This window comes from Ambystoma mexicanum, chromosome 6q (genome assembly GCF_040938575.1).
Source record: "Ambystoma mexicanum isolate Mex_15411 chromosome 6q, UKY_AmexF1_1, whole genome shotgun sequence".
Lineage (NCBI taxonomy): Eukaryota > Metazoa > Chordata > Amphibia > Caudata > Ambystomatidae > Ambystoma > Ambystoma mexicanum.
This window is the reverse complement of record NC_090937.1, coordinates 661,860,352-661,932,440: the sequence shown is the minus strand read 5'-3', so window position 1 is coordinate 661,932,440 and position 72,089 is coordinate 661,860,352.

The window sequence follows — 72,089 nt, the reverse complement described above, 5'->3', positions numbered from 1 at the left end:
AGCGGTAGCCTTTGTTTACTACAGCTGGCTGGCTTTTCCTTCATTAGTGCCGCAAAAGCCAGCACAGGAGGGCCTCCATTTCACAAAATGGCTGCGCCCATGTGCTTGCTTTTGCGAATTTTGAGCTTGAATAGCTCAAAATTTTACATAGGAAGTTTTAAAAAAGAGAATGCTAGTATTTTTTTTTATGTTGCCTATCTATTTTTTAAATAAAAATTTTTACTAGACCATGCCTTTAAGGTCAAACATAGCAGTCTCTGTGCCATGATGAGCCCTATAGCCCGATTAACGAGTGCCTAAAATGTTTTGCTTTTCAACATGAGCTTGGAGTTGGATATATGCAGGATTATCAAGGACCTTCAGAATAACAGGTACATGTTTTATTTTTTTTATTTGTTTATGGTTAAAATAAACCTATACAAAATCATGATGAACTACATATAAATACCAAAGCATTAATCACTTATAAAATCATTCACAATCAGATAAAATATACCACACATATATTTTCAACCTAATAATAATAAAAAATTAAATTCACATGGTCTTCTTCATAAAGTACACAAACATTAAACTTAGCATAACTTCCAATTTCGAACTCCAATAACAAAGGTACATTAGTGGTGGGTCGATAGTTGTCTTTATTTGTTGGATCTAAGTTGTCTTTTCTCAGTAGCAGGGTTATCAATGCTGATTTCAAGGCCGATGGAACCGTGCCCTCATCAAATGATAAATTGATCAGCTTGGTGAGCCAGGGGATGAGAAGAACTAGTGATTATTTAAAGATACTCGTTGGACAATCATCACCTGGGCAGGATGTGGCTTTAAGATCCTGTATCACTTTAAGCACTTGTTTCTCTGAGTAGTGAGAGAAGGAAAACAGAGGAATATTGTCTGGATTGTTGGTGGGCGAGTTGGTGGTGTGGCCCAAAAATACAGGTTCCCTGCGGTTAAGGAAGTTTAAAATAGTTTCCTTATGGGCGGTGATTTTAGATAAAAACCCATTGTGGATATCTTGACACCACTCTGAGTCCTTAATAGGGTTGTTCGAAGGAGCTGGACTATGTTGGAAGTCTGCCAGAATTTGAAACAGTTCTCCAACATTGAACTGGGCATTAATAATTCCTTTATTGTAGTGAGTAGCTTTGGCGGAGGTGATGAGTGCTTTAAATACCAGTACGGATTTTCTGTAAGCAGAAAGAGTATCAGAATTAGGGTTCTTCCGCCAGGATCTTTCTAAGGCCTTTTTGGATTGTCTAGTAATACCTTCTTCTGAGAACCAGGTATTTTTATGGCTTCAGATTTGGTCTCTTTCATTTTTATGGGGGCTAGTTCATTAATGACTTGCTTGATGGCGAAAGTAAGGTGCTCAACTAAAGCCGAAAGAGTCGGCGAAATTAGCAAGTGGCTGTAAGTTAGATGACAGCAAAGTAGAGAACTTTGTGGCCTGTAATGTTCTTTAAGTTACTAGTCAGCTGACAAATACGTGGGTAAGTATTGCGTTTAGGAGGGGGATTAGGCAGAGTGAGTGTCGCCTGAATGAGAGTATGGTCCGACCAGATTTATGGGACCACTGTCAATTAAGATGTATCGATATTTTGTGAAATAAGCCAGACAAGTATGTGAACACTTTTTTATGTTGGTGTGTTTACCCATTGTTTTAAGCCTGTGGAGTATAGTAGGCCGGTGCCAGCTTTATCGAACGAGTCGTTTGCCCAAAAGTTGAGATCACCCATTATGATGAGAGGACTTTGATTTGGAGATTTGTGCAATCAGATTGAGGAGAAGTTGTTCCTCGAAGGAGGGCATGTCCTTGGGATTGGGGGGCGACAAATTGTTAGCACATTGAGGGATGTGTGGGGAGTAGTTCTAATCTTTACCCATAAGGATTCACATCAGTCAGGTGTAATGTGAGGCATAAAATGACAGTTGAGGCTTGATTTGCACATTAGCGCAACTCCTCCTCTGCCTTGTGTGCGATCTGCTCTGTAAAGAGTGTAGTCATCAGGTGTAGAGAGCGTGGCTTGAGTGGGTAGATTTAAGTTAAGCCAAGTTTCCGTTATTCCCAAAATATCAGGATTATGTTCGGTAACATGGTCTACGATTTCAAAGCCATGTTTAAAAAGTGTGTGTTCAGCAGTGAGAGTGACAGAACCAGCAAAGGTGTTATACTTTGGAATCTGGCACCCTGAGAGTGCAATGCTTGTTTGAGGCACATGGTGCGTAGAGCGCGTACTAAGATGTACAGTAGGGTTTAAGGTAGTAGAATTGACCTACCAGCGCAGTGAAAAGATGCAGATGAACACTTGAGTCTGCTGTGAGAATCTTTGTGAAAGGCGAGTGAGAGGTGTGGCAAGCCGGCGAGCTGCGGCGATGACCGGTGAAGACCGGCACGTCGCAGAAGCACCAGCGCTGAAGCGACTGAACTCCCAATAAGTAGCTATTCATTCTGGGTAATGTAGTCTATTAAGACTACAGCAGGTACACGTGAGAGTACTTGCTCTCTGTCAGGCACACAAAAAGGATTCACACTTGCACAAAAGGAGGTAACTTCATGCGCAGAAAGTAGCACGTAGTGAACAGAGATTACGAGCACTGAGAGACCAATGAATGAACTGAGAAAATACGGCGGTGAAACTGAAACTAAGCTGTGAACGGCTTGCGTAACAGACAGCAAGCTACATGCCCTAAGCGAGTGAGCACTTCACTTAATAGCCCCAATACCTGAAAAGGAAAGCTGAGATGTAGAAGAGTAACAGCTCTTAAATAATAGCCGCGTCAAGACCGGCACGTTGCAGAAGCGCCAGCACTGAAGTGCCTGAACTCCCAATAAGTAGCTAGTAATTCTGGGTAGTGTAGACTGCTAAGACTACAGCAGGCACACGTGAGAGTACTTGCTCTCTGTCAGACACACAAAAAGGATATACACTTGCACAAAAGGAGGTAACTTCATGTGCAGAAAGTGGCACGTAGTGAACAGAGATTACGAGCACTGAGAGACCAATGAATGAACTGAGAAAATACAGCAGTGAAAGTGCAACTAAGCCGTGAACGGCTCACATAACAGACAGCAAGCGGCCTGCCCTAAGCGAGTGAGCACTTCACTTGATAGCCCCAATACCTGAAAAGGTATCTTGGACTATGGAGGGAGTTCTGGTGACCATCGCCACAGTGTACTGCTCGAATATGGTTTAGTCCCATTTCTTACCTGGAGTCATGGGAGAGATACAGTGGGACTTGTTGGGAGGGAACTTTAACATATGGGCAGGTCGGCTCATGGATCACAGTGGGGCTCAGTGTACACCCGGACAGATCAGGGTTTAATTGATGTTTGGAGGGCATGCCACCTGGCCCCAAGAGACTTTACTTTCTTTTCCCCGGTCCATGGGTCCCGAAAGTGGATAGACTGCCTGGTTTGCTCACCATCAACATGCCCAGAGAGTAACAACCAGTGAAATCAGTCCCATTAGCTGGTCGGACAACGACATGGTCGACATGGGTGTAGTGTTGATGGGCCTCAGAACTAGAAAATCATTATGGCACTGTAATGATATCCTACTAAAGGATCTGGCCTTAGCCAAGGAAATGAGAGAAGCTATAGAGGAGTACTTCAGAATAAATGACACTAGAGAGGTAGACCTATGTACGGTCTGGGATGCAGCTAAAGGCATTTGGAGAGACCTTTTGATAAGGGAGGGTGCCTCGAAGAAGAGGGTTAGGCTCCACCAAACGGACAAATTGAGGGGAGATCCGCAGGCTGGAAGATGAGGTACCCGAGCGAGGGAAGAAGGACGATAACAAACTGAGAATGGCAAGAGAGAAATTAAGTGAGTTGAGGGAACTTGAAGTGGGGAAGGTGGTATCAGGCCTTTCTTAAACAAAGATACTATGAGAAGGGGGACAAAGTGGATGCGCTGCTGGCATCGAGTCTTAATGGTCAGAGAGCAGACAGGAGGGTCTCCGAAGTTGTGGACAATTACACTCTACGACAGGTAAAGTTACCCAGCAATTTGCCACATTCGGAAAAGAGAGGGAGGTGGGGGGGGAGCTTGACAGATATTTGAGTGAGGTCTCCCTCCCAACCCTCCAGGAAAGTGAGGTCATGGATCACACAGGAGGAAGTACTGCAAGCTATTAGCGGACTTAAGGTAGGTAAGGCACCTTGTTACAATGGTTACACAGCAGGATTCTACAAGGCATTTGCGCGAGGCTTGGCCGAGCACATGGCTCAATTGTTCAATAACATCCTGACCTTGCGGAAGGCACCCCCCTCGTTCAAGAGAGCACTAATAACTGTTATACCTATGGTGGGAAGGGACCCAAAGAATTGTAAATCCTACTGTCTGATCTCCCTTTTAAATCTTGATGCTAAGATCTTCACCAGGATTCTGGCCATGAAAATGGAGGGGCTCATGCCAAAATGAGTCCATTCTGACCATGTGGGGTTTATCCAGGGACGACAGGGGGGGTCGACACAGTGCGTTAAACACTATATCTGATGGAGGCCACCGTGAAAAAAGAGGGCAGCCGAGTGCTGATCTCCCAGGTTGACTGGGACTTCCTTCATGGGGTTTTGCAGAAGTACTGGATGGGGGACCGGTTCCTCAAGGGGGTACGGCATTGCACGATTCCCCGGTGGCTCGTGTGACAGTCAATGGGAGACTATCGAGGCCCATCAATCTGATGAGGGGCACGAGGCAGGGCTGCCCTCTCTCGCCACTCCTGTTTGCACTTACGATGGAGGTGCTGGAAGAACAGCTTAGAAGGGCCCCACAGGTGGAAAAGATAAGGTTCAATGACAGGGAATTGAAGGTGGGGTTATTTGCAGACGACATCCTGTTGCACCTGGTGAACCTCCTGAGCTCAACCCTGGCAGCCCTAGAAATAATTGAGGAATATGGATATTTCTCGGGCTTTAAGGTGAACAAGGACAAATCAGTCATGTTTCCTTTTGCAGGGGACGACCAAAGAGATGTTGAAGTGCTCTGGCACTTGGGGTTGGAAATTCAGCGGGAAAGCATACAATATCTGGTAGTTACCAATGTTAGGCCGGGAGAATCCAGCCAATTAACCCCCTCTGTTTAACACCCTGTTTTTATTGAAAGGGTGGTATGGGCCAAGGGACAGATCTTGTGGATGGGGATGCTCAATGCCCTAAAAATGAACCTGCTACTGAGGGTTCTGTACATGTTTCAAATGTTGCCCGTCAGGGCCCCAGAGACACTCTTGAAAGAAGACCTGACGTTATACTATGTGGCTGCTCAGAGCAGCGGTCCCACACCTGAGGGAGGACCGCAAGAAACGATGGGTTTTCCAGGAAAACCAACCCCTGAGCCTGGCGATGGTAGGGGAATGGCTCTGGGTCTCTACAGGTCAGCTCCCGAGGAGTATTAGTGAACACCTGTTTCTGGGGGTTTACTGGGAGGTGTTAAATAAAGGAGCCTGGATGCGAAGAATAACCTCATGGCCCTCCCCAACGAGTCATATCTGCCCTCTCCCCGGTACGGGACGAGATACCTGAGCTGGATAAATGTCAAATATGGTTCGAGGCAGGACTCCCCAGAGTCGGTCAACTGTGGGAGTGGGGGGAAATGTATAGGCCTTCAAGAGCTGGAAATTAGTCTGGAGATAGGAAGGCTTTCTGTGCCTCTTTACCCCTGAATGAAAGGGGTTTTCACAGCAGAGAAATGGAAGGAAAAGATACAGAGAGACCTCACCCCAGTCGATAAAGGTTTTTGATGGACACACGGAGATGAGGGTAACATCTCACTACTTTATAGAGCCTTGCTGGAATCCACGGGGAATGCAGTGGAGGGCCTCCGAGAGAAGTGGGTGCGGCATATAGGCCGGAAATTGGATAGACATCTATGGTAACTCATGTGTAGGAGGGCTTATAAAACGTCTATATCCTCCCAATACAAATTCCATGGCCTGAAGCTACTACACCGGTGGCAATATGACCCGATGCGGTTATCTAAAATGTTTCCTACTGTGAATCCCATATGCTGGCATGGTTGCGGGCACAGAGCTGACTACTGTCACATGTGGTGGGGTTGTCCGAAGGTCCAGATGTATTGGGCAGAGGTTCTGGGGTGGATCGAAAGATGTGTGGGGGTAGGGAATTGATGTTGGAGCCTATGCTTGTGGTGTTTGGTCTGGATAAGCAGAAGGAGCAATGGCAAAGACACATGCAGTTATAGGATTTAAGTTGACTCTGCGGGGAAAGGTGCCCGAGCACCACAAGTTTGGATTGTGTGTTTTAGGCCCAAAGGTTTATATTCAAGTTGTTATGTGGTTCAAAGGACTGGTAGGTGGGAAGCGGTGGGGGGGGAATACGTACATACGAAGGTTTCAGAGTTGTAAGCCCTTAGAGAGGGCATGTGCCCTCATGTGGATTTCTATTTTCCAATGTTGTTTTGAAATTAATACAATCCAAATTAGAAAACAAATACATTAACAATTCATTAATTGACAGTGTCCTCTACAGCTGTATGGTCTTTACGTTTGTCTTGTGGGCTCTGTTTATCAAAGGTTCATGGATTGTCTTGTCCTGACATCAATTATCATCAGATAAAGTGTCATTGCTTTGATGTTATACTAATCACAAAATAGCATTTGACAGAAATAGTGTGTAAAAAAAAAATGTTTTTCCTTTCCAAAGCTTTTGAGAGGGGAATGGGAACTTGTACTTTTCTAGTTTTGGCCCACAGGTGGCTCCTTAGTGACACCTAGTGAGGGGAACACATCCGCTACTATAAGGCACACGCCTCTAAACAGAATAAGACCGACTATTTGTGCTGAGGGCTAGTCATTAAGTTTAGAATCTTGTATTGGTATAACAAATACACATGGAATTATTTGCGTGTAAAACGGGGATTTGCATGCCATTCTGCCTGCAAATCCCTGTTTGACGAATGAGGGTTTGCGGGCAGAATGGTACGCAAATCCCTGTTTTACACGCAAATAATTCCAGGATTCACGGATGGTATAATGAGGATTCAAATAACAAGTCAGAATAACATTCGTAATCTGAACAGTTTTTTTTTTAATGAAGAACCATACTTCTTTAGTGATAACGGGCTGATGACAGTTCAAATGGCCCTTGTGAAAATGTGCAATTCTAACCCAACTGAAAGGCAAATATTTTTGACATTTGCAGGGGGCCCCGTAGGCGGGAAGGACTGGTCCCGCTTGCGAGGACATTGTGTGTGGAAGGGCACGATAACGGGATGACGTGCCACGCTGGTCGTCACTGATTGGATGGTGGAACTGCGTCGCACATGATGTTTGATATGATATGATAGTTTATTTATATAGCGCCTATACACAATGTGTTTCAAAGCGCATCAAGGCAAGGGAGGGAACAAGGGAAAATACAATGATATTCTTACAGGCCATGAACAGGAAGGATGTGAAATTAACTATCGTACTCAGCCTGATGACATTTCAGATAGTGCAAGAGCTCAGACATAGATGAGTAAGTGAGGGGGAGAGTGGGAATGAAATTGAAACAGACAGGTGACTACTGTACTAGGCTGACAACATTTCTGGTAGAGCCGGAGAAAAACAAAAGGGGAGGGAGAGGGGTGCAGAAAGGGAGGGGAGGAACAAAACAAGCGACTATCGTACTAGGCCTGACGACATTTCCGATAGTCCTGGAGGGGGGCAACTACGGGGGGGCAGACAAGGTAGCTATCACACTAGGTCCAGGGACACTTCTGATAGTGTAAGTGCATAGAAGAAAGTAAGGGGAGGAGGGGAGGAGATAGGAAAAGGAAGAAAGGGAGAGGAGGAGAGAACAGAGAGTAAGCAGTCAAAAAGAGTGGAGAAGCAACAGGGGAGAGCAAATACAATTGCAGAAGTCACATATTGTTGCAAGCCAGGATACAAGATGAAGATGGGAACAGCATGATTCAGGGCCACCATGAGTACAAGATGCAAAGGAAGTCCAGCGTGAGAGTTAAGAAAGGGTGACGGACGTGAATCAATGAAGTCCATAAAAGTCAAATCCAGCATTGGCCACAAGACGGTGATGGTGAAACCAGAATGTATCAGGACAGATTCCTGCAGAAGTAGGCTGGTGGAGGGGCAGGGGTGGGGGGCGCAGGGTAGAAGAATCAAAGAAAACGGGCAACACCTAGATGAACGACTCCTTTCGGAGGAGATTCTTAAAAGGGAGACGCAATGGCGGCTCGGGGCAGCGGCTCCGTCGGAAGAGGAGATTGCGGCCACCATTGCAGTGTTGCAGGCAGCAGGACAGAGGGAGGTGTTGGTTATCCGGGTAAGGCAGAGGGGGCTGGGGTCAAAAATAAAACAAAGGGCAAGTGAGGGAAATGGTCCAGAAGGGCCATCTGAGGTGGGAAAGAGTGTAAGAGGGAGGCCTAAGAGGAGAGCTGCATCAGCAGGTGTAGCTGCAGCAGTGTGGGCTTGTAGCAGCCCAAAAAGAAAAAAAGAAGGGTGGGGATGAGAGTAAGAAGGTGGGACAGTGGATTGGGGAAGGCACAGGTGAGCACATACTAAAAACCTCAAAGAAAGAGGGTCACACAAAAAAGGGAGCAAAAAAGAGTGGTGATGTGAAAGAAGTTGGGGTGGAAAAAGAAAGGAGTTACATAATGAAGAAGGGGCACATGAGAAAAATAAGTCAAAGTATATTAACACAAGGAGCTGAAAGTGTTTTTGAGAACAAAGAAAATGGGAGTGATGAGGAGAAGAGGTTTGGATTTGGAGGACAGAGGGTAGATACCGAAGTGAAGGCAATATAGGGGGTACAAAGGAAGTGTGACGGTGCACGAGAGGCAGACAAGAAGGAGAGAGAAAAGAAAGGGGTGGCAAATGAGAAGGAGGTACGTGCCCGGGTGTCGACCGGCCGCAGGAGAGGGGGACAACAGAAGGTGAAGAGGGGTTGAGAGTACAGCAGTCGCCGCCATGGACAAAATATATGGCCGGGGTAGCCTGGGAAGAGAATATCGGAGAAGGGGACATGCAGGCAACTAGGCAACTAGAAGCAAGATAGGAAAATAAAGGTGAAAGAGGGTTTGGGAGAAAGGAGGTGTGCTACAGCTTTACAGATAGAAAGGATAAAGGGGAGAAAAGAAAATGACAGGTGGAAGGAATATGGGGTGGCCAAAGATACCAGAAGAAAGAATGGGGGGATGGATATGAAGAATGTGCAAGGTCAAAAGAGGGATGGGTTTGGTCGCCAATAGAAAGAATGGAGCAACAGGTGGAAAAGGGAGAGTGGTGGGTTTAGAGAATGGAGAAGCGTGCAAAAGGACACAAGAGAGAAGCATGACTGGCAGGAGGAGTGGCACAGAACTAAGAGAAAGTAGACAGATGGAAGGGACGTCTGCACACAGGCTGCAGTTTTGGTAGAAGTAATGGGCAATGAAAATGAAGCGAAAGAAGTGAATGACATATGGTCATGGTGTGGAAAGGGAGTGGGGGAGAGGAGAAGGCAGAAGGACAAGAGCGAATGGGAAAGCCAGGATAGGTGGTGGAGATTGTGGGATGCTCTTGTAAAGGAAAAGCCCAAGAACATTGGTTGTGATGAAGGAAAAATAAAGAAGAGAGGAATGAAAGAGGGCCTGACAGTGGAAGTGTAATAGGTAAAGAAGGGAGGTTAGTTGACAATAGAGGAAGTATAGAAAAAAAGAAAGGATAATGCAAGGATGAGGACTGTGAAGGGGCAGCAGGCAAAGGAAGAGTTAAAAAGAAAGAAGTGGAGGTTGTAATAAGAGAAGGAAGGGACAGATGCAGACAAGAAAAATGATAAGCAGATATTGCCATATATGTGGGGAGCAAAGCCTCTAGGGCTGCACCTCACATTGGCTACAAAAGAACCCATTTGGAGGGGAGAATTTGTGGAGATATTTAAGTTGTTACACAGAGAAGTAAGATGTAAAGAATGGTCAAAGGAAGAAGAAAGGGAATTAGCTAGGTGTCCTAGGGAACCAACGAACAGTGAGAATTGGACATCTGCTTTCCTCATATATGCCAGCAGATATATACTGTGAAACGTTCTCTGAGCAGAGTGTGGTGCTATTTAAATACATGGATGTGGTGAGGAAGGTGCAGATACATTTTGGAGGGTTTTCATGGTTAAAATATGATGAGGAGTTCAGGTCACAGATGGCAGAGGATGAAGGGGAAGATTGGGGAGAAATCGATGCAGAGCTATGGCTGCAGTGGAGGCCTCCCACGAGGCCAGTGGTGTGCACCTAGACGGCAAGTAGACTGCTGGGGCCGTTTGTGCCTTTCAAGGATGGCCCGTTTAAAGAAGGATGGGCAATCAGAGAGGGGGATATGGTGATCGGGGAGCATGCTGGGCTTACAACAGAGGGGCATGTTCCTGGGCGGCATGCAAGTACAAGCATGAATGCACAAAATGCACCAGACGGCATCCCCTCACCAAATGCTGGGGAAGAGAAAATGAGGGAGGAGGTAGGGGCTCTGGGAATTGGAGGGGGCTCTGGGAAAATGGGCATACTCCGGTTAATGCAAACAAATTGAAGGAGTGGCTATAATTTTACCCAGACAAGGAGGCAGCAAAGTTACTAACAGAGGGATTTGAGAATGGCTTCAGGATACCGTATAAGGGTCCAAGAGTGGGAAGATGGGCAGAGAACTTAAAATCTATAAAAGAACATTTAGTTTTAGTGGTGGGCAAGTTAAAGAAAGAAGTGAGGGAAGGAAGAATGGCTGGTCCATTTAAACACAGTCCATTGTCAAATTTGATAGTTTTGCCTATGGTATTGTGCCTAAAAGAGAAAAAAGGCGAGTTTTGGATGCTTCATCATCTGTCATGGCCAGGGGGGAGTCTATTAATGATTACATCAACCAGTTAGACTGCACAGTGACTTATGCTAGCATTGATGATGCAATTGCACTAATTAAGGCATGTGGGATTAAGGCTCAAATGGCAAAATGTGTTGTGAAGTCAGCATTCAAGGTGTTACCAGTACCCCCAGTTTATTTTCAGCTATTAGGTATTCAGTTTGAGGGTGGCATATGCGTCTACAAAGCATTGTTCATCGGATGCGCAGCAGCGTGTGCATTATATGAGTGTTTCAGCACTTTTATAGAATGAGCATTGATGACACAATGTGGATCAAAGAATGTGGTGCATTACCTGGATGTTTATTTGATAGTGGGAAAAAATGCAGAGGAATGTGACCGGCTACTAACAATTTCAAAGATTAACAGGAACTGAGCATTCCACTGGCATTAGAAAACACTGAAGGTCCAGCATCAGTGCTGGCATTTCTGGCCATTGAATTGGAAGCAAAAAGAATGGAATCTAGACTACCTTTGGAGAAGATTGGAAAATTGAGAGATAAATTGTACGAGTGGCGTCAAAAGAAAAGTGTGAGGTGTGGGCAATGCAACAGCTTTTGAGACAGTTGAATTTTGCTTGCAGTGTGGTAGCACCAGGAAGGGCATTTTGTAGACTGATGGCATTGGCAATTGCAGGTGCAAAAAGACTGCATCATAGAATTAGGGCGACCGCTTGGATGAGACAGGACCTAGAGGTGTGAAGGTGTTTTCAAGATCCAATGGAATATCAATGTGACTGGATGACTGGCTGAAATATTGGAATGGGCAGACTTTTTCTGGCACGGCTGGGGCAAAGGGTTTCAGAGTGTACTAGGAAGGGAAGTGGTGTGCGGTGGTATGGCCAGCAGAATGGGCAGAAGAGATGCATAGTATTGAGTTTTTGGAGCTTTTTCCAGTGATAGTGGCTTTGGAACTGTGGGGCAGATTCTTGAAAAACAAATGAGTAGTGTTCAGGGTTGATAGCGAGAGCATTGTGGCAGTGATCAATAGGCAGTCTACCAAAGATGTGGGGTTACTGAAGTTACTGCGAAGGATGGTGCTAATCTGTTTGAAACTGAATGTAATTTTCAGGGCAAAACATATTGCAGGGGCAGCTAATAATATTGCTGATGCACTATCTCGTTAACATTGGTTGAAATTCTGTGGGCTGGCACCAGAGGCGGACGAATGGCTGACAGATATGCCCCTCCAACTGCAGAACTTGGGGATCAAGAAGTGATGGAACTGGTGGAAGGGTCTTTGGCTGCATCAACTAGAGCATCATACAGGCTTGCTTTGAAAGAGTTTGAGGGAAGTGCTAAAGAGAGACGAGGTTCGGGACGCAGGGTCGACATAGAACGGAGGGATGATGTGGTGGATTTCATAATGATGCTTATTAAGAAGGGATACCCACCAGTGACTATGACTGCTAAGCTGGCAGGGGTGGCATTTTATGGGAAGTGTTTTTGGGGTTATGAACACTCAGCAGGTGAATTGGGGAAGAGGATATTAGAAGGGTGGGCTAGGAGGAGGGGAACGCAGAAAGATTGTCGCAGGGTTATGTCAGTGGGTTTGCTCAAGAGACTGTTGGTAGGGTTAGAGGTGTTGCCTTCCTCTGTTTGGGAAGTGCATTTGTTTAAAGCTATGTTTACAGTTTTGTTTTTTCGAGCATTTAGAGTGTCAGGATTGGTGGCCGGAATAGGTTGGGAGGGTTTGAGGGTGGACAAAGTGGCATGAACAGAAGGAGTGCGATTATGGATAAGACAGAGCAAGACGCATCAGAAAAAGAAAGGGGTGGTGGTTGAACTGGGGAGGTCTGAAAGCAGGGAAATATGCCCAGCGAGGGCATTGATGTTATTTGGAATTTGGACAAAAAAGAGCCCAGCGGAGTGAAGTGGGTTTTTTCGTACATGACAATGAGGAACGGGTAAAAGGAGGACAGGTGTTAGCCGTGCTGAGGAAAGGTTTAAAAAGGGTGGGAGTTGACTCAAAGGAGTTTGGTACACACTCATTACGTATTGGAGCTGCATCGGAAGTGGTTGGGTTGGGCTTGGGTGAAAAGGAGATGAAATTATTGGGGAGGTGGAAGTCGTGCAAGTTTAGATTGTATGTAAGGGATGTGAAGAATATGTAGTGGAATATGGTGGATGGTGACGGTGCTCCCCTTTTGTCATGTATCTAGTACCAATGATGCCGAAGGAAGTGTGGATTTGTGGACACTTTTTAAATGGGCCTGGAAACAAGCAGAGACAAGGGCTTTTGGAAAACAGCTGGGAAGAGCTTACAGTGAGGTGGAACTCGTATGGTCAGGGGTGGGGGGCATGAAATGGGACAGTTGATGCCAATGTTGTTTGAATTAAGGGATAGAAGACGAATGGCAGATTTGTTGATCATTCATTTTGGGGAAAATGACTCAATACAATGCCCCGGGCTAGAAATAATAAAAATGATAAAGAAAGAACTGTGCCTTATTAAGAAATTATCGAATGGCACAGAAGTGGTATTGACACAATTGTTCCCACAAAGAGTATGAAGGGACACTGGCGTAACAGGGCCCCCCGCATCCCCTGCGGTGCAGGGGGGCCGCTAGCACAGGCCTCGGAGGGGGCCCCACTTGTGGAAAAAAATGGAGACAAAAATGAAAAAAAAAATTCAAAATCTTTTTTTAAAATTTCTTTTTGAAATCACTTTGCCTTCATAAAGACAATATTTCTGTGACAGAAATAATGCCTTTATGAAGGCAGAGTGACTACAAAAAGAAACTTTCTTTTTGAAGTCCGAGGGCTCCACTTACCCTATGACATGGAAGATCCCAGGCTGGAGGACTCCATGTCATGGGGTGGGGGAGCCCTATGACTTCAAAACGAAATAGTTTATTTTTGAAGTCATTCTGCCTTCATAAAGAAATGATTTCCGTCATGGTTTGGTCCTTAACAGAAATAATTTCTTTATGATTTCAAAAAGAAACAATCAGTCGCCAAACTTGTGCTTTTTTCCAGCACCCGCGAATGGGCAATTACCGGGTCATTACGGCCCCGCCTGATCCGGTAATTGCCCATTCGTGGGCACCGGAAAAAAATGCTCCCCATTCCCATTTGATCCCCATAGGGTTCAATGGGAATGGGGAGCTTGGATGCACCAGCACCATTCAGAATGGTGCCGGTGCATCCGACATGCTCTCTGCTCGCGGGTGCCGGTATGCCCGCCAGGTCAGACCTGGCAGGCGGGAAGGCACCCGGGAGCAGAACTCGTAGTTTGCTGGTCTGGTAACAACGGTACCGGCAAGCTTACCGGTACTGTTGTTACCGGACCAGCAAACTTATACTGAGGCCCAATTTCTTTTTTAAGTAATAGGGCTCCCCTCAACCCAATGGCGTGTGTGAGTGTATTGTGAAAGGGTGTACACTTAAATGTGGAGGTGGCTGCCTGCTTGAGTGTATGGTGAAAGGGTGCAGACAAATGTATGGGCGACTGGGTGTGCGTGTGTGCCTGTACGGTGAAAGGGTGCACACTTAAATGTATGAATGGCTTCCTAGGTGTGCCTGTATGGTGAAAGAGTGCACACTTAAATGTAAGGATGGCTGGGCGTGCATGCGTGTATATGGTGAATGGTGTTTGTGCTTGTGTTCAGGGGCACAACAAAACCTACATTTCGGGGGGCCGATCCTTCACTTTTTGGTAGAGGTTTTAACTTCATGGGTGATGGGGGAGGCAAACTTATTTGTGTGGGGGCATCTAACTTCTTTACGCATTTTAATGAGACTATTCTAGTGCAGCTTCAATGTTACAATCAGTTTACTCTCTCATTTAAGTGTGAAAGCACCCACCTATGAACTGTTGTGAGAATGAAGTCTCCTGTTCCCTTTCTACCCTTCCAATCACTTCCCTGGCATGAAAGTACTAAACCCACATCACAATTTCAATTGTCTAAAAAATTTGCCATTTGGATCCAGGTACTAACAGTGAAATGCTTTACGTTAGTAACTACTGGGCCCTTGTTAACAGCGAAACCCAGGTGCCATTTAACATCTGTGTCCTGTTCTGTCCGGTAACTGCTCTGAAGGTCAGCCAGGTTGAGTCACCATAGCCCAAAGTTTCTGGGGGTGAGTGCTGCAGCCCAGTCAACTGAATATTGTTAGGTCCCTACTTGTGTTTAATGCCTTAATTACTTATTGGTAATCGTCATTACTCTTAGCCCTATTCTTCCTTGTCTCTGTACTTGTGTATGAGGCAGTACTTGTGTAGGAGGGAATATGTCTCATACACAAGCACTGAGAGGAGGTAGAGGTACATGCAGGTAATGCCTGACTAAGCTACCTCCATATTCATTACTCCTAATCCCACTCTTCCTTATCCCAGTACTTACCTATGAGGTAAGGAGCCTCAAACGTAAGCTCTGGGACAAGGAAGAGGGAAGTGAAGGTAATTCTGGGCCAATGAGCTGATTTTGGAGGTTGGGGTAGGGCATGGGAGGCAGAGGGGATGTGTGGGTGGTGGGATTGTGCGATAAATCATAATGGTTGTCCATGTCCAGGCTAAGCAGGCATGATATGTGGTATTAGTGGCTAGAGAGGCATTTAGGTGCACCCAGTCTAGTTATTCCTCAGTTTGGTATGACTTTTATTTGACTGCGCATTTCTGATAAAGCAGTCCTGCTAAGTGTAATTACCTGGCTAGATTGGCATTTGGGTTCTGCCAGTCTAGCCATTTCTCACTGCAGCATTGTATATTTTTTGAGCATCTGTGATAGAATTATATGATATAAGTCTATTAAAACCCGCCTATACACAAGTGTTTCTTGGCGCGACAAGCAATGGAGTGAAGATAGAGGGTGAACAAGACAAATGATCTTACTAGGCCTTGTGTCATTCAAATCGTGCCAGTGCGAGAATGAGAAATGCAAGGGGAATTGGAGGGGGGAAGTGCAAGGAAGAAGGGAGGGGAAAACAGGGCTGTAATGCTCTGAGTTAGTGCAGCCAGGACATTGAGGCTCTCGGTAGTGCAAGGAGAACAAGGGACAGTAGGGTTACAGTTACAGTCCCTAAGTGCATGGTAGGCCGGAGGCAGTGCAAGGGTGACTGATCGAGAAAGAGCCTGGATTCAGTGAGACTCTGAGGGTAGCCAAGCAACCAGTCAGTACAGCAGACAGGTAGGTCAGCAGGGGAGGGAGAGAGTAAAAGCAGAGGAGAAGAGGAAAGTTTTGAGCTGCTTCCGGAACATCAGGTGGTCTGCTAAAGTTTGAGAGGGGCAGGGAGGCCATTCTAGAGGGAGGCACCTGCAGGGGAGAGAGATCTACCCCCACTCCCCTGCCTGAAGAAGCGTCTAGCCCTTAGAGAGTCGCAGGTAGCCGGGGGAAGGGCTAGAGAAAAAAGGTATTTTGGAAGAGAGCGTTGGATGTAGTGTGGGCCAGACCTCAGAAAGCTTTGTGGACAATTCAAAGGGTCTTGAACTTGATTCTTGCAACAACCGGGAGCCAGTGGAGAGATTTCAGGGCTGTAGAGATATGATCCATGGGCTGTGGCCAAGGATAAGTCTCGATGTCCTGTTCTGGAATAGTTGCAGAGGGCGGAGGGTAGAGGAAGACAGCTTGAGAAAGAGGCTGTTGCAGTAGTGCAGCCTAGAGAGAAACAGGGCTCTGGAGACAGTGAGCTTCTGGGGGAAAGTGAGAAAGGGAAGAGTCCCTTTGAGGAGGAGCAGCTGGTAGGTAGTGGGACTTCTTGGCAATGTCCGAGATGCTAGGAGAGAAAGAGAGAGTGGAGTCGAAGATGACACTAAAGGTTTTTTGCCTCACAGGAAGGAGGAAGAAGAGGGCCCAAGGTGGGCGGCCAGAGTGAGAGAGGGAAACCAGGGGCAGGAGTCCCAATGAGACGGATCTCCATCTTAATGGCACTAAGGTAGATATCGTTGGAGGTGCACCAATCCTGATTCATGGATAGACAGTCAGGAATGAGCAAGAGATGAGAGGAGCCTGAAGGAAAGCTGAGTGTCATCCCTATAACACAGTTAGAGGAGAAGGTAGAGATCAGGTGGGCCAAAGGGGCCAAGTAGAGGTTGAAAAACCAGGGTGAGAGGATAGAGCCCCGGGAATGCCGCAGGTAGAGAACGAGGTGGCAGAGAGAAAGGGACCAAGTTGGTCCTGGGAGGGGCAGTCCAAGAGGAAGGAGGTCAGCCACTCCAGGGTCAGATCCGTGATGCCCAGATTCTCAGAGTCGATTGATCAGGATGGCGTGGTTGACTGTGTCGAAAGTAGAGGAAAGATCAAGGTGGATTAGGACAGAAGGAATGCTGGAATAAAGGTTAGAGAGCAGATCTTCACAGGTGTTCAGGAGCGAAGTTTCGGTGCCTCTGGCAGCTCTGAAGCCAGACTGATGGTCATGGAGACAACCAACAGATTCAATGTGGAGAATAAGCTGGGAGATGGGCAGCTTTTTTTCAAGAGTTTGCCCAGGAATGGGGTGATGGAGATTGGGCGATAGTTTGCCGGAAAGGTAAGATCAGCAGAGGGCTTCTTGAGGAGTGGGTGCACAAGGGAGTGCTTAAGGGCAGAGGTGAAGGTTCCAGCGGTGAAAGAGTGATTACAGAAATCGGCCAAGGTGCAGCGAGGGTGTCAATATGGTTCTTGATGGTTGTGGAGGAGCAGGGGAGCACCTGTTTGGAAGGCACTTTCATGAATCGGACTTGTCTAGAAACCTTGTCAGGTGTTGTCAGAGGGAAAGAGGAGAAAGGAGGAGGAGAGGTAGAGATGGCCAAAGGCCGGGGCCGAAAGAGGAAGAGGGAGAGGAGGAGGAGATGGTGGACAGGATGTCCTGAGTTTTAGCGAAGAAGTGAGAGGCCAGAGCCATACAGAGGGCCTGGGAGGGAACTGGAGAGGTGGAGACCGCAACAGGATTGACCAGTTCAGTGCAGATTTTAAAGAGTTTAGCTGTGTTGTTAGAGGCAGCAGAGACCTGGGCTTCAATGTGTTCTCTCTTCTTGACGAGTGTTATTGCTTCGACTGGCTTTTTGCGCAACAGTCTAGGTATGTCTAAATGTGGCCTGGCATGCTTTACTGTAATGTTATAACGTCTACACTGGTCTACATGGTGCAGCCAGTGGGACATGTTTTCAATGTGGCCTGGCATTTTTAATAGCAAGGCATTCATTTCCTTTTTTTTAATTTGTAATTTGTAGTTTATTCAAACTTTTATTACAATACAAAACACAGAACACAGAAACAGAAAACAGATAATTATGACGTAGCAGAAGCAGAAGCAAAACAATGTTATTCCTATTCTATTGATGATTTCATTACTTCGTTTGGTATAATCTTTTCCAAGAAATTAATCACTGCGCATGTTAAATGAACATTGTTGCTTGACAGCACCTGGACCACCAATCGTCAACATTGTCATTTACAGGAGCATACTTTCCTAAAAACAGTGAACGAGCTTCTACCAACTACTCACATTCCATTATTAAATGTTTTAAGGATTCAACTGACACTTGACAAAATCTACAAGTATTGTCCCTTGTTTTTTCGTCTTGTCTAGCCCAAAGCACATCTTTTGTATGATATATATTTAACCGTAGATGCAGGAATTTATTTCGGTGAAACCTGGGGGGAAATTGCTTTAGATATTTGGGTAAAGGATCCAAGCTGTTATCTGCTAGTCCTAAGTCCAACGTGGTCTTCAAGCCAGCTCGGTTTTCTGAGTTCTGTATCCAACTCCATTGACGTAATTTTATTTTGGCTAGTTGTGGAGTAGCCATCACTGTTTCCCACTTGATGTCGGCAGAGTCGACAATTTGCTTTATTTTGTTGATCCAACAGCTCAGCAGCCCTTCATGCGGTCGTAGCATTGAAGCAGACAAAATCTTAAAAGCCGGTGCTGGATCGGTCAGATCTATTTTCCTTACCATACCGATTGATCTCCATAGCATTGTTGTATATAAGGAGTCAAGGCCTAGTTCATGTCTAATTGATTTTACTGAGACGTGTGCAGGAAGTCTAAGTACACGTCTCCAGAACCTGCCTTCCAGTGTTTCCCAGCACTTAGCGCTCAGATTCCACCCAGTTTCTGCGCCGAAGCTGATCGCAGGAACCACCTTCTGTTTGTAGAATGTCAACACAGGGAGTGTTGTAAATTTACCATAGTCAGCGTGAATCCGGGCTCCTTGTAGAGCGTAGATGTTCATACGATTTTTTAGATCCGTCATCCAGTCCGCCTCTCTTATTGAGTTGTTAAAAAGTATTCCCAGATAACGTATGGAAGAGACAATTTCAATGTTTTCGTGACTTATGGACCATTTAAATGCACGATCCTTCCTAGTGAAAACCTTTCCAATTGCCAAGATCTTTGTCTTTTTTTCGTTTATTGTTAAGTCATTTGCTTCACAATACCTTTGTAAGCTACAGAGCAACCTCTGAAGCCCGATTTGTGCAAGATCCATTAACACAATATCGTCAGCGTAGATTGCATAGCTAATCTTTTGCCCATTCGCCTTTGGTGAGAAGCAATTGACGTCTCTAAATGCTGATGGAATTTCTGCGATGTACAATTTAAATAGTAATGCCGCAAGGGGGCAACCCTGTTTAACTCCATTTTTAGTCGGTATTTTATTTGTTAGCTCTCCTTGGGAGTTCATCCGTACACACACTGTGGTATTCGAGTGTAGTGCAATCACTGGATGTAATAGCGAAACTGGGCAATTCCACTTAGATAGCTTTCTCCACAATTTGTCTCGATTGACTGAGTCAAATGCTTGACGCATGTCGATAAATGCCAAAAAGGTCTTTGATTTTTTCTTCAACGTCTCCAGTTTTAGCAGAGTTAGTATCATCAGGTTTACCTCGGTCCCCACACCTTTTGTAAAACCTGTTTGTCTACAGTCCATCAAGCCTGATTCATTAGCCCATCTCGTTAGTTTGCGTTGTAGGCAGGTTGCGAAGATTTTTCCAATAGTGTCAAGAAGCGCAATTGGCCTATAATTTGAAGGGTCGGTCCGACTGCCCTTCTTGAACACAGGAACAACAACCGCTGATCGCCAAGAGTCTGGTATTTCTTTAAATGATGCGATTATTTCAAATAGATGGACAATGACCTTGGACCATTGCTCTTTTTTTTCTTTCAGCATGATGTTAGTTATGCCATCGGGCCCTGCTGCTCTCGAATTTTTTAGATGCTGGATTATGCACGCAATGTCCTCCGTGCTCTCAATGACATCCCAAGTTACGTTGCTTTCTAATGCCAATGCAGTACTGCATGTAGAGGCAGCTCCGAATACTTTGCGAAAATGATCTTCCCAATTCGCCTTTGAGATGCCATTAGACTGGGATGACTCTTGGTTCAGCGTACCTTTATTTAAGATCTTCCAAATTTCTCTTGAATTGTGGGTCAAGATTAATTTTAGTATTTCTTCGCCTCTTTCTTGATCTCTTAAGCACATGAAAGACTTCAACCAGTTCCTGTATTTCAACTTCCTCTTTTTAATTTCTTGGGCAACGTTATGACACTGTAATTTCTTAAGGCGTCTGATGTCCTTACGCAGACTCTTTTTTTCGTTGCACACAGTCCGGCTGAAGACGTGTTTCGGATCTTTAGGTAAACTACCTCTTGACTTACTTGCGGTACTAAATTTCGTAAGCATTGGTGCGAAATTTATTTTGCTACGTGGTGACAGATTTTCTTCTCGAAGATTTTGTGATAGCCTATCTACTTGGGCCACATTGATTTGAAGCCTGTTCCCACCTTGATTGACCTCAACAGCGGTTACGTAGGTGCTATCCGGTGTGATTTTATCACACATCCAACTCAAAACCAATGGATCGTGGTCACTGTTAACACTTTGATAGTTTTTCTACAGGGGTAACCCCCACGTTCTGGTGATATTCCCTCGTACTAAGTGAGGATAAATAATGTGTATTTAAACAAAAGGAAGGAACATATAACAGACTGCATCAACACAGTATGTATCCTCAGACAGCAATTTCTTGTAGCAACCATGAAACAAATATAGGCTGCATTATGTGTTCTCAATAATCATCAAAAAGCAGTATTACCAAAAAATATAATTTTTAATATATTAATCACTCTTTAGCACAAGAAATACACTCATTTGTTTTAAAAAACATATACACATAACATAGTCATATACATCTTAAAATCATGCCACCTCACAGTGTACATAATTAAATGCCAAAAATTTCATTAGCACAACACAACAATGGCAACTCAATTGTTCACATTTCCCATTGTGTGAACCAGCCCAACTTATATAAGTTTCAGTCCTCTGTGTTTCAAAGTAACCGGACATTCATCAGGGGCAGAAGTAATCCTGTGCTCCAGGTCGATTCTTCCTACATGTACACCAGGTTGCTATCTCTAAGGATACAAAGACAAACACGTATCACTAACACACGCATAATCAGTGTAATCAATCACCATAGCCAAACCCTAATCACCAATAGGGTATCTAGTACACACTACATCATGTACTGGATCTGCGGTCAGAAGAAATATATGTCTTTGACCGTATAAGCCAAGTCAGTACTGGCTCTTCACTATTACAGCAGTAAGTGAAATTCGTGAGTACCTAGAGGAATTCTACCAATGGCAGTATTTTTATTTTTATTCACCTCCTAATCCCGAACACAAGGAATTTAGGGAATATCCAACCACATTAGAGCCTGGCACAACAACAGAAACCGGCTCACCCTCGGGTGTTAAAAACTGTTCTTTAGTTGGATACAGTCACAACTCAAGTGGCATAGTCAACCATCATCTTTCTTTCCAATTTTCTAAAACAAACTATCTGTGCCTAAAATACAAAAAATTGATGGTAAGATGCCCAGTCCCAGATGTCAAGTAAGCATCCGCTACTCTAATAAAGGCCAAAAAACGGGTCTTACCTATTCTAGCGATTTTCAATTCTCCGAAAAACACTACAGTACAAGTCTGTATAGATAGGGCCTCTTCCTTCTACAATTCCTCTAGCTCTGAAAGAGTGAAAGTGCTAAGTAAATACATCGCAAAGGAAAGGAGCATCTTCTGCAGAGTGTTAGGGTTAAAGTTACTTCCAAAGGCATCCCCTCGTTCTTACGTTATCTATGCCAACTGATGACCTGAAAACAGGCAGAGTACTACATCTCACGCCCGGGATAACAGTGGATCAACACCCTGAGACTACGGCCCAAAAACCGTACTGAAATCCCCATTCCGTGGCACTCGCGTGACGCGATGATGTCATCACGCACCGCGGAACGCGGTAACGCGATGACATCACCACGCCACGCGCGTGGGAACACCCATTCAAATCAGGCAAAACATGCCCGAGTTGCTAAGCAACTAAGGCCACAGGTCCGCCAATGGAAAAAAGGGGTGTGACTCCCATCATACCAAGAGAAAGGGCAAAAATCCCAAACAAGACCACAAACGGATCAAATATAGTGGCGAAGTATGCAAAACATGTGAGGAAAAGGTGTAGGCATTCTCCACCAGCTCTGAAAAGAGCATTAACTGATCCAGGACACGGGAAAAGAGACCTGCTACCCCTGATCATGTCCAGGGGTAGCAGGTCTCTTTTCCCGTGTCCTGAATCAGTTAATGCTCTTTTCAGCAATTTCTTGTAGCAACCATGAAACAAATATAGGCTGCATTATGTGTTCTCAATAATCATCAAAAAGCAGTATTACCAAAAAATATCATTTTTAATATATTAATCACTCTTTAGCACAAGAAATACACTCATTTGTTTTAAAAAACATATACACATAACATAGTCATATACATCTAAAAATCATGCCACCTCACAGTGTACAGAATTAAATGCCAAAAATTTCATTAGCACAACACAACAATGGCAACTCAATTGTTCACATTTCCCATTGTGTGAACCAGCCCAACTTATATAAGTTTCAGTCCTCTGTGTTTCAAAGTAACCGGACATTCATCAGGGGCAGAAGTAATCCTGTGCTCCAGGTCGATTCTTCCTACATATACACCAGGTTGCTATCTCTAAGGATACAAAGACAAACACGTATCACTAACACGGGCATAATCGGTGTAATCAATCACCATAGCCAAACCCTAATCACCAATAGGGTATCTAGTACACACTACATCATGTACTGGATCTGCGGTCAGAAGAAATATATGTCTTTGACCGTATAAGCCAAGTCAGTACTGCTTTTTGATGATTATTGAGAACACATAATGCAGCCTATATTTGTTTCATGGTTGCTACAAGAAATTGCTGTCTGAGGATATATACTGTGTTGATGCAGTCTGTTATATGTTCCTTCCTTTTGTTTAAATACACTGTTAACACTTTTACATATTTCAAGATCTTCGATGTCAGCCCATGCATTATTTGAGATCCATATTTAGTCAAGCGTTTTATGCGTTGTCCCACCATGCCAGGTTAGTTTGGGTGGATTATCACTCTTTGTCTTCCCGTTCAGCATTTCACAGTCCCGGGATTGCATAGCACTATACCATAGGTGTCTTCTCTCCGCATAGGGATCAGATGATTCTTTTGTGAGCCAAGTCGTAGACTGGATGTCATCAAACCAGGAACAGTTTAGATCGCCACATATGATTATCTGCATTGAGTGCCATTTCACCAGATTGTTGTCTATGATTGCTGTTAATGATTTCAAATAACAGCTTGTAGATATCATCTTCGGGTTCCAATACGTGTTTAACAACAGTAACATTTTTGGGACATCGAAGACCTTTGGTTTGAATTCCATCAAGATCCCTAGAACAAATAGGTTGGGCATATAGGTTTCTTTTATTTTCCAACCAAAGGAATTGTTCAACATTATTACCAGCCCCGAAAATGGGCGACCAAAGCGATTTTTTTTCCTGCGGGTTTAGCATTATGGAATAACCCTCTCTTATTGGTTCTTCTCGTAGCCATGTTTCTTGTAGACATAATGCTAGGTTGTTGTCTAGCGAGAGAGGAAGATCTTGAAAGAGATGGGTAAAACCCTGTGTGTTCCATGACACCAGTCCAGTGAGCACTTTTCCATTCTGCGACACTAGTTACTTCCTGCGCTGACCAGTCGTATTATCCCTGAGCTTATTCTGGGCTATTTTGGTAGTTCCTGCGGGGTGAATGTTAAATACTTCTTTTAGGATATCTCTCCTCTTTTCGTTGGTAGTACGGCTATCTTCGGCCATAGACTTGCTCACAGACCGCTGTTTCTTACTTTCTTCTCTTTGGAATGACACCTCGAAACCATATGAGAGCAGTTCGTCTTTCGCTGCTAGTAGGGTTTTTTCTACCGCTTGTGAGCGGATATGTAACAAAACTTGGTCAGAGCATGTCTCCGAAATGTATTCAACGAGACGGATATCATCCGACGTGATTGTACGTAATGGAGGAATTACATGAAGTAAACGCATCACGTTATTTCTGTTTAGGTTTACTTCATTGCCATCTGGAAAGATGTTCACAATCCGAATTTTCCCTGTCGCTCCTGAGTGCACACGACGATTCTCGGCACACTCATGAGGTTTTTGATCAGCCTGTTTTGACCTTTGTGCTTGTGTTTGTCTTGGGTTTAGAGTTTTGTTTATCCCATTTCTATTCTTTGAGTCTTCCTTAGGTCGATTGATCCCACTCGATGGTACACTCTTTGGTACCTTAATTAGGTCTTTATCTTCGTTTGGGAGGTGAGTCATTTTGCCTTTTTTTGCTTTGCATCCACAGGGCGAGTGGTTAGAGGATAAGGATCTGTCCGACAACGCCCAGGAAAGCACGCCTGATGTGCCCTCGTTTTCCTCATTTGCTGATTCCTCGTCACTGTCAATTAAGTACGTAGACCACTCCTCACCAGCCAGGGACTCCTGTATAGCCTCTCCAGAGCAGGGGACCCCATCCAACCTGGGGCGTTTTTTTGGGATTGAATCCGGAAGCCGGTCTCGTCGTCCGGCTTCTTTCAATGCCCCATCATTGGTGTCGTTAACGACTTGGGGTTCGAGTGGCTTGTCTGCCGTCCTTCGCTGAAATAGTCCCACTTTTCGGGGTGCAGACAAATTGCGAATGAATTGTTTGGTTTTTACTGGTAACTGCTTACGACGCTTTTTCTTTGTGCCGGCAATCGTTTTATTACTTCCGTCGCTTTTTTTTATGGATAGGTCCAGTGTCTTTGCATTCCCCTGAAATATACCGAAGGTATTGCACTGGATACCCTTTGCGGGCTCTTGCGGTTTCACTTCTGGTAGAATTGCCGGAGTGATAGGATCAACAATCACTGACGGTAGAGCCTGCTCGACAGGTTTTGCAATTGTCTTGGATGCGTTAGCTAATCCGACTTCTTTTTGTCCTGTTTTTGGGGGTACTGCTGGAACTCCAGAAGGTATTAGTTGACTCAATATACATGTCTCTTCAGCATGAATCGCTATATTGGCCGGTTTGGGGAAACCCTTTGACTGCTGTTCGTCTTGTGGGTTATTGTAGCACAACTGGTCATTCAGGCGATTTTGTCTAAATGGCGAAACCATTTCATGCATTCTAAAATGGCCTCCATTAGGTTAGCAGAATTTGTGTGCTCTTTCATTGCCAAATCGCCCAATCTATGTTGCCATTGCAGCGAAAGATTAGCCTCCTTTTCACTTTTTTGTTGTAATAGCGAGTAGCTGTGAGTCAGATTGGATAATTTGTTTTCCATATTTGTCAGTATTGCGCCTTGGTCCCTTAATGACTCATTCAGAGCTTCGTACAATTTTACAAAGGGGATTAACGCCAAGGCCGTTGTGGCTAACGCATTGTTGTGGATCTGGATTGACGCCGCTACTGATAGATTAGCCTTCTGTACAGTATCCTTTTCTTGCTCTTTTAGTATTTGGTCTTTGTCACGTTGCTTTGATTGCTCCTCATTTGCAGTCTCGGAGACATTACCATTAGTATGTGGCTGGTCCGATGTGGCAACGTCCCGAATTTGTAGCACCGAGTCGTTTAGTGCATCACTTGACCCAATTATTATGTCCTTTACTTGCAGGGATTTTTGATGAGGAGTACATGTTCTCCCTTTGTTTTTCATTACTTCTGCCGAGTTTGCAGTTTTTCGGCTGTGATTTGTGTCTATGACAGGCATCGCCCTCTGTGTGTTGCCTGGTTGTAAAAATCTGTTGGTCAGCATGTCTTTGATTTGCAAATCGTCATCAGACAGCCGCTTTGATAGGCGAGCTTCACGCTCGGCAGCGTCACGCCTCGGTGTTAGAAAAATCGTCATTTTATTTTGATTAGGCTCAGTTCCTGTTGGGTTTAATTTTACTGGGTCAGTTTCAGGCCACTTGATCAAGTCACTTCCCGGTGCTAAACAACAGCTGCGTTGTCTGCCGGGAGGTCCAGTTAACAATGCCTTCGATGTGAGTTGGGTGGGGTCTGGATCCCTGTTTATTGTGCATTTTGCATTCGCGGGTCCAGGCGCGATAGTTTTATGGATACAGTCCATTTGCCTTTCAGGAAAGACAAATCCCGTCTGAATGGAATGCAGTAACGAATGATTTGTAATGCAAGTGCGAGGCGTGATTACTGCCTCTGTTACTGAGGGAGGAGCCGAGGCCGATACCAGTGCTGCAGATTGTAGAGCTGGCATGTTCAGAATGGCTGCAGCTGGGTCGATTTGGATGTGGAGTCGATGTACCTCAGAATCCATAATGCATTGCGTCTGATCACTCGGCAACTGGGGCAGCTGAGGCTCAAATGATACTTCTCTCCGTTCGAAGGAGCCCGCTGTAACTTGTAACTCCAGAAGTTCGACATCCGTGTCATCGAACGGCGAAAGGAATTGTGTGGGGTCTATGGTTATTCCATTATGCAGTTCACACGGGAGATCACTTCTATCGCCGATGAGGAAGCTGGCATCGATTCTAGGTGAGATAGCTGGTAGTGGGCGGGCTGGTTGCGTGTTCGCCTGGCCCGCGGGACAAAGAATTGCTTTGGGCTGGCCATGCAGGTCGACTGAAGGTAATTGCGCACTCATGGTTTGTGTGTCAGCGCTTTCCTCCTCATTTGTGGTTACTTGGGCAGACGCAAGCGCTTGTAAAGAAGGTTTGTTCATTTGCTTATCATTTATTACAACCGTTTCTGCACTTCCATCGCTTACCTCAACGGCGAACTTTGTTGCTGTGGTAATGCCAAAATCTTTTGTTAATTTCAACTGACGGCGCTCGAATAACGTTTTCAGCCTTGTCTGTGGACCTGGCACCGCCGTTTTACCACTGATGACCATCTTGGTTCAAACACCGCCCTTACACCGTACTGAGGTGGACTGGGCAGACTGGGACTCTACGGGACTCCGCGCGGCGCTTCGCGCCTGCAACACCTATTTAAGGTGGAGTCAACCAGCTAAAGGGCCAGTTTAGAACAGTTTGAAAAAGTTTTCCAGCAAAGCAGAATGTAGCAGCAGCTCTTCTCAGTTCAGAATCCTGGGCAGACTGGGACTCTACGGTTCCTGTGCACTGTTGGTGACTTGCATGTATTGGATTGGTGTTACCCTACAAAACAATGGCACACTCTGGTTTTTTAGCCAATTTTTCTCAGAAAGTGTGTTGTATATTGCATTATAACACATATTTATATCTTTCTCATAGTACAGTGTGCGGTATACCCCTTCAGAAGCACGTTCATGCGTATTGTGCAAGCGTGATAATCTAGGCCGGCCCAGAGTGTGGCACAACCTGTGATTTGTTGCCGAGTTGGGGGAGCCCCCTCAGCATGGCTCGCAGGAGGGCCCCCACATTTTGTGTTACACCACTGTGAAGTGGTGCTTGGAAACCCGCAGCCATTGACAAAGTAAGAAAAGAAATTAACAGATAAGTGTCTGGTTTTTGCAGAGCTACAGGAATAGAGGTGTTAGGACATGATGACATTAAGTTTGGGGTGCCAGTATACTTTAGACAGGACGTGGCGCACTTGTCATTTTTAGGAGCTGAAATATATTTGATGGATCTGGTGGATGGGTTTCTAAGAAAAGGGAAGTAAGGGGGCAGCGGGACACTATCTGGAGAGGGTCACGCTGGGTGGCGGAACAAAGTATCGAGAGCAGAAAAACAATAAGAAAAGTTAACAATAGCTGGAGTGGTTTTAAAGGTTACAATAGGAGAACAGAAGGGTATGAAAAGAGAACACATATACTTGGTCCTAGAGTGGGCAGACATGAACAAGAGAAAGAAAGAAAAAAGCTGAAAGAAGAGAGAAAGATCAAGGAGAGATGAAAAATGGGGAGTAAGAAGGAAAGAAACAAAGTACAAGGAAAAATAGGGGAGGGTAAGACAAAGATGAGAACAATGGAGAAGGGGATTTGTTGTAAAAAAAAGTTAATATGTTAACGATTATAAGCAAACCTGCTTTGAATAAAAGCGGGCTTTCATCTAAAAGAAATGAAATTGGAGTTTTTGTTCAGTGACCACACTCACACAAAGAGGGCCCGTGGGAGGGAAGGAACTATGCCGCCCAGATGGACATTGTGGGAGGAATGGCATGAGAACGGGATGACGTGCAGTGCCGGTCCGAACTGATTGGATGGTGGGACGGCGTTGCATGTCATTATATATGAAAGACTCCTTTTTGAGGAGATCCTTAATAGGGAAAGACGCAATGGCCCGGCCAACCGCCCTGGTGAGCATTTGGATGAGGGGTGGCTTGATTTAAGGCAGGGAAGATTGTTTCAATATGTGATAAATGTTTTTTGGACAGGAGATTTATGATGTTAGCGTTGTTTAATGCATGTATGTCATATAAAAAAAATATTGTAAGCGGACCAGCCTACAATAAAAGCAGCCTTTCATCTAAACAAAATTAATTAGAGTTTTTGTTTGGTGACCACTCTCGCTCAAAGCCTATTTGACTGCACTGCACTGATGCAATCCTGCATTCTGCATGACTACGCTCAGCTACCTGGAACAAGCGCTCAACCCATGGAGCTTCCCGACATTACATGTTTTTGATATGAGCTACTTTGTGCCGACTTCCATGACCCCAGCTTATTAAGAGAGAATGACTTGCACGTTACTGTTAAGGAAGAAAGACCTGGGCCAGTTGGAGCAATTAACAGTGAGAACGCCTTTAATGAGCAGCAACGGATCCGTGGCTGTGATTCCGCCTGGTCAGAGCCACACAAAGCAATGCATGTGTCTTAGAACCCTGTGCCACCACCCAGCTCGCCCATGCACAAGGCTAGCCCTGTGGGACCATATGAGGAGAGAGAATGGAGGAAACGGATGGGGAGGAGTCGAGAAGACGCACTGTTTTAATGGAGGTTGAGAGAGGAAGTAATAAAGATACAGTTGATACCTCCAAAGCGTATTCCTTTTACTTACCGTCACCTGCAGGCGTCAGAAACAACTAGCGACAAAGCCGATCCGACCCATGCTGCACTCCATCAGCAGTACGCTACTGCTGCAGAATCTCCACCGCAGGACCATTCAGCGATCCTTAAGGCTATCTGGCACTCCAATCTGGAGACACAGTCCTCTCCATTCCTGTCTAGACAGGCGATTTCAGTAGGCACTCCACTAAGGAGCCGTCCTCTACTCCATTCCCTAAGGGCATCCGACACTCCCCTCCAGAGCCGCCCGCTGCTCCATTCCCACCCAGACGGGTGAATCAGCCCTGCTCACCGACATTGCTGGTGCCTGGGGCTGCTCTGAGCCAGCACAGGGACTACAGCCACAGTGGCCGGCTGGGATCAACAATGTAGCTTGACCCACGTGTTCTCTTGGTGGCAGGCAGCATAGGACGCGTATGTGCATGAGACCAGGCCAGTCCTCCAGTGCACTGCTATTATACCCCAGGTCCACAAACGTGGCCATCCTTCATCTATCGCCATTTTTCCTCCAGTCTCTGTCAGAAGGGTATTCTGCGAACTGCTTCTTTACCTGTACAGTGTCCAGGTAGCCACATCTCACGCCCCAACACAAAAAGGGGGTGCCATTGCTCCTACTCCTATGCCGCCACCCTCTGTAGCCTCCTGGCATATTCACCACGGAAGATGTCGCTGGTGAGCCTCCTGGGATGCCAGCTGCACTTTCCCATGGCTGCTAGAGCCTCTTTCCTCAGGAAACCGCTGCTGTTAAACTGCAGCCGCACCGTGATAAAGGGCTTGATGGGTTGAATGGCTGGATATGCTCATGTATTTCATCAGGGCTGTGTGGGATGATAAAACCCCTGCCTTGATTGATACCTTCACCAATCGGGCAGGAAAATAAGTCACAGGCATTATCAAACCGATCCTTGATGCTGAAGGAACATCCTAGAACACACTCATCAAAGCCCTTAACAAGAAACTGATGATCCAACCAAATGAGACTACTAGAGGTATTTGTTCAACCAATGCCATCTACTCCCACATGGAACTGTTTACAAATTTGTGCCAAGACTTTATCAGGAGATGATGCATTGCCAGTTTGCTCGTTTCTCAGATGACGAGGCCACCCGCCTACGCATTATTGAGGGGTGCACCTTGCCCACCTTTCCCAAACATATGCTCACAAAACTTTACCCACTGGATGACATTATAGACCTTGCTTGCGGACACGAGAGGGTTAATGCACCAGTAGCCACCACGCGAACCCTGAATTAGCCAGATTTGATAGCTGTATTACAACCATCCAATGGCCCTGACAAGCCTCTGATGGTACCAAGGCCCACTCTCCGTCCACCCCAATATCAGTCGCGCCCCCTAACGCACTTTCCAGAATGTGCTACTGGTGTGGATTTACATTTCAGCCACCGATAAGTCCACTATACGCCGACTGTGGCAGAGAGGGTCTCTTGCAGGCAGTATGCAGGGAGGGAACGCCTTTCCCTAGAACACCACAACCTGTGGAGATCAACGAATGCTGTGCTGCAGAATACCTCATAGAGACTGCCACATTATGCACTCAAAGGAACACAAAGGTTTGTCCCCATGATGAAGAATACCCAGACCACTGCATGCTTGAAATATATCAGACCCACCATGAGGTGGAAGAATATCTGAACTACCACATAATGCAAGAATATCTAAATCAGGACAGCCCAGACTGGCAAATACTAGCTGGTGCATACTCTAATTATTACGGATGAGTATGTGTACTTGATGGATGGGGACCCTGATGCCTAAGATACCCCCTGAGTCTCGCTGAACATAAGTAGCACAACCCACTGTTTCATTATATATACAGGAGCATCAGTCAATATAATATGGCAACAACAATTTCTTCAAACTGAAGACAGGTGTGCCCTCTCCAGGTCGATGACACGAATATACCAATGGGGTGTGAGCGCACCACTTCCATCTATCGGCCAATTTCAGCATGTACTGATGCACAAAGGGAGATTGACTTCTGCCACCATTCACGTGTTATGGAGCTCCACGGCCGGACGATGCCTCCTCTGCTATAAAACGGCAAAAAAACTCTGCCTCATTGATGTCCCCTGCCAACAGTCAAAGGTGGTGCAACATGTCCTGCATGGCGGAACCAATATGCAAACTGTGTCCTTGATGACTGCCACATCGGTATCCAACCTATCGCTACGACTGAAATCTCTTAGCCTCTTCAAGGGACTTGGGAATCTCAAGGGAACTGTGGTGAGGCACTAAATTGATGACCCAGTACGCCAAGTCCCTAAACACCTTTGGAGAGTGGGGTTCCACTTATAACAGGCTGTCTCTCAGGAACTGTGCCAGCTGTTACAGAGGACATCATAGAGAAAGTATCGGGCTCCACACCCTGGATTTCTTCTTCAGTGCTGCTACCCAAGGACATTGGTTCCAAACACCTCGGCATTGACATGAGGGTCTCTAACATTGCAATTTAAAGGGAAAGACAACCTGGTCTGAGCATATAGGACATGATCGTCCAACTCAACTATTCCACTCGATTTTCCATGCTTGGCCTCAATCAGGCTTACCACTAGTTGGAGCTGCACCCCTCATCCAGGCTTATTACAACTTTCCCTACCCACAATGGTCTTTTCCGATATAAGGGGATGAACCATGGGATTCCGTGCATGGGGGGAAGTGTTCCAGGAAGCGATCATGCAAATCCTCCTCCCGTTCCAGATGTCCACTGCAATTACAGTGATTGTGTTCTGGCCTATTGGAAATCTCGGGCTGAACACAATGAGGCGCCTATTAACACTTGCACCGCCCTCCAAGCAGCAGGCCTAACTTTGAACTTTGGGCAGTGTGACATTGACAATTGGAACCTGCGCTTCTATGGCCACATATTTTTTAGACCAGGGGATGTGACCCGACCCAGAGAAGGTTTGCACCATCAGCAGTTTGGCTGCTCTCGCCCATGTGGCTGAAGTGCGTCCCTTCCTTGGCATGGCCGGCTACTGTGCGAAATACTTTCACATATATGCTACGATAATGGACCACTTGCGGCACCTCCTCAAGAAGGAGGCCGTGTTTCTTTGGTCGGTGGAGTGTCAGTTAGGATTTGACCAGATCAAAGTAGTTCTGTCTGAAGCCAAACAGCTGGCTTACTTCAACCCAGCATGGCACACAGAAATCATTGTGGACACCAGCCCATTGGGCATGGGGGCAATCTTTGCCCAATGTGTTATGACTGCAGCAGCGCCAAGACATATTGTCGCATATGCCAGCTGGTTGCTGTCCCTAGCGGAATGTGCATACTCTGAGGCCAAAAAGGAGAGTTTGCCAGCTGTCTAGACATGTGAATATTTTCAGCACTTCATTATAGGGAAAAGATTCACACTAGTGAACGACCATCAGGCACTGGTGTCACTCTTTGGAAACCTTCAGACTAAGATGTCACCACGCTTTGAGAGGTGGGGCATCTGCCTACAAGAGTATGACTATGACATCATTCATCGGCCAGGAGGTGACCAGAATCCGACTGAATACATCTCACATTACCCGGGACACAATCTCTATGGAGCAATGGAAGGAGATGTGGAAGAATACATCCAGTACGTGACATCACATGTGCTCCCTTCGGAAATTACAATGGATGAATTCAAACAGGCATCAGGAGAAGACTTGACAATAAAGTTTTCTATTAAACTGACTTATAATAACAAGTAGGAAGACACCAGTGACATTGCCAGACTGGATAAAACACATAGAGAACTGTATGTATTGAATCAACAGATACTTCGGAGGGGGGTGCAGATTTGTTGTTCCTGCGTCACTGAGGTCAAGGGTGGTGCACACTGCCCATGAAAGACACAGAGGTATTGAAAACACCTGCAAACAACTACAGCATCACATGCGGTTTCAACTCATGGATGTGCTATTTGATGAGACGGTCCGGAGCCATCTCCTGTGCCAATGCACGTCAAGGGCAGATCCACCCATACTGCTATAGGAGACTGCCATGCCTGAGGGGCCATGGCACAGAGACGCCCTAGACTTCTGTGGACCAATGGAAAATGGAAAATACCTGTTAGTAGCTATAGACGAAACAGGTGAGTTTAGGGCCTTTTAGGAAAGTGCATGTAATGGATAGGTTCACACAGAATACCTCTGAGTCCAAATAACCAAACCAACTCAGGAGGATGGCAAAGTACTGTTTTTATTAACAATTATCTAAAACAGGGAGTTTACAACATCAACGGTTGGACGCTCAGGTTCTCTCTGTGATTTTTACACAAACAATAGCATTTATATCAAAAACACATCAGAGGTGACATCATACTACGTGGCAAATAGTGAAAACTTATCAAGGATTGGGATTGGCTAACGGGAGACATATAAGTATACCTTCTATAGGGACTAGGATTGTAATTGGACAACACATGCCTACCTCTAAACCTTGTAATCTTTACAAACATTAGATACACAGTTTCTCATTGATCTCTAAACTATAAGGTCCTTCGATATATGAACTAATATAATTGGTTGCCACGCTTGTGCCATGTCTGGAACATTCATTTCACTTATCAGCACATACGCCCAGACCCAGGTGCAAGGCGATGGGCATAACACTACCTCCCCACCCAATTAGCCCAGTATCTCTCACCACCCATGCCTTCTGCCATGAAGGTTGTCTTTGAACTTGGCCTCGCAAAGTATCCTTGTCTTCAGAATCCATGGGAGTGAGAGCACTCACTATCATGTTCCGGGACTCCAAGTCCGAATTCTATTTTCATCTTTGGCCCATGTGACAGGAGACCACGATTTGGTCCATTTTCCAGATTTAAATGCTCTAAAAAAATTAAACTTGGCAGGCTTGGTATTCTTTCCTTGCACCTTAACAAGGGATGATTCATACTTTGCACGTTTTTTACTTTCCAGCCAACCATTGCTGCTTCTGTCCTGACTCCAGGCCAGACAACCTTGCCATGTAGTTACATGATTCTGCTTATTCTTGCTGCAACACAGTTTCCCTTTTCTCTTCATGGGTCCTGGCTTACTAAATTCATGATACGTATGTCCAGCTTCTATAAAATTGCTTCTTTGCCCGCATTCTATTTACTACGTATAGCCAGCTTCTGTCATGACTTAGTCTACCTTGCGTTTCAGAATCTGTACTTATCGAACAGTTGATTCTCTGCCACAGTACGTGCACGTGTAATTTTCTTCTTCATATTTGAAAGTTCACTTGATTCTTCACTTCAGCATCAGGTTCTTTAGGATCCATGCATTCTCTTCATCCAGTATCCTCGGGACGTCGTATATTCCTTTTTGTGACATCACTAGCTTCATTCTTTGCTCTTTTTCATATTGCTTAAGGGATTTCCTCCCTTAGGTTGTCATCACTTTGGGGATACATTCGATAATGTTGTCTCAATGGGTATCTTCTTTCGAACACACGCTGCGGTATTGGCACAATGGCAGGTGTCAAACACAGCATGGTCTCATTTTTCCAACATATGGGAGGAAGGGTGGCAGAGTCTCCTGCATAGGTATACAGCTGCTCCTCTACATTCCCCCCTCTGGTGGAGTCCTCAACCACCTCTTCAAGTTTTTCTATATCTTGATATTTTCTCTTGAAGTTGTTCTTTGGTGTCCATATCATCATCACCCCCCTCAGAGTGGCTGCTGATTTGACATGTTCATCTACACTCCAGGTCATGTAGTTACATTGTCCATTCAGGGTACAATAGACCCATCGTCCTATGTACTTCTTGTGATTCTTTGAATACCGAAACTTTGTTCCCTCAGGTGCCACGATGCTGGCCTCTATTTATTTTCTGGCTTTGGCAACAGTCAGCTCCTTGGCGTCTGGTACATCGCTGACATCAATCATGATGTTCATTCCTACTGGTTTCTTTACAGTTTTCTTGCATTGGGCAATTATTATCCTGACTACACAGAATCTAACATTACTAGCACCAGTATTACTCCAAGGACTAGATTCGCCAACCACTAAGGAATCCATGAAAACAAGGAGCCAAACCAACTGTCATCTTCAATGTCATCTGTCTCGTATTCCATCTTGGTATGTAGCTCTGTCAACATGGTTATGGCCTCTGTCAGGGTCCCATTCTGGACATTGTGAGAAGAAGTTTAGTTTAGTTTATTATTTGTAATGCGCCGGGATACCCTGGGGTAACAGGGCGCAACAGTTACAAGGATATGCGAAGCTTGGTTAGGACAACAACAATATGTACATACACACAGTCAAGGTAAAAGCATAACTATACAAGATAATGTACAAATGTGCACATGAGCGCAAGTGGAATATGTACATACACACAATCAAGGTAAAAGCATAACTATACAAGATAATGTACACATGTGTACAACTACAATGTGTACATGAGCGCCAGTGGAAGCAGTGTGAGCAGATGACAACAATATGATGACTTGGCACGTAGGTATGTAGGAAGGCCTACGTTTTCAACCAAGAAGTAACCTTCGTTCTGAAGTTTTGATACGGCAGGTCCATTCTAAGGGTTGGCGGTAGGGAGTTCCACAGTTTCGCTGCTTTCACTGGGAAGCTGTTGCCTCTAAAGGTGGAAGGTTTATAGTTGGAGACAGAGAGGCAATCTTTGTATGCTGTTCTTGTAGGTCTCAGGGAGGCCTGTCTGTAAAATCTGTTAATCAGGTAAGTTGGTGCAATGTTATTGAGAGATTTGTAGGTAAGTGATGCAGTTTTTAAGAGAATTTTGTCATTGATAGAAAGCCAATTGTTTTGTTGGCTATGTGCAGTAATGTGAGCTCTCCTGGGGATGCCCAGTGCCACTCTGAGAGCGTTATTCTGAAGAGTTTGTAATTTGTTAGTAGAGGCTTTGACAGAATTGCAATAGTCCAGGTGGGACAGTATAAGGGCTCTAGCGAGTGTCACACAGCTAGTGTCGGACAGAAAAGGTTTAGCTGCACGGATCAGTTTACACGTGTAAGCTGTGGACGAGGTTAGAGAGTTCACCTGTCTGTTGAAAGAAAGGTTAGAATCCAGGTAAAAACCTAATGCTTTAACCACTTGTTCTACTTTGATGCTATTGCCATCAATAGTGAAGGAGGAATAGTCAGGGCCTAGGTTCTTTGAACTGGCGGTAGTACCCAGGATGATAAGTTTGGTTTTATCATCATTCAGGCATAGTCCATGTGTGGCCATCCATGCCTGGATGATGATGTACACTCTATTCACCAAGACCAAATCCTTCCCATAATCTCCAGAAAGCGGAAGGAGGGTCTGGGTATCATCTGCGTAGTTGGTGTAGGTGATACCGAGATGATCAGATCATCGAAAAGGGGCTTGGTAAATATGTTGTACAGTGTGGGGGATACACAAGAACCCTAGGGCACACCACAGGTAATTGGTATGGGGTCTGCTGCTGCTGAGGGTGAAAAGACTCTCATAGTTCTACCGTTAAGGAATGATTTAATCCAGGTAATGGCCTCAACAGAGAAATGAGCTGCTGTGTCGAGGTGAGTGCACAGGACAGAATGGCCGACCAGGTTGAATGCTGCAGAGAGATCTAGTAGGAGGAGTAGGGTGGCTTGGCCATTGTCTCTGAGATTGTCAACCTGTGTTTTAAGGTCGATAAGAGCAGTCTCAGTCCCGTGTAGAGGACGGAAGCCTGATTGTCTTGCTCCTAGAAGGTGATGTTCTTCCAGGTACGTCTGTATTTGTACGTATGCAACCTTGTCCAAGATCTTCAAGAGGAATGGTACAGTCGTTATGGGTCTGTAGTTTGTAGGGGTGACTGGGTCGAGAGAAGGTATGAACGTGCAACATGATGAGCCGATTTTGGTGCAAACTCCTCCTTCCATTACTTTGATCATGTCAAGGGTGTACCTATTCTGGAGGGTCATCAATCGTATGGCTCTCAGCTCTTGTTTTAATGGCGTTGAATCCGTTTATGGTAGCATTGATTGTCTGTAGAAACTCTCACCTAGCGATCTGTACCACTTGGCGTTTGCTACTGTTTGGATTCCAGGCATAAATATGGTTGTCATTATCATGGCACTTTTGCTGAACACTTTATGCTCCTCAGGAATAGTGTCATATGCTGTTATTGATTTGGCTGAGAAGTTTTTTAAAAAAAACAATTTTCTTGATTTATTCAACCAAAAAACAATACAAACCAAAAATGCATTGCATATATCAACAGCTCAATTGTTCATTGCTTAATTTCGGTCACTGCTCCCCTTATCCCACTCCCCCTTACAAGCCTATTTATTCCACACACTCTGTAGCTGCCTCGCGTGGTGGGGTCTCACTTTTTTCCGTGGATTCTGTCAGATCTTGTATCGTTCCAAACAATTCCACTATTAATGATTTCCATGCAATCAGGGTTCCCGCTTCCTCCTCTCCCCCTACATTGCTCGCCTCTTGCCATACCATGGTTTCTGCCTCTGCCCACTTCTGTAACTCTTTCCACCACACCTCCACCCGTGGCCTGTGACATGTCTTCCATCCCATGGCAATCCTTCTTTTTGCGAGCACATATGCTAGATCTTTCAATTTACTAACACGCTTACGCTTCTGCGATCTGGCAAACCCCCCCAGCAAGCAGGCCCAGGCTGTATCTATAATGATCGTGACCCCCTTTTCCGCTAGTTTCTGTGCTACTTCACCCCAGAAACGCTCAATTAGTGGGCATGACCAAAACATGTGTACCATGTCAGCCTTTTCTTCGTCGCATTTGGGACATGCTTGTCGTCCAGCATTTTCAAACCTAGATATCCTCTGGGGTGTCATATATGCCCTGTGCATAATATATAGTTGTATCAGTTTTAGTCTTGCATTCCTTGACACCTTCTTGTGGTACCCCAGGGCACATTCCCACATCCTGTCCTCTATCGGGGCTCCTACCTCCACTTCCCAGTCTAGTCATAATTGTGTTAATTCCTTCCCGACCTTAGACATCATCATCTCGTACAGTCTAGAGTTCTCATGCCCCCCCTCCGTTATATCATATATTGTATCTATGGTAGCATCTGGTTCTTCTTCCAGTAACGTTTCGGGCCATGTTCTCCTAATTCTCTGCACCATTCAGTGATATGTGATATACTGGCCCGTGTGTAACCCCGTTTCCTCCCCCAGCACTTCAAAATATATGATAGTCCCTTCTCGCCAGATATCTCCCATCGTTACTAACCTCACCGATTCCCAGTGGTTCCTGATTATCATCCTTAGCTGCTTATCTCCCCCTGCCAGTGCAACTAGTGGTACCTGCGAGGAGCATGGGAATGGGTTCTCCATCATCCGGCATGCCCAGCGCCACATCTTCCAACCAAGCATCATCATTTTAGGGCGCTCTTCCATTTCTGTCTTGGGCAGCCAGATCATCTCTCTTAAATAAAATGGGGCACAATCATGTTCAAACAACCTGGACTCGGGGGTAACTTCATCTGAGAGTCATTTAGCGATATATTGCAGTTGGCTCGCTACATAATAGACCTCATAATTAGGCAGTTTTATCCCCCCTTTTTCATAAAAGTTCTGCAGCTTCCATAGTGCCACCCTATTCCGGGTACCATGCCACAGGAAATCCCTACACATGCTGTTCAGTTTAGTGAAAAACTTCTTGGGTATCAGGTATGGAATATTCCTAAAATAATGCAGGAGCCTAGGTAGGACCACCATCTTAAGCATTGCCCCTCGTTCCATCATTGCTAAGGGCAACTTCACCCAGAATGTCATACACTTCTCGTTTTTCTCAATGGGTACCTCGGTATTATGCCTGTGCTCCTCTTCCACCGTGTGGTACATGTCTATCCCAAGATACCAGAAAGTACTATCCGGCCATGGTATTTATAACACCGGTAATCGTCCCCAAGGGATTCCCTTATAACTGCCTAGCGGGAAAATACTAGATTTTTGAGGATTCACCGCTATACCAGACAGCCCCACATATCTCTCCATCACTTCCAGGATGTACTGGAGATTTTCCTCCAGGTGCCTCAAGTACAGCAGCTACAGCAGCAAGTCATCCGCATATAAGGAGATCAAGTGTCGTTACCCTCCCACCTCGATACCTATGGTATCGTATTGTTGTCTAAGGTACATTGCTAGGGGCTCCAGGGCTAGCATATAGAGCATTGGGGACCATGGGCACCCCTGTCTGGTGCCTCTACTAAGTTGCCATCTTTCGGATATCACTGATCCTGTTCTGACCCTGGCCAGCGGTTCACTATATAGCATCTTCGCCCACCTTATGTATCCAGGCCCCATTCCATAGCCCGCCAGGGCCGCCAGCAGCCATGGCCACTTGACTGAATCGAAAGCCTTTACCGCATCCAAGGACACAATTGTCATTTCACCCTCGTTCCTGCTCCCCCATTCAACAACCCGTTGGAGTCGTCTATGATTATGAGTTATATTTCTATTCAGGACATAGCCCGTCTGGTCGGGGTGTATTAGTTTGCCAATAACTCTCCGTAGTCTGTTTGCCAAGACAGCCGTCAATATATTGCTGTCTTGTTTCAACATCGACAAAGGCTTGTTGGGTTTGGGAAGCGGTATTATGATCGCTTCTCTGAGTGACTCTGGCAGCCATCCCACCTCAAACGCCTCATTTAACATTTCTAACATTGGGGGAGCACTTCCTCCCTATATACTTTATACAATTCACTTGGGAACCCGTCCGCTCCCAGAGCCTTACTAGTAGGCAGCTGCCTCACCACTTCTTCTAACTCCTCCAAAGTAATCGTTGCCTCCTGCTCCTCTCTTTCCTCAGCACTTATCGTAGGGAGTCCTATGTCCTCCAGTGTTTCTGTTATCTCCCCATAACTACTTCCCTCCTCATCCCCATATAATGACCTATAATAATCTGCAAACTCCTGATTAACTCCCTCTTGGGTGTCAGCTACACTACCATCTTCTCTCATTATCATTCTAATCGTGGGTCTGGGGGTTTCGCTCTTGTATAAAAAGCCAAAAGCCTTCCTGTTTTATCCCCTCCCGCATGCTGTCTCTCTAGCTTTTTTATAGTTGAGGTTGCACAGTCTTTCCCATTGCTCCGCACATTTCTGCTGCAGTTTAAGTATCAGCTCCATGTCTCTCTCGGTGTCACCTCCTGCCCTCAATGCCTTTTCCAGTTCCCTTTCTGTTTCTTGTAGGTCAGCCAAGATCCCACCTTGCAGGCCTTTAGATTTTGCTATGGCTACGCCTCGCAGCACCACCTTGAAGGCTTCCCATAGTGTCCTCGCAGAGTCCACGCTACACATATTCATCTCAAAGAAGTTTATAATCTCCTCTCTTATATCTTCCCTGAAAAAGGGATCCTTAAGTGCCTCTGCCCGGAGGCGCCATGTCGGAATCCTTGCTCTCGGGGGGCAATATTGCCATCAGAGAACCAGGGGCGAGTGCCTGAGTAATCTCTGTTATTACCTCCAACGTAGCAAAGACATAGTCCAGCCTCGTACGTAACTGCTGCGAGGCGGAATAGTGCGAGTATTGCCTTTCTTGGGGGTGTCTCGTTCTCCACACATCTGCCAGACCAAATTTGTCTAGTAGTGTCTGCAATGCTTTAGCCGCTGGGGCGGGTCTATCAATCTTTCCATCTGATCTATCCACCCTGGGGTTTAATACACAGTTAAAATCCCCACCACAGATCACCGCGCTTCCCATACACATGCTAAGGTTAGTACACAGTGTTCTGAAATATGTTACCGTATTCTGATTGGGGGCATATGTATTTACAATGCTCATCTCCCATTCGTTTCCGCCATTTCCTGCAACAGTTGAAACGGGACATGCAGCGCCACCCAGTTGAGCACTCCTCTAGCATAAGCAAAATATGTCGAGCCCACCACAACCCCTTTCCATTTCTTCACAACCATCTCTATCTTTTCCCTTGTCAGGTGAGTCTCCTGCAACAGTGCAATGTCTACCTTTTGTCTGCGCAGGTACAACATGACCTTGTTCCTCTTTAGGTAACTATTAAGTCCCCTGACATTCCACTTAATTATTTTAAGGTCCCCCATGGTCCATTAGAGTTCCCCTTCCCCTCCCATTGGTGTAGTCCAGATCCCACTTCCATCTCAGTCTATATAGGCTCGTTCCCCAATTCAAACTTCCCTTAACTACAAACACCCCTTCCCCTCTCCCTCCCTCCCGCCTCCCTTCCCTTCCCCAACTTCACCCCCCCCAACTTTTGTCCAGCTCCATCCCTGGATCTCAGGCTGCCCCGCATCTAGCTCTTTCTGGCAATAGACTGTACTCGAAGTTCAGCAGGGTGAGGTCGCCCTAATGGCTATCCTGCTACTTCTACTGCCACTTGGGGGGTAAGGTGCCTGTGTTCTGCCGCTCCTATTTGCTGCAATTCAGCCACATACTACCATCCAATTTGCTCATATATTCAATACTCTATATTCCAGTCCATTACACATCAGCAGAATCAGGGATATCCTATCCTGGCTTCAACACTACCCATCCCTACACATCTATCAATATCTTTATCAAGTCTCTACTGGGATACCTCGCAGTGTGATATACCAGTATGCATAGAGTGTCTTAGTCACTTATCTTGCTCTCCTTGGGCCCGTTCCACATCTTGTTCCGGGCAGCCCAGTAGGTCCAGCCATGTAGCAGCTTCCTCTGGGGTGTCAAAGAAGAACATTCTACTTTTGTACAACACTTTCAATCTTGCAGGGTACAGAAGCATATATTTGATGCCAGCCGTGCGCAGCCTCCTCTTCACCGCCACAGAGCTGTACCTCTGCCTCTGGACCAGCATTGTATAATCAGGATAAATTGTAATAGTAGCCAAGGCTCTTTCAATTGTTCCCCCTTTTCTGAAGTACTACAAAATCTTCTTGCGATCTTTATAGTTCAATATCTTGGCAATTATTGCGTGGAGAGGGGCTCCAGGCTCCAGGTTTCCTCATGAGGGCTCTATGCGCTCGCTCCACTGTGAATGCTTGTGAGAGTTTGTTGGCCCCTATTTCCTGCAGGATCATATTCTCCACATAGTCCGTAGGCTCCTGGCCTTCCTCTCCTTCCGGCAGACCAACCAAACGAATGTTATTCCATCTCGCTCTTCCTTCGGCTTCCTCTGCGCGATTCTCCAGGTTAGCCACTTGCTGCTTTAGTATGTGGTCTTCCTTTGCATTATCAGTGCTGGTGGTTGTGTTAGTTTTGACCGCACTTTCCAGGCTGCTCATTCTGTCTGCCAGCGCACTGACATCTTGTCTCATCAGGTTGACGTCTAGCCCCACCGCGTCTATTTTAGCCTCCAAGGAGGTCCTTAGATCCGGCATTGCTATCCCCCAGGAGTCTCTTAATTCCATTATGGCCGTCAATATCTAGTGGTTTTCAGTCCCCAGGGAACTTTCTGTGGGCCCACTTGCACCTGTGTGCGTCAACATCGTTGGAGACTGCTGTGTCTTAGCAAACGCATCCATCGTGGGTTGTTTGCTTTTGCCTTTGATCACTCTCCCCGCCATCTTGTGCTCTGGATTAAGTGTTTCAAGCTGCTCTATCCGTGGCGTAGCAATTCTATTACTCTGTTTTGCCGTGATGTCAGCAAGTCGCTACAGGCCCTGGCTGTTGTCTTGGGGTGCCCCGTGTGGATTTGTGTGCGCTAAGCTATGTACTCGAGTGGGTTATGTCCTCCCACGTTTCCAATTGGCCTATCTGCCGCCTATTGCAGTTTCGTATCTTGTGATTTCCAATATCGGCTCTTGATGCGCAGCCCTTGCACTCTTTGGGGCCATCTGCCTCTACTTAGCGCCTCGGGGATCGTGTGGCGTAGAAGCCACACATCCATATGCCTCAGACAGAGCAGGAAGGCCTTCTCTTTCCCTCGGCCTCCGGCACTTTTATTTTATGAGCACAGTGGTATAGTTCCATTTATAATAGGTGCTCAATGGGCACCCTCCATAGCTGATTGCTGCCACAGTCAGTGTTTAGCCTCGGATCCCAGGTCCCATACGTGCTTATAGGCAAGGGTAGCCCCCACTTGTTTGCTGGCAGCGCTTTGTTTCAGCTGTTTCCCGATCTTGCCTGCAGTGTGGGAGAAGTGCCGTCAGCGTTGTCGTGCCTCCACCAGTTCAGTTAGACACTGGAACATCTACTTTAGGCATTTCAATGTGTTGTGGCCTGCGAGGTTGTGTTTCGAGTGGGCTATGTCCTCCCACCTCCTCCTTTGACTTCCGTAGGCAATGTCTCCTTAGTCTGCTCCTGCAGGCCAATAGGCACACCTTCCCGCCACCACCACCGCGCCTCGGGCCTCCGTAGAGTGCGCGCTGTATGTCCACCTTAAGAGGGACTGTCTCGCAGCATCTGCATCCAGTTCCCTCTCTCTCTGTGCGGCTCTTTTGTTACTGTTCGTTCGGGGTTTCACCTTGGCAAGGCACTTCGGTGTGTAAGCCTATGTCATCAATCACGTGGGGAGCGAGCAGGGACAAGGCCAGATCCCCTGCACAAGTATAGATAGCCAAGCCTATTAATCACAATCAAGGCAGTGTTTTGCCATGTCTGCTATTGCTGCTGCAGACCCTTTGTCCTCCGCCATCTTGTATTTACTGTATGTGCTGGCCATGTACCCGAGTGTTCCTTTTCATCCCAACCGTTAACAAGCTCTTCATGCTTCCTCACTGCATCGCGGGGCTCCTGTTTCAACGTTATCATGCATTTTCCAGAAGCACTGCGATCATTAACTTAGCCCTTCCTCTCCATACGAGCCGCGCTGACACCGTCCCTCAGCGCGGCTCTCCTGCCAATGTTTGCGTGCTACAATGTATCCTTCATTGCAGCCCTCCTGCTTTACAGTGTGCGTGGCGTCTTGAGGCATTCTAGCGGGGCTCGCCGCTACAATGAATCTGCAGCTGGTGCCGCTCCACTCGATTGCTGCGCCTGTTACACGGCGCGCTCCACCGCTCCCGGCACTTCAGCTGTCCTCATCCCGCTCGGCTCTGCGTTCTACCAGCCAGCACCTCTCACTGCATGGGGAGCGTGGGGAGCAAACAGGCAAGAAATCAATGCTAGCCCGCTTCTTTCGTCTCCCTCGCACTGCTCGGTCTATTTCTCAGCTGCGGCTGCAACCCCTTTGTCATCTGCCATCTTGCCTGCCCACAAGTATACGTGGCCTTGTCTTGCAAAGTTTGTTTTCTTCGTAATGCTTGGACCAGCCTCCTTGTTTCTCACAGCTGGTGTGGGCCACCAGTTCCGACGCCTTTGCTTGTATTTTTAGAGTGTGCAGGTAATTTTTCTGTGTTTTATTCCGGATCAAAGTCGGATTCCTAGGAGCAGCCCAGCGAGGCACGTCTTATTCCATGGCTAGTTAGCCAGGCCCCTGGCTGAGAAGTTATTCTCTCTTTTCGTCCTTAGCAGTTCAAGTGATCTTCTTTTTCTTAAATGGTCATCTACCTTTGGAAATTCACCAATGTTTAGATGGCTCTGAGGAATCGCTAATGCTGGAACATGGACAAGCATCAGGGAACACACTCCACCCCAGTCCCTGGACAACTTTATATAGGTTCTAGATCCACAAGACCAATATCGATCCATTAGGACAGCAGTCCCTTCTCCCATCCTGGGAACACCAATTGTGGTTTTGCATTCTTTGTTTTATCCCACACGGTTCTTTGTATGTCTTTGGAAGTACAGTGTCGCAATAAAAAATTGGTTTACAACTACCATACCGGATTCGTCTTTTAGCCAAGGTCAGCAACTTGGAGTGCTTGGCCCATGACTTTAAGCATCCATCATTCACTTTCTGCACTTCCTGTACATAATCAGTTTTTCAGCAGAGGAGCTGCACAGGACATCATTCCTTCTTCCTATCCCTTCTTGGCATGCACTCGTCAATAGATCAATAGTTGAGCTTGTCCCAAACATCCAGGCAATCCTGCTATTTCTGTCACATCAGGAAATAGTCCATTCTCTTCATTTCTTCAATGATAACCTCTTCCTGTCCTGCAGCAGGATACACAAGCATCTTGCTTTTCCATCCAGGCTCCGTCTACACTTGTAGGTTTTTGATATGGTCATCCTGGTATGGAAACAACCATTCTGATCTCCATCGCAAAGTCGCCCAACTTCTTTGAAACTATCCGCGAGTAGTAAATACTGCAAGATGGCTGAGGCACTTTGCATTGTGTGCTGAAACCTCCTTTGAAATGAAAGTTCTTACTGTATTCATGGCATAGGGGTTGCGAGAGCAGACATAGCAACTCTCATCAGATGCTCTTTCCCCCTCCTTTTTTATGTGTTGGTACCACATGTTAAACCCCAGGTTATCTGTATTATCTAGGTATTTATCCCTTCATAATCTTCCTCTGCATCTCTCTTATGTCTCTTAACATACCCATAGAGATCAGGGTATTTACCATCATTCGCAATCATAGTGGGAAGTACCATAGGAACTCTTTCTTCGGGAGAAGCATTAAGATGATACAAACTGTGAAAAATAATGAACAAAAAGACAACGAGAACTATCATGCAAATATAGGTCATACATAAATATCTAGGCATCCATCTTTCGCGCCATCCTACTTCTTGCCGAACTTGTTAACTCACTATAATCGTACCACTTTCTTCATTAATCATTTTTAATACAATCATTAAGTTCCTGTTTATCTTTGTAATTGCACAATTTGCTCAATTATAGCAATGAGGAGTCTCCTTATCACTGGACAATTCTTCAGATCCTGCAGGAAAGTGTGAATATTAACATCTCTTCTGACAAGAGCAGGGTAGGATTGAAGTATGAACACAAAGAAAGTAACCACAAGCCGATGAACATCACTATTAACAGGTACCATGTGTTATCATTTTAAAACAGATACTCTCCACGAAATGAATCTGGGTACTGGTCTGTTTTCCAATTTCTATTCAAGAACTGACATTTGGGCATAATTCAGATACATTAAGTACCACTTCAATATATTTCTAAAGTTCTTTTCAAACTTCTGGAATTTCTCTGCAAGTCCTCACACTCTCTGCTACAATATCTATAAGGAGTGTCTATTGAATTCCAGTCCAAATAAAGTACGTGTTAGTCACTCGTTGCTTTATTGTCCTTCTTCTTAGTCATCGATCAGGTCTGCACGGCACGCGTGGACATTCTTCTTCTTGTCTTGCGTCTTGATCGGCAACGGTGTGAGGGAAGGTCTCGCCTTTATAAATGTTCATGTCGTTCAGGTGCACCCAAGCTCTTCTTCCTGATATTTTGATAGTGGAAGGAGACACTTCTTCAACAATGAATGGGGGAAAATTGAAATGAGGCTCGTGCCACAATCGGGTGAAATTTCTACCTAGGATTAGGTCCCCAACATATAACTTAGGGGGTGGTAATAGTTCACTTGGATTGGTTGCCGACTTATCTTTTTCTGTGTTCTTAGACCATCCCCCCCGACGCTTGACTTGATCTGAAAGGAAAGAAATACTGGTAGTCATAAATGTCAAATAATCATGCATCTTATCACCTAAAGTTTTGGCTACACTCTGGGCATCACTCCTAATCCTAGACGACGGTGTAAGGGGTGTTCTCATTTGACACCCATACGAGGTGAGATGGTGGTCTGAGGGCATGTAAGGCCGGGGGAAGGCAATACAGCCATACCTTCCTCAAAGTCATTTTAATCTTGGCAATCCTTTCTTTAAAGAGGCCGATGAGTCTCTCACATATCCCATTTGCTTGTGGGTTATAAGCAGAAGAAAACGTGTGTTTTATGCTTAATAAAAACCCTATCTGCTCAAAGAGCTCATTGACAAAATGCGGCCCACAATTGGATTTTAGTACCTTGCATGCACCCCACCTCGGGAAAACTTTGCACACTAAACACTTTGCAGGGCAAGTGGCATCCGGGTGTGTACACAGACCTGCCTTAATCCACCTAGAGAAGGGACAGACCACCACTAATAGATACCTATATCCTTTACATGTCTGCAGCATATTGACTTTGTCGATATGTAAATGCTGAAACGGACGATTTGGTTGAGGTATTACTCCTCTAATCATCCTCAATGTATGCCCAGCAGTAAATCTTTGACACACAATGCAATTTACATAAACAGTGCAATGTGTTCCAACAAATAAGGAATGAACCAGTCTTCTGCAATATTGGCAGCAAGACTATCTCTAGTTACATGCGCGGGATAATGCAGCTGTTCAAGCGTGACTTTGTTAAAAGTTACTGGCATCACTGGCTTTCCAGTGCTGTCCTGCCGCAAATAAAGCTTGCGTGGGGGATAAAGAACCCCCCTTCTCTTCCATAATTTTTGCTCTTCCTGTGGTGTGCTTCCCTGAACTTCCATTAATTGGGCTATTGACAATGTATTAAACCACCTCTGGTACTAGCATGACTGTAGCCGATCCTTCCTTAATATCTTCAGTATCAAAACTCAAAATCTCTGGGGAATATGAAACCCTTTTGGCTTCTATGTCTGTGGCTTCATTCCCGTATAAACAACCAGGGCCCACAACAAACTACCTGCTAATGTCGTAATTGGCTGTAAAATTAGCTTCGTACCTATAACAGAAAGGAGATGGAGCTTTGTCTTATCAAACATATATATAGACAATGGGGTCGGAAAAATATCAAAAAATATATCAGTTTAATTTTTTTAACACATGATAAAACAAGGACATGAAAAGTACACATATGTATGAAACAATACAAACAAGTAGACAATCTGGTATTTTAGGCCATCAAAAAAAAAACTTATCCTATATCTACAATGTGATGTTAGTAACTAGTAAGTGAATTTATTTCACATTTCTTAACACCAGGCGGCTTTAGTAAAGTGACAAGCGATTTTGAAAAAGTGTCGACAGTAGTAAAATCTGTTTCCAGCATTTATACGGTAACTACTGATGCCCCACAGTTCAAGGTCGAGAGTAGATGTGTTTATTATCCGTTAGGGCTTTCAACAGATAAGGATGTTTTTTAGATGTTGTGTAGATGGGCTATATTCATTTCTGACTAGAAATTCTAAAAAGAACACATAAAAAGTAATTTCACCGACCATTTCCCCAAAAAGTTTTTTCACAAAAATGATCCTATCATGTATAGGTGACAAGCGATATTTTAAAACAGCCAAAGAATAAAATCTTTTTACGCATCATGGCTTCATTCCCGAAGGAGATAAAATCTGTTAATGTAGTATGCGCTGCGCATTTAATGACTGCTTTGCTACTGGGAGTTGTAGTGCCTTAATGAGTCTCTCCAATAGGGATGCATGCTACACTGGAGAGCCGTCTACGCAGAGGTAGCCCCTCCTCTTTCTTCCAACCTGCTAACCCTTCATGTATGGTTGACGTCACATAGTTGGTGTCGCTATACACGTCACTTCCTGCCCTTCATGTTTCTCAAGCATGACAATGAGAGCTACCATTTCTGCAGCTTGTGCTGAAAAGCGGGACGTAGCCTTGCACTCGCCACCACCTTGAATTCTCCATTTAATCTGTGCCTTACTACTGCAGCACCTGAATGCCTTTCCCCACTAGTCTGATCAATTTTCGAAGAACCATCCATAAAGAGAATCTCCCCTCCCGCCAAAGCATTCTCCTTCACACAGGGCATATCATCATAAAATTCAACATTATTGGCACAATCATGCACATGATCACCTTCTTTTGCGGGCTCAGCTATGAACGTGGCTGGGTTCACTATTTCAAATCTTACAATTTTAATCGTTGAGTTAGAAATCATTACCTCATAAGCCAACACTCTTTGGATGTCAATGTGCCTTTGGGGTTCTTTAAAATGGCAAACAAGGCATGCTCCACGAAAAGGGTCATAGAGCAGCCCATGACGATATTTGTGGACTTCTCAATTGCAAACGTAGCAGCTGCCAAAGATTGTTCACAAGGGAAGTGTCCTCTCATAATTGGATTTAAAATCCCACTGTAATACCGCAGAGGTTTATACCCCAATGAGGTTCTTTGTGTAAGCACTGCTGTCATGACTGTCCCATTTGTATCAGCATGATTGGGACTCCCTAAAACAGGGGCTGTACAAATTGCTATTTTCAATTCTTCAATCCCTCCTCCATTTCTTCGATCCATCCTAGTTTTAATTTACCGGCTTGTTCTTTCTTTAATGCTTACAGAAGTGGTCTTGTGCATGTGCTCTTTAAAATGGCAAACAAGGCGTGCTCCACGAAAAGGGTCATAGAGCAGTCCATGATGATATTTGTGGACTTCTCAATTGCAAACGTAGCAGCTGCCAAAGATTGTTCACAAGGGAAGTGTCCTCTCATAATTGGATCTAAAATCCCACTGTAATACGCCAGAGGTTTATACCCCAATGTGGTTTCGTTGTGTAAGCACTGCTGTCATGACTGTCCCGTTTGTATGCGAAAACAAATAAAATTCTTCAGCATGATTGGGACTCCCTAAAACAGGGGCTGCACAAATTGCTATTTCCAATTCTTCAATCCCTCCTCCATTTCTTCGATCCATCCTAGTTTTAATTTATCGGCTTGTGCTTTCTTTAATGCTTACAGAAGTGGTCTTGTGCATGTGCTATTGTCAAACACCCAAGCTCTAACATAATTGCATAAACCCAGAAATGGTTGCATCTGTCTCACTGTGTTTGGTTTTGATGTTTTCATGATTGCCTCAGCTTTCTCAAGTGTCACTTCATTTCCTTCATGCAAAATTAACTGGCCTATGTATAACATATCTTCTTAACAGTACTGCAAATCTTCCTTGTCCACCTTATGTCCTTTGTCTGCTAGAATAGTCATTAATCAGATAGTCCTGTGTGCACTCATCCTCTGTTTTACTGCAAATCAATAGGCCATCTATGTACTGTATCACTGCACTTTCGAGATCGATATTGCCTACATCCATCTGTAGGACTCTGTTAAAGATCGATAGGGACTTGCAGTACCCTTGAGGCAGCCTAGTATGTTTTTGTCTTTTTTGGCAGAAAGTCAATTAAGTAAAGTCTTGTGAGTTCTTGTGCAACGGTATCAAGAAAAACACATTTTTCAAATCGATCACTGTAAAATATCGAGCTTCCACTGGGATGCTGCGCAATATTGTCACCGGATTAGGAACTAAAGCAAACTCAGCATCTACAATTTGGTTAAGAGGTCTCATATCATGAATAAATCTCCATGATCCCCCTTTAGATTTTGTAATTAGATACAACACAGTATTACAGGTGATTCTGATGGCACCAGAATCCCATGATTCATCAGTGCTGAAATATCCCTTCATCTACTTCTCGAGACATGGGTACTGTTTTGCTCGGGGTAGAATTGTTCCTGGCTTGAGATTTATTTTAACCACCCTTATCCCCTTTAATAAACCTACGTCATAGGGGCCTGTCATCCATAGGGCACTCAGCCCCTTTTCAAGATCCTCCTAAAAAAAATGCTGCTTGCTGCTGCATTATCGCCATTCTCTTTGGAACTTCCCTTTTCTCTATCCTTGTCCAGTTTGTGATGCTCATGAAGAACACCACTTTGTCATCCATTCGGTCCTCCCTGAACATATCGTCATTGATCATGTCAGTCAATCCATACCCCTCCGCAAGAGCTATCACTGTTCTACATGGTCTACCCTCATTGACTATCCCTTCAAGCCTTGCCATCTCATTTTGTACTATCGCTGCTTCCAGCTCTGTAGGAACAGTCTGTCCACCTTACTCATCCATAGGTATTTGCGGCCTGAATAAAAACTCATCAGGTATCCTCACAATCTTTTCTACCAGACCAAGTAATCCTGTAAAAAAATGCTTACCCCATATAGAACAATTTCTTGATCGAATGGAATGCCCAGCAGAGCCGCTTGTCCAGTGAACAGCAGGATAAACTCTCCTATGTTAAAATAGTGTCTTCCTGGAGTGGAGCACACTATTCCTTCCTCATTAAATGAAATTGTCATGTTGAGTTTCGTCATTAAATCTCTTCCTAGAATGTTAACTGGTGTCTGTTGTGAATACAACAAAGGGACAGACCTGTCACATTCTCCTATGGAGATAAGTAATTTATCATTAAAAGGAACTAGACTTATAGCTCCAGAGAACCCTTGAGCATTCATGGCAACACCTGACATTGGATATTTTCCCTCTCGTATACACAAACGAGTTGCCCTAGTGTCTACAAGTAAAGAAAAGAATTTGCCTCCTATCGTTACATCAACCCTTGGTTCCTCTTTGGGGTCTGGTGTCACAGATAGTACTGAACACATCAAGGCACTCTGTGAGCTGCCCTGTTGTGGGTACAAGCTCATCCCTGTCCCCGTAAAAGGATTTCCTCCTAACTCAGTGACACCTCCTATTCTAGGTGTCATCACTTGTACTGTGTTCGCATACTGGTGTGTCTGCATAGGGGCTTGTTGTGACTGCCGCTGAGGTGGATTCATTTGTGCCTGTCCCTGCTGTAGCACTTGCTGCATTTGTGGTGCTTGTGCCTGATAAGGTGTGTGATCTTGCGCAAAGCCTTCTCTAGTCTGTGTGCTGTATGGCAGAGGATAACCTGTCCCCCTCTTGAAAATTGGCCATTTTGTACATTTACTCAGCTCTCACATATGCGCGCAATATGTCCTGTGATTTCACAATTCCAACATACTGGGGAACCCTTCTGTTGATCCGCCCTTGGTTATATCCTCCCGGAGCATTCTGCTTCTCGTTTTGTGCATTATGAAACCCACTTTGGTTATTCTGAAATCTGCCTCCTTTTCCTCTATAACCCATACCTCTACTTTGTAGTGTAAACCCATCCCCACCTTGGTCCATTGGGTGAAAATTATTTGTCTGTGATGCACCCATTGCTTCCTGCTTTCCGACTCCTTCTGCGCTTGTCAGTACTGACCCTTCTATGGTGAATTTTGACAACTTTTTCTGAACCAACTTGGCTTCCTCGATCTTCCTATTCTCATCTTTCTTCTTGTTTTTCTCTTGTAGTAACCGACAATGATGCACTTTTGCCACCTGTATCTCCGTCCATGGCTTCGCTTCCATCCCCACTTTTTTCATCTGGCTCGACTTGCTCAGGCAACCCCTGACATAAAATATGGTAAAACAATGCCACTGTCTTTTCCCACGACTCATGAGTTTCAAGCTGCCGTTTCTCTTGAATATCGTGAATATGATCAATAGGGTCTTCATCTTCTTTCATTTTGCATGTCATAATTGCACCCATATATGATGTCAGCATACTGTACCCTGAGAGCCATTCCAAACATCTGCTCTGCAATTATTGAATGGTGCTCCACTGTGCGCTGTGTTTTGTTCAGTCAAACTTGAATATCCCGCTCTCCTCCATGTGTCATCAGCCCTCTCTCCAAGAATGGCTGCCAGGAGACCTTTTATGTTCCCTGTGACCAGCGTATTTCTTCCTGTCATTTTCTCTAATTCGAATATCCATTCCCCAGCCCTCGAAGTCAAACTAAGGAGCTTACATTTTAAGTTATCCTTGTCCATGTCTGGCCACCATGGAATATATTGCGGTCTTGTTCCCCCTTCTCTAACAAGGGGAACTGCATAAACTCCATTCCATAGACGGATCCCATTATTAGTTTATCCATGGCAGGGATGATTGTCCCTGTCTGTGTTCTTGTTAGTAATGACCTTACCCTGCTTACATATGGTGGAGACTCTACCTTCTCACTATGGGATCATCCTACGGGGCACTCAGGAGATGCTATAGGATATGGAGTTCTATCTTTAGGCTGTTCCAGATCTGACCATCTCACTTCCTTATCCATTTTCAGGCTCCCTTCTGGGGCGCCTGCATTTCCTCCTTCTGCCCCCACACTGAATTCTCTTTCTTCGTCTGACATGTCCAGGCCCCAACTCGTGTGACTATCATCCCCGTCGCCTTTATCTAGGTTCAGTCTGCTCAAAGATAACACTTGGCATTCATCACTGAACACGTTTCCCTCCTCACTTTGTGATTGAGGTACCGGGGATCGATCACCATTCTCTCGAGTTCCATACTCATTACCTTATCTTAACTGTTGATAAAGCTTTTCGATCCTTTCTCCGATGCTTTCCGCATCAAATCTGTCTTCTTCTAGCGCTACTCTAGATGCTGGTGGCGTTACTTTCTTTATCAGAAGACTCTCTTCCACTCTGTGCCATCATATTTCTGGCTCTGCCTCATTTGTTCTTTACGAATGAAACTGGCATCGAAACCTTGCTGACTCCTTTTTTTGTTCTATTTCTTTGTCTACTTTCCTTTGCTTTCTTGCATCTCTTCTAACTCTTTCTTCTTCTTGCCTTCCTCTCTCCTTACTACTTCCCTTCTTTTCTCTTCGTCCTTTTGTCTCTGTAATCTTTGTGCTTCTTCCTCCTCTCTCCTTCCTTTCTATCTCTTCTATCGCTCTTTCTCTTTTATCACACTTTCTTTGTTCTTCTGGCCGTTCCTCAATGTTCTCTTGCTCCTCCTGACATATCTGTTCTCGTCACTCCCTGCTTTTCCTTTTCTGCTCATCTTCTTTTAATCTCTTCTCTCATTCCTTATCTTTCCTTTCTTGTTTGTCTTTATATTCTCTTTTCCTAACTTCCTCAATACTTTTCCCATCTATCTTGAGTAATATCTGTCCTCCCAGTCATTCGTTTTGCACAAGCGCTATCTCGTCAGCCTTATCCTTTTCTCCTTTCTATCTCTTAATCTTCCTGTCTATTTCTGTCGACAAATTTGGCTGCTCGCTCTACGCTTGTATGGACGTATAAATCTCTTCCTTTATTTTATTCTCTTCCAGACTATTATCACTACTGTAAGCAGGGGGTTCATATATTGATTACTATACCCTGTCGCTGCTGTTAATTCCTTTAAAGGATACACTCCTATCTCTTCCATAGTAACGCTCTTTATGTCAGGTACAGTAAGGGGAGCTGAGGGCTCGACACCTTCCTCGTCATGCTGATTAAGCATTCACTCCTCAGGTGGCGGATATTCTCTTTCCTCTTGGTACATCTTCCAAAGCTCTAGAATTGCTAGTCTCTTCTCTAATTTCTTCCCTGTGTGTGCAGCATGCCGGTATGTGGCCATATTTTGCAATACCGCTTTTGACAATGATCCTCCTTGTGGCCATGGCATGACCATTTTATCTGCTGTGCCTTTTACCCATTCTGCACTATACTGTTAGAGCTTGGGCATATGTTTTGTCAGTGTCTTGCATAGGTGCATGAGAGGAGTATCCCCCATAATGACAAGTCTCAATCGAATATTGATACTCACCGATCGTTAAAATAAACCTATTACCTTGGTTTAAATCACCACATTTAATTTTTAAAACAACAAATATGAGAAAGCACCATCAATCGCTGCTCAATCCTCTTGTTTCAGTAGCCTTTCTATTCTTTTGATTGGCACCAATCAGTTTTCTATACTCAATTGCTCTCTGATAGTTTACTCAACAAACAACATTTAGACTAGCCAGACATTTACACATTATAAACACCTTGATCAACTCTTTCCTCGCCTTTACTCTTTACCCTGTAGAGGGTTTAAGACATCACCTTCTGCAGTCCTGAACACATGTTTTATTTTTCATCCTACTCCTGCTGGAGTTTGAGATGTCTTCTTCTAACACTCTTAAATTAGGAATTTTTAGGCAGTCGCTCTTATCTCTTCAATTATTTCCTGTTACTCAGAATACTTACAATTCCATCCCTTTATTTGCCATTCCCCTTAGTCTACTCACTATTTGTTAATCGACTCAAGGCCTCCGGTATCGACTCCTCCTCCAATCCGACCACTTTGCCTTCTGTCCACAGAGTGTCTGTGTAAACCGGGCAGGGATTTGTTCAAAAGGGGACCTGCCTACCCTGTCGGTTCTTCTTGCAAGTTATTTCTATTCGGCCGCTCTCCACAGGAAACTCTGCGATCTTTCAGGTAATGGGAGAGGATGCCCGTTCGTATGAAAATCTGGAATGGAACTGGTTTGGATCTTTGAACCATCCGCACTGCGAGCTTAGGGCCCTTTAGGAACATGCATGTAATAGATGGCTTCACACAGAATAACTCTGAATCCAAATAACCAAACCAACGCAGGAAGATGGCAAAGTACTGTTTTATTAACAATTATCTAAAACGGGGAGTTTAGAACGAACATCAATGATTTTTACACAAACAGTAGCTTTTGTATCAAAAACATGTCAGAGATGACATCATACTACTTTGCAAATAGTGAAAACTTATCAAGGATCAGGACTGGCTAACGGGAGACAGCTAAGTATATCTTCTATAGGGACTAGGATTGTAATTGGCTGTCCACTATTAAGTGGACAACACATGCCTACCTCTAAAACACACTATACACAAAATCAGTTCTCGTCAAAGAATTTAATTCAACAATTATATTACAAAGTTGAAAACCACACGAATACTGTACATAATCAATCTTGTGTTGGACATCTACCATTTTCCACCTTTCATACCCATTAACACCATCACACATTCAATGCTACACCAATATATTCAATACACAGGAAAGTTCAACTACCATTGAAGTCTTTCTTGTAACCATACACAATGCAATGTATTCTTTCTATTGCACCATTGTTACCTAATGATGTGCATATAAGTCCAATAGTGTTCCTTATAGACTGCGCCTACATATGTTTCGGTCGGTTGTCACGGGCATAAAAATGTAGCCCAAGGTAGTATCGACCTTGTTCAGGACAACAAACGAGAGTGGAACTTCCCTCACACTCGTGGCAAATATCAGTGGAAGATGTCATCAACAAATTCACAGTTTCTTTCTCCAATTTATAAATGATGGGGGTGGCACAAGCCGAAGGAGTAGATCCAAAGTGTTCGAAAGAGCAGTATCCCAAATGCTCAAACGAGCAGTTTCCCAAATGATCAAACAAGCTTGTTTGAGATGTGTGCATAAATCACCCCGTCATCCAAAATTTATCACTCTGATAGACCGCTAATCAGTAGGTCATCGCAATGATGTACGAACAAATCCTAGTGTCCTTCCCACAGCCGATGGATCATACAATCAACAATCTGGCCATGGCGGCTGCATCACAACTCTTTCAGCGTGCTTAGATGCAAGTCAAAACACGCTGAAAGGGTTGTGATGCAGATGCCGCTTTGATCTCGATGTGATCACAGTGGCTGACGATATAACTGGCTATTACGCTAGGATCTGTGAAAAAATGGCGTTGCAGGAAGCAGACACCCCTACTGCAAAATGATGTGTTATGTCATACATTTTTAAAAAGGACCTGCTAGCTGCGTAGATGGCTTCTGAGCACCAGGAGAAATCTGCTGTATGCCACGAGGCTGAAAGTAAAGAGGTTGGTGGCTACTGTAGGAAGGCAAGATATGTAAGACTTGTGTACAACTCCATTGGTCTTTGAGTTGCACAATCCTACTGTCTGATCTGAGAAAGCCCTTCCGCCAGCTCTTCCCTTCTTTACTGAGGGAGACAGGCATCATGAGAATGGAGATTGTGTGATGGTTGAGAAGCCAATCAGGAAAGGCGGCCACCTCCATGATAATAGACCCTGTGGGGAATACAGAAAGACTTGACTCGGATCCTGTAGTGCATAGGCAACCAATGGACGCAGGGTAGGGCTGTAAAGATGTGAGCTCAATGGCATGGGCGTAAGAGCAACCAAAGGGCTGCCTTCTGCAGCTCCTGTGGCAGAATGCAGTCGGATCCGATATGTATGCAGTTTTCTTTGGTTAGGCCTGGTGAAATCTAATGCAGTACCAGCTGTGACCCGATGGCAAGGAATGGAAGAATGTGCCTCCTTTCTTCGAGGTGGGACCAATAAGCACTTCAGACAGCGTCAATCTCTGGCACATGGGCAATGTTGCATGGAAGATGACACCATGATTCTTGAATTCTGCACCATAGATGGGGGTTAAAGTATAACACTAGTGGGCAGGAATTATTGGTGAACAAATGGAAATTCAAGGGACACCGGACTACACTCGCCTCCATTTTATTGGGAAGGTATCTCAGGAAAGGTATGTAAATCCACCAATCAAAAATAAGTTAGGTATTTGAAGTCAGCTCAATTCCATTCAGTTTAATATTGCTTTATTGCAAGAGATATTCACTGTACATTTCATAAAATGGCCTTATATCATACAAGGCCTCGTAACACTTAGTCACACAGTTCCCATACACCCCATATGTATGCTGGTGTGTCTCTCTGTTCTACAACAAATGTTGTCAGATGTTGTCAACACCAGTTTTAGTCAGAAAAGGCGGGCTCGAATACTGTGGCCCTTAATTTCTCCAACCTTTTTCAGGACGGAAATAGATACCTGACTGTGCACCCCTTCAATGCTCATGCAGTTGCAAATAAGATCCTCAAAGAAATCTGGAAGGAATTTCACGGCAATGGAAAAGATCCCAAATGTTCACGCCACCGGACCCCTTCTGGCGGAGCTCAGCTATTTTTCAATTGCAGCACTCAGATAGAGACTGGTCTCCGTTACTTCCTTTTTGTTCAACGTAAGTAGCAGTAAGACTCCTAGTAGTGTGGTGATTTTCCTTCACTCTACGTAACCTGTTTAATGTCTTGTGATTCCTTCTCACCTGCATTTGCAGAACTGCAGACGTATCTTCTATGGCGTTTCTCCTTTCTCTGGGTGTTTGTTTCCGCGCCCGTATTGAAGCGTTACAAGGCCTGGTGTGTCATAAGGCCATTTTATGAAATGTACAGTGAATACCTGTTGTGAATATGTGTATGAATGAGTACACTTGTTTGAATAGATTGAATGGAGTGTGAGTAATGATGGATCATTTTGATAATCATTCTTAGTGTATTTGTCTGTTTTACCACTGCTGAATAATAAATATATACTGTTCTGAAAGTTGCTGAATTGTTGCTTGCCATCCTCCTGCGCTGGGTCCATTGTTTTTATACCTATTGTTTACCTGGGGGACCGAGACCATACCAGGTACCCTTTGTAATTTCTGATGTTGATGATGGATTCCAGCTAGCTGCTGCTTCTTCTATCTGATTTTTCTTCTAGCAGGATTTAGACTTTTCACTCATCTTTGAGCTTGGTGAAGCCACTGATCTTTCTGCAGAATTCTTCATCATATCTTTCCCTTCTCTTCGCATATTCTGGCAGTGTAAGAGGAAGAGGACCACGTTTTCCCATCAGTCCTAGGTCACATTCAGATTCCATCTTTCCCGGATTTCCAAGATGCCTTTGCAGGCCGCTCACAATGTTGAGACTGTTGTCACTAATATTGTATTTGTTAGTTAACTTCCTTTGTTCCAGGATTTTTACTCTGACAAGATAGACTGATAGGGTATATTTTCTGTTTTGCAGCCTGTAGCATTTCCTATTGTTTTATGAATGATTCTGGTGTTGCCAGTAGGTGATGCCTCTCTGTTGTGCTTCTTCTGGGAGTAGTTCTAGTGATTTTGGTTTTCTTCCCTTTCTCTGTGGGGACCAAGCCTATGTGGGATATATTTACCCACTCAGCAGTACTTCCCCACATCACCAAGCTGCACTTTAGCAGAAACAGCAAAATGGCTGTGCTGGATCCTGTGTGCACCATTGCACTCAAACTGCGTTTTGCAGCGACAAATGGATGGCTGCACTGTTTTGCCAAGCACAAAATGGGCGAGTTGGAACAAGGAGTGCACAGAGAAAGGTGCCTGTGTCTGCTCTTGTGTGCACCCAAAAAGAAGCGAATCAAAGCGGCACTGCTCTACTGGTTGCAAAAAGTCCCTTTGAAAACAAGATATTTTACCTTGAAGGAAATGCTGCTCTGACGCTAGTTTCATCTGTTCTTCTTTAAACTACTGTTAGTAATAAGACCCTGCCATGCTTATCCACATTCACATTGTGCTTCGGCAAAACAAAGCATGACCACTGAATGACAGGCTCTGTCAAGCCAAATCTGAAACAGGCCCAAAGAAACTTCAGTTTCCGACGCCCCGGAAAAGCTTCACTTTTTGAGTTACAAAGTGTCAAGGATCAGTAATTCAAAGAAACTCCAGCTCTGGGCTATGTCAGTCTGTGTGCATCTGTGGTTCAAGCAAAACTGCTGCCTACCAGAAACTAACTAGGGCTACAAAACAATATTGGCAAGGCAGATGGAAAAAAAACAAATTTGAAAGATAAATCCCATCAACATTTGCTCCACATGTGTCAAAATGGGTTTTGCAAACTAAAGAAAAAAAGGCCTGTTTTTAAAAAGTACAATGTTGAACAAAAACTTCTCCTTGCCTAGCAATGTGAAAGGGGATTGTGCTGTGAAATACATTATGAGATGATTCTATTCAGCAGGTTTTCATCCAATTCAGAGCCAAGAATAAATAAAATTAAATCAAACTGTAGTGCCTGCATGGGGGGTTGTGAGCCCAGAAACAGGTTTCTGATGAGAGGATACCAGAAAAAAAAGGGAACCACCATAAACTTCCAGGACACCCAAGTAATAATTGCTAGGTTGGACAGACTGTTGTCTGTGCTCCAGCCCCGTACAATAGAATTCTAGGATACTGAAGTGTTAAGTGAAAATTCACATCTCCTCAAGATTTCCACCAGAAGCTTTAAAGAACATTTCCGTGACACCCTTGGACTGAGGGGGTAGCTTGGGAAGCTATGCCTAAATATGGGGAACAATACAGCCCTTCTGTTTCCAGAGACTATTTATAAATAAACTTTGAAGACTTTTATCTCTGCATCAGGACTTTTTTAAAAAATGGGAAAATGTCACAGTTTAAATGTGATTTTGTGGTTTAGAATTTAAGACATTGTGGTACTCACTGACTGACCCCTTGCGAATAGAAATGGCAGAGAATTGGGTATTATAAGGAAAGTATCCATGATGCCATTGCAAATTGTAATGCTTACATGCCTAATGATAATCCACACACATGTATAAAGTTATAGAATTCTAAGTAATATAATTCTCACTGAAAAGCGCAAAAAACTGGTAGAAGGGCGAAACAAGGTTCCACAACGGTGAGGATTGGACTGGCACGCTCTACCTACAATATGTAATCTGCCCATGTGATTGGTTAAAGTACCACAAATGTATAACTTTGTAAATTAGGTTATGTCAGATTTCTGTCAAAAAGGACTGTGGGATCGCTTTTTTCCCCATAAAATGCAACCTCATAAACTCGGACTCCTCCTCGAGGAGGCAACCAACATTGGTTGTCCTGTTCGCTTCTTGGAGGTAGGCCTTGCTCAGTTCTGCCCACCAATAATTCTGTGATGTCACCATGCTCTATAATTAAGAGTGGTTGACGGAGCTCCAGGCACTCTCTCCTGAATTTCCAGTGCCTGCGTTCCTGATCTTCCACATTCATCCTGACAGACTCCAGATTCCACTACAAGGCCATAGCAACACTGACCAGATTTCACTGCCAGGTCAAAGCATAGCTGACTCTACTCCAGCAAAGGCCTGAATTAAGAAAATCTCACTGAAATCCCATTAAAAAGGGGAAAGGCCGTGGTATCTCAGAGTCCGGAAACCAGACCAGCTTGTCCACTACTTGTGCCATCCAGTGACCCGAATTGCCCAGCTGCACTTGCCATCCGGTGACCAGGCGTTTGCCCAGCTGTCTTTTGCCAGGAGAGTCCGCTACCTGGTGATCCGAGCGGTGCAGTGACCAGAACCCTGTTGACTGTTCCAAAATTCCCAGACCCAAGCATGAACTGTGAGTATCCCACATCCCATAACACATAGTCTACCTCATCTTGACGCGTTTGTCTTTGTTCCACTCTCAGCAATCCTATCCTTACCCTGGTATCTTGCTAAAACTGTTAGAATTCTCTGTGCACTCTGTCATTGAATTTCCTACCATTAGCGCCATTTTCCTATTTTCCTTTTGTTACGCATAGATCATACGTCATTAGCGATATTTTGATTAAATTAATTAATTTTCCCTAAAGAAAAGGGGTGTACTGCGTGAACATGCTGCAGCATAACTTTGATATTCACGGATGGCGTTCCTCTTTTCTTAGCCATTAAATCTAGTTCAAGTAAAATTTGCCTTTCACATTTAAAACCGATTTTCTCTTTTTCACTGCTATATTTTCCTAAAAACGAACCTCACTCTACCTTCCAAATCTCTCTCAATTCACCAGCTAGAGACCTATTTTCACCTCTATATTGTCCCTGTGATATATATCTATCCCCCAGCCCAGAAACGCATTGAGAATTCAAGTATTTCACCCATTTTTCCTCAAATTCGTTTGTGTCATTTTGAACGGCAATTGAGAAAACTGCAACTTTCCAACGTGTCATTCGGCTGCAGCATGTTCTAATTTCCACTTGTTTTTGAATTGTATGCTTCTTGTTGATCCCTTGCCTTGTGATTGCTAGGGTTTATGCATTACTGTTGTTGTGAGAAGTCATATTTATCTCAAAGATTTAACCGCACATTAATTATTTATTTGTCAATTTCTGAGTGTCATTTCATGCTATTACAAAGGGTTTAAAATCTGATTTTGTGAGTGAAGGTCGGATTTTGATTCTGTTCGCTGCCTCTTATCCCTGACTACCTGCTGTTTCTTTCTATCCACTCAGAATTTGGTTATTTGTGGGTTGAGGGAACATTGCAGGGGGAAACCTTAAATTGAGTGCTATGTATCTGAATTCAAAAAGTGCTCCTATTAAATTGTGCATTGGATATGTTCCATTAGAAGATTAACCAAGTGCATTGCTTCCATTTCCATTGTCATTATCACCCCATTTGTGATTGCTGCCCACGATTAAAATTTGTGATTTTTTTTTTGTGAACTTTCAAAATAAACGTATTTTCACCAGCCGTCCTGGTTCATGGTCCATTGAGACCTGGGGTGTTTGTAAAAGGGGGCGTGAGACAGGTCAGGTATCAGCTCAATTTGAATTCATTGAAATTAAAGAAAAAGCATTCCTATTGAGCGCCACATACCAGGCTAAGACCAAGTGTCCTGGTCCTGGTCCAGTGTGTGACACCCGTTTGGAATCATTAACACCTATGATTCTTGAATGCATGCAGCTTCTTCTCTGTTTGGCATGTGTATTGCTCTTTACAGTTGGGCTTTGAGAGTTTGAGTCTGGGCGGATTGGTTGTGGCCTTTTCTGCAGATGTGCACAATCTCATTCTTTGTTGCTCTTTGTTTCTCACTCAGTAAATAATGTGTTCTGCCCTAGCTCTGCTCGGCAAGCATTACTGGGAGTATTCCTGTAGACCACGAAAGCCAGTTTGCAGAAACTGGTCCATACCTTTGGCTTGATTACACTGCCAAATGTCTTTATCCAGAGTTTCACATGGTTAGGAGGGGAAGGTGTGCATGCCACACAGTTTGTATATTGGCATAGAATACTTACAAGGCCTTCTCTGCAGACATTTCATGGCTCAGTTGAAATTTCCAGAGTCCTTGAATATTATTCAGACTCAGTTGTCTTTTGGGCATGAGATGAATGGTTTCCCAGTCTAACTTAAACCGGTATTGGCTGGTTCTTGTTCAGGAAAGGTTGGGACAATCATTACTTTCCTCTGAGTCTAAACAGGATTTGGGTTTGATGTGCATAGATATAGATTGTGAAACCAAGTGGGCAGCTGATAATAGTTTTTGTTATCATTGCTGAGTCCAAGAGTAATGTAACAAGCCCACACTTAAAGTTGTTAGGGGCACAGCACTTTATAAGGGAGCAGCCTGTAGTTTCTACAAGTGGATGGTATAGCAGAGAGTTAAAAGTTCACCACTGTCTTCCACACCATGGAGCGGATCGGATTCGGGAGGACGTTTTTGCAGCGGGTTCGGGCTAACTACTGTGCACCTAATCTGCGACTGGCGATTAATCGGCAACTCTCGCGACCAATTCAATTAGAGAGGGGTACAAAACAGGGCTGCCCCCTATCGCCGCTGTTATATGACATATATCTTGGACCTTTTTTACAGCAGATGACAGAGGCCGCCGCAGCGATGGTTATAATGTTTGGGGGTGGGGGTTGACCATAAGGTGATGGCCTTTGCTGACTCTACGACCCAGTCGCCTCACTTGAGGCAGTGGTTGCGGAAGTTGTAGGCAAGGTATCAGGACTAAAAATCAATATAAATAAGTTTGAGGTGCTGAACTTATCTCTGATGAGGGATCTGCTGGAGGAAGCATGGGCCTGTAACCTGTTGCAGCGGGCACCAGAACAAATGAGATCTGGGGTTTAACATCACAAACTCTCTGGATTCGCTTTATGGAGTGAACTACCCATGCTTAGTAAGCACCATGCAAAAAGACTTAGAGGGATGGAATCCTCTCAATATATCATGGATGGGCCGGATGGCCTTGATGAAGATGGTGACCCTCCTGAGGTTCCTATATTTCTTCCAGGCTCTGCTTATTTCTCTACCTCAGTGCTTCTTCAGTGGAGTGAGGAAACTCCTATCGAAATTCATCTGGAATTACAAAAAGCTGAGGGTGGCTTAGCACATGTTATTGGCCCCGAGAAGCAAGGGGGGATAGTGGTTTATATTTGTTATCACTACTTTGAAGCCGCTCAACTGAGGATGATCAAGCAATGGCTCATGCGCGATGATAAAACAATGGGTCCACATGGATAGAGCAGAGGTCAGTGGTCCGAAAGAGGCCCTTTGGCTGCCAAAAACAGACAGACCCGGAAGTATGCATGCATCCAAGATCACTGCATTGTTAGAGAAGGAATGGGACACCCTGGTGGGAAACCAAGGGATATTGTCCATCCCAGCCCCTTTCACTCCCCTGTTTTTCAACCCACAGTTCTCCCTGGGATGGTGGGGGCTGCCTTTAGTCGCTTGAGGGAGGCGGGCTGCCTACAGTTCAGAGACATGATGCATGACCAAAAGAGGATGTCCTTCGAACAGTGTAAACAAAACCTCGGCCTGATAGAACAGGACAGACTTAGTTGTTACCAACTACGCCACTAGGTACTACATCCACTCAATAGGTCAGCCGCGAAAAGACAATTGACGCAGTTGGAAACGTTCTTCACTACTCACTCGGGTGAATAGCACTTGGTTTCAGCATTATACAAAATTATCTCTGATAACCCCAGGAGTAGTTCCTGGCCCTACATGGGGAAATGGGCGGGGATGCTGAGTCGGGTGATAACCCAGGAAGAGTGGGAATTCCTCTGGGGGAACATCCCCAAATTAACTCAATCCATTCAACTGCGGGAAGAGTGATATAAGGTAATTCGCCAATGGCACCAAACCCCAGTGAGACTACAGATGATGTTTCCGGACGTATCGGCGGACTGTTGGAGGGCTTGCAAGGGAAGGGGAGATTGGGCGCACATCTGGTGGTCTTGTCCGATTCTCCATTCTAGGAACAGGTGACGTCCACGACTAACAAAATGTTAAATACTAATCTGCCTTTGAGGATGGAGACCTGCATCCTAGGTCTATGGGACAAAAACTGTGCCGCAAAATAGTTTAGTTGTGGCCAAGAACTAGAAGAACAGGGATGCTCCCATGGAACATGAATGGCTGACAAAGTTTTGGAATATCCTTACGATGGAATGGGTAACTTGCAACATCCAGGGAGAGTATTAAAAGTTTAGAGAGGACTGGGGCGTGATGCTATCCTATCTGCACAGTGACTATCACTATCCTTGGTGCCCACAAAATCTGAAAATCGTGGACGTTTTGTAAACCATTCTCCATCTAGTGCACTTGTTTATGAAACATGATTGCCAGAAGAGTGCCTTTTCTCTCAGTTCATTTGCGGGTGTGGGGAGTGGGAGGTATTAGGGGATTTCGTTTGACAGTTTTTAGGGAATAACTGCCAATAAACATAGCTTTAAAAAAGAAAAAAAGAGTTCACCACTGTCATGGATCAGCGGAGGAGGCCAATACACTTTACAAAAGATGACTAAGTTAGCAAATGTAATGGGGCATAGGTGTTTGAAGGCACAGAGGGACTGTGCCCATGTTGGGAAGATTCTGTGGTGGCAATAGTCAAGCAAGGATTTGATTTGCAAAAACAATAGGCAAGGTGTTGTGATGGGGTCATAACTGTGGACATAGCGGTGCTCAATGATGAGTGCTCCTATTAGTATTCATCATAGTGTAGTGTTAGCTAAGATTTATATATTTATGATACATCTTCAAGACCTGTGTCAACCACAGAACGTTTTGCTTGGACTTGATTATTTCCCCTTGTCCATAGGTGAAGGGGAATCTTGTTCCCTTCTCCCCTAGTATTTTACTCTTTTTATGGGTGGCCTTTTTATGTCTCTCCGTATTGTGTGATTGGAGTTAGTTTCCTATAACTTTGGACTGACTGTAATGTACTATGGCCACACGCAGCATTTTCAATGCTGTGGCTTCCTTTTAATTCTCTTATTATTTCATGTGCAAACTACTGTTCCCAAGAGGTAAATTGGCATTCACATCCCCTTTACATTAATTTTAGTGAGCCTGCACACCCCATGTTATGTGCAGTGCTAGGGGGATACAATGGGCCTCATTACAAGTGTGGCGGGCCGGAAATAAGGGTGCCAGTATGCTGATAATGGCACCTTTATTTCTAGACCGCCACACTACAAGTCTGCCTGCAGGGGCTGTTGTGCCTGGCAGTTCTAACCTGCCGGGCGCAACGGCCCCAGTAGGCAGAGTTGTCACAGAAGCACCGGCACCGTTAGCAAGGTATAAATGGCATCCAGATTCCTGGAGTGCATTATCGGGGAGTCATTAGAGCATCAATATGATGATTTTTCCATTTTCTGGACACGCCCCAGGGTTTGGTTATTGACTGAGAGAAGCTGGAGAGATGGAGTTCAATGTTTTGTGACCAGGTGTCGGGCACTAGACATCAGTACTGATTATCTCTTCCAAAGAATAAACAGCCATGTCCTACTCACTGCCCATACATTCTTTTTCAATTGCTGCTCAGTTATGCTCTCTAGGCAACGTTCTGTGGCATAATAGGGATTTTGAGAGCCAGTGATCATCCTCACAGTGGTTGAGAGCCCGGTCAGTATCAAGTTCCTCCCCTGAAGCAGCCATGATTTGTGACTCGAGCAAAAGAAAAGAGCTGATGGTTGGAAGGTTTAGAATTAATCTTAACCTCTGGCATTGCCCTGGGCAACCCTCCAAACCATTGTTCTTCGATTGCCACACCATTACAAAAGGGGAATGTCCAGTTGTGTGACTCCCCCTGCCCAGTTCTCATCTTACCAAGAGCCTCAGTTCCAGTTGTAGTCCATCAATACTCCCATGAACCTAATGTAACAGGGAGAAAAAGGTGGTGCAATGCTTTGACCTTTCAACTATTTCCAAAATGTCCAAGTCTGCGCTAGTGATTGGACTCATGTGCAGTGAGCATTGTCATACAGTACTTGGATTGGTTTGTTACCAACAGTAAACTCATTTTGGAGCCAACCCTTTTCCTTAACTGGCTTTGAATGCTGAGAAGCAGCTACAGCTGGGCCGCATGGCAGGAACAAGTAATATCAGAGAACACCACTGCACCCTTGATACCTTTGGTATCCTTGGTACCTGCGAAGGTACAGAACAACCATAGACAGGCGCCATTCTTTCATGCTCCATACAAAGTGAAACAAATTACCTGGTGATTTCTTCCTATCCTGAAGCAGAGTGGAGACTGGCATCGACTGGGATAGGTTTGAGAGCCCAGAGCCTTGAAAAAATGTTGAGCACTAAAGCATAATATTTTCCTCACCCAAGAAATTGCCTGAAGGGCCGTTGAAGATAGATTCAGAGTTGCTCCAGCTGTCTGCAGATTCTCTTTTCTACGTTTTGTTCCTCTTTGATGCTGCAAGGCTAACAAAAGGTATATCTTTCTTATCAGAAAGAGCCCCATTTGCTTATTTCATGTATCCATGTTGTTTTGCAATTTATTTCTTTTTTTCACTTCTTTTATGAACCTGTTTCCAAAAAGATAACGGCAGCAGACCTGGGAGGTAATGGCGATAATATCGGAGGCAGGGGGGCAAATAACTCTGACTGCAGATTACTACTGCTTGTACAGCTTGCTGCTGTGGGTGTTATCACCTAAGTACATGATTAATTATGACCAGCTTTGAAGGGCCACTTTAGGGTAAGAGCGTCAATATATTTTTACAGAAGAGCGAAGTTCAACATGTTACATTTTGGCAATTTATTTCAATTTATTTCATTGTCTGAAAGTTTGGCAGGATGTTCCTAACCAGGTGAAGCAAATGAGGAGTATTCTTTCGCTGACCAAGCTCTTTGAAGTACTTGATCTAAGGTTGTCCACTCAAGCCACATCCCTAAGTATGGTGCATAACAAACTCGACTGGCTTGCCTGGAATTTGCCAACGAATACAAATAAAGACTCTTACAAGGATACTCCAATTATGCTCTCTAATGAACCCCATGCTGAATTACCTTTGGAAAGACCAACGGCTGAGATGGAAGACATTCACGCATCAGAACCAATCCTTTGCCCTCGTTCTCACTCTGGCCTCCTTAATGATGTCTCTAAATTGGGAGATGCTCCTGATCCCACAATTCTTGAAAAACCATTGTATGATGTTTTCTCCTGTGTTCCCCAAAACAAACGTAGAAAAAGAAACCAGAACAGGAAATGCACATCCCAAATATGGTCTGAACCCAATCCCAGTCACAAAATTGAACAAAGAAAATACAAAAAAACCAAAAAATCAGCCTCTTCCTTCAAAAAGCAAAAATTCCAAATCCAAGACTAAAACTTTTGTCGCCAACATCACCCCCCATCTGCCCTCCCCCCCCCTTTGGCTTCCACAGTGACTCCTGTGGATCATCCAGACAACTGCCACTCTACGAACTGCCTACCGATGCCTTTGAGAATGCTACCCCTCTCAGCCCTGGTTTGGCTATCTCCAAAGGTAAGAAGCTTCAGAACAATGTATCACATTCTGATCAAGCTATGAATCTTATTGCTGATGTAGATTCTATTTGCCAAAACACTATGCATGACCAGCTTATGAATATGTCAGTGTACTCTCACAGTAACAACTCAATCTCAGAAGATGTTCATTATAGCTTGCATGACGCTCATCAGGATCGTCGCGTCATGATGCCGACCTTTTGTGTCAATTTAGACATCGACCCCGCAATATTCATACCATCAGACCAAAAACGCAATGATCTTCTAGATAGAGCTTCTACATCAAAGGAAAAGCCTTTTGCAAAAACTGCACCACCCTCTGTTACTTCAAGTGTTCCTCCGAAAGTTGTACACATTCCTCCAGATTCCACACTGGATCTTAATCCTCCCGTGAACACTAATGAGTGTCTTGTCAACTGCTCCACCTTCTCTTTCAACATCACAAGGTCGCTCACAAATGTCCCTTGACATAAAACAAGATACCAATCATCATAACAATTACAACCCAGATCCAATTACTCTTAAAGAGGAGACAATCCGGATCACAATGCTTGACAGGTTGCATTCTGATCCATACCCTAACCGCTCTACACTGCTAGCAGTTTTTAACTCACTTTCACCAATGAAACACATTAACTCTTCTGACATCCAATCTGTGAGATATAGTTTATCAGTTGAAAAACTATTGTTATTAGTGAAGGACTGTCCGCCCTTATCAGATCTAGCTTCAGCAGGGTTGACTCCCATAGCTGAGAGTGACATTTGAACATAAAGCTCTTTTTTATGACCGAAAAAAAGACATTTCATCCACAGATCTGGCCGCTATTTTGCCAACAAATTATCCCTGATACATGACTGGTACAGCTGTGTTTGTAAGATCTCTATGGTTTTACACTAGGTGCCTCTGGTCATTCATTGGTGGTTGAAGCACATGTACACATGCATGCCTACACTACAATGCACACAGGCGCACCATTCACATGCCTATTAGCACCCTGGTGCAAGAGCCTTGGTGATTTACAGGTTAGAATACTCAACCCCAGAGAAGTGGGTAGCCATAAGTGTGGGGTTCGAGCCTCGTTCCCAATGCTCTCCCTTTAATTGTTTTTATCTAAATCTTTATTCGAGCTAAAGGAGTTTTTAATTCTAAATGTTTTTCGTGCTTTCGGGATTTATTTATTTATTGTGTATTATGGCCTTATACATCAAGAAATCGTGTTTCAAAGCACCCACAAGGCAAAAGGGAGAGAACATGGGAACAAAGGCAAATAGAAAAAACTGATGAAAAGGAGAGGGGCGGTCCTACTAGGCTTTGTGAGCATTCAGAATGTGCAAGTACAAGCAGTAGCACACAATCAACTCAATCAGAGCTTTTTAATGTTGTGCCTCCTTCTCTAGTTGTTGCAACCATGTTTGCAGCCCAGTTTACATTGTGGGGCTCGTTTCTTAAGCCCCGGAGTGCAAAGGTAGATGTAGAATATGTCGCACATCGTATCATGGAATCTGATAACACGGTGTGGAAGGGAGAAGGAAGAGAGCGTGGCGATGGGAAGGAAGAATGATGGTTGGAAGAAAGGACTTAATTAACTGAATACTTAAATCCAATAAAATATATAATATACATATGGCTGCATCCGTGTCCTCATTAGACACTACAGAAGTGGCGACTAGGAAGAACGTACTCAATATGCAACAGCAAGCTCTGCCTGGCAAATGATCTTGACTGCTAGCGTGTCAGGATCTATCAGAGGTGAGAGCGCAGCAGCAGCGCTGACACGCAAATCCTTAAAAATAATAGTTTACATGAGTACCATTGAGATTAACAAGGAATGTTACAATAAAGGACCCACGGATGTGCGTATCACGTCACGCGAAGAGCGGCCATCTTAGGAAGTCAGGCACTTCCATAGCAATACAAGACACCTAATTGTCTCAGTACAAAAAAAAAGATCTAGCATAGCGTACCTCCTCCAACAATGTTCTTACCAGAGATTGGTGAATCAACTGTACCATGGAAAAGATGGCTCAAAGGATTTGAGCATTATGCCAATGTGGTTTTTGGCAACAACTAAGCATAGAAAGAAAAAGTCACCATTTCTACATTGTTTGGGATCAGCATGGCAAGACATCTTTGAAGACCTACCTGAATTGACTGGTGAAGAAAGCCAGGACATTAATGAGTATGAGAAGGCCATAAAGAAAATGACAAAGTACTATCAAAAAAGATAAGCACTATCCTAGAAAGATATCAATTTGGAAAATGTGTGCAAGAAGATAGTGAAAATGTAGAACAATATATCACAGCTTTAAGAAAACTAGCAAGAACATGCAAATTTAACCAACAATTAGATTAGAGACTCAGAGATCAATTTATGCTAGAATGCAGTAGCAGCAAAGTAAGAGAACAATGATGGGCAGAAGACGACTCACCACTAGAGACCATTTTTTACGCATGTATAAAGAAGTTGAACACACTGAGAAATGCATAAAGACATAAGAAAGAAGAGTAAAAGAAATATCCATTAAAAAAAAAATCAGCACACCACAACCCAGCAGTAATGAATCGATTGCTGTAGTAGAAAATCAAATGTGATAAGAAGGTGGAACAGTGACAACAGAGAAGGAGTCAATAGGGGAATCAGAAGACGTTCAACCATGGATTTACAACACGGAAGAGGGAGACAAAGATTATCAGAAAGAATGACTGTCAGGACATGCTATAGATGTGACAGCCCCTCCCACTGGGCTAATAATCCGACCTGTCCTGCACTCATAATAATATGCAGAATTTGCAATGGAAAAGGACACCTAGCCAAATGTTGCAGGAATAAAAATGTGAGCACAAACTGGATCGATGTAGAGAAGTCATGATGGAGAAGAGTGCATGTATGTAGTGGGGAGTGAAGAAGGGGAGGCAGACAGCCCCAAAGCTGTTGTGCATGTCAATGGTATCCCAATAGTGATGATGGCTGACTCTGGGGCCAAATATATGCTTATTTCAGAAGTGGTGTGGATAGAGATTGGACCCAAGTATTTACATGAAGTAGATATAAATCAAAGAGTCTACTGAGGGGTAAAAATTGACCTAATCTGTTGGTTTAAGGTGACCCTCAACTTCAAGGGAAGAGTAGCAGAAGGGTGTGTGTATGTGTCAAAGAAAGGAGCTTTCCCCCTCCTGAGTTGGACACACCAGAAACACTTAAAAGTGAGGCTAGATCCCAAAGCAGAAAAATCAGTGTTCACAGTTAGGATCAGAGAAGGGTACTAAAATGACACCAGAAGGAGCATTCAGAGATGGAATAGGTTTTTTAAGTGGCTTCACACATCGCATATTACTTAGAGAAGGCAGCAAACCAGTTGCCCAGAAGCTTTGGAATCTTCCATTGCCAATGAGAGATGAATTGAAAACAGAACTGCAGAAGCTAGAAGAACAAGGAATGATAGAGGGCATTGATGCATCTGAATGGGTGCCACCTCTAGTAATAGTGAGGAAAAGCACGGGCAAGGTCAGAATTGGTGTAGACCTCAGACAACTCAATAAATGTGTGATTCCAGAAAGCCACCCACTACCTAACATACAGGAGCTTATATCAATGATGGGATTGGTGAAAGTGTTTTCAACACTTGATCTCGCTGCAGCGTACCATCAGATTAAACTGCATAAGGAATGAAGACATCTGACAGCGTTCATAATACTGTTCAAATATATAAAAGGATGCCGTTTGGCCTCCTATCTGCAGCCTCAATATTTCAAAAGGTAATGTACAGATTATTTGAAGGAGAGGAAGATGTAATTTTCTTTCAAGACGATGTGTTGGTATATGCTGAGAACAAGGAGGAACATGAGAAAATAATGGATAGAGTTCTCAAGAAACTCAGTGATGTTGGAATGACTCTCAGCACAGAAAAGTCAAAGATAAACAGGAAGGAAATTGAATACTTAGGACACGTAATTTCCGAAAAAGGGATTTCTCCCAAGAAAGATTTAACTGACACAATAGAGCACATGAGTACCCCAAATTGTAAAGAACATGTAAGAACATTTTTAGGAATGACAGAATATTATTCCAAGTTTGTCAGAGGATTCGCTGATCATACAAGCACTCGGAAAAGTATATTAAAGGCAAATGTCAAATTTGAGTGGGACGACCATTGTGAAGATGAGTTTCAATACATAAAGAAAGCTCTAGCAGCAGCAATGGCACTAGATA